This window comes from Hibiscus syriacus, unplaced genomic scaffold (assembly GCF_006381635.1).
Source record: "Hibiscus syriacus cultivar Baekdansim isolate YM2019G1 unplaced genomic scaffold, ASM638163v2 tig00110783_pilon, whole genome shotgun sequence".
Taxonomy (NCBI): Eukaryota; Viridiplantae; Streptophyta; class Magnoliopsida; order Malvales; family Malvaceae; genus Hibiscus; species Hibiscus syriacus.
In genome coordinates, this window is record NW_024062861.1 from 563,683 (window position 1) to 632,493 (window position 68,811).

Here is a 68,811-nt window from a genome sequence, read left to right on the forward strand (position 1 = left end):
GCAATAATTTTCTACACGAATCATTCTCACATGGAAAATTGCATTGAAATCTCATCCACTGCCGAAAAATAGATTATCATTGTCAAAAGATGCTTGTGACTAGTGTTCATTTTAACTTCTCTGAATTAACCTTTTGTAGGCAACACCGGAATTGGAGTATGGTCGGATGAATATCGGAAGCCGTCCATCGAAAAGGAAGCCAAGTGGAGGCATTGAAACACTGCGTGCAATCCCATGGATCTTTGCATGGACTCAAACAAGATTCCATTTACCGGTGTGGCTTGGCTTCGGGGCTGCTTTTAAGCATGTGATTGAGAAGGACGTGAAGAATCTCCAGATGCTCCGGGATATGTACAACCAATGGCCTTTCTTTAGGGTCACAATGGACTTGATCGAAATGGTGCTTGCCAAGGGAGACCCTGGTATTGCTGCCTTGTATGACAAGCTGCTTGTATCAAAAGAACTCTGTCCCTTTGGAGAGAAATTGAGAGCCAACTACGAAGAAACCAAGCGCCTTGTTCTCCAGGTAATACAAATGGGAATATGAATACGGAAAATGCTTTTTATATGAAGCATACCAACCATTTAACCCTCTTTTGTAGGTTGCTGGACATAGAGATCTTCTCGAAGGCGACCCGTACCTGAAGCAGAGGCTCCGACTTCGTGATGCTTACATCACAACACTTAATGTGTGCCAAGCATACACATTGAAAAGGATCCGTGACCCCGATTATCATGTGAAGGTGAGGCCGCATTTATCCAAGGAATACATGGAATCGAGCAAGCCGGCGGCTGAGCTTGTGAAACTTAACCCGACAAGCGAGTATGCTCCTGGTCTGGAAGACACTCTTATTTTGACCATGAAGGGTATTGCTGCTGGCATGCAAAACACTGGTTAAAACTAAACATGGCCCCCAAACTTGCGGATTGTCTCACCGCCTCATATGGTCTGTAATGGATGGATGTTGCCTTTGAAAGGCTGAATAAATAAAACCTTTATTATTATTATTATTATTATCGGTTGTGTTAAGTACTTCCTATTTGATTCTTGTATTAATTCAACATCATCTTATAATCTAAATGTCATGTTACATATGCGCAGTGAACCAAACTTCTTTTGATGTGTGTACAATTTTTTCTTATTAAAAATGCAGATTTCGTCTTATAATTTCAATAATAGATACTTCTAAATGTTAAATTTCAGTGTGATTTGAACAGTGATAACTCTCGCACTTACATATGTTGATGTGGAGTTGAAGTTGCTGGCGTAGTGAGTTCTGCAAAATTTTACATATTTTGGACAAAAATTTAATTTCTAGTTTTAATTTAATATTTATTTTTGTAATCAAATATCTCTCTCTCTTTTAATTGTGATCGGTGTACGATGGTTTTTATTTAATTTGGTAATTATTACTATTTTGATCTAATTAATTATTGCATTCGAAATAAAAGTATTTATATCATATAAACTAACTAAAAATTTGTTTTTTCCCCTTTATCTGTGTGGCATGTATAGACACTGAATTTCGTCCGGTTTTATATTTAATATAATCTTAATTTTATTGTTATTTTTACTTTATTTTATCTCATTTTTATTTTATTTTATTTTATTTTATCATTTATCATTTTATTTTATTAATTGTTATTGCTTGACTATAGTATTTATAATCTTACTATTATTAATCTAATTAAATATATATAGGTTTATGATTTAGTTATAATAAATGTTAAGGAAATATTTATGCCGATTGTAATATATATATATATTATAAATATTTAATAAATATAGTAGGATATAGGTATATATTTATAAAAGTTTGGTTTCGGGTACGGAGTATATATATAATACTAAATTGGAATAAATACTAATTTTCACTTAAATTATTGATTGCCCAAATATATTACAAATTATTCAATACAATCCAACATACCCATTACAAGCGGCCCATCAATTCAACCCAGGAAGGGAGGCCCGCATACAACCCAATCGGCTTGGGTTTTGTAACCCTTAGCCAAGCGTCGCCAAACAGGGACTGTTAGATCTGCCTTTCATATAACGATCCAGATCAAATAACCACTAGGATTTTGGAAACCCTTCCAGCGTCGCATCATCCTTAGCCGCATGATTTGAACTCATCCAACAATCCAGATCAGTGATATAAAATTAGAGTTTTCATCCTAATGTTCCTTCAGTCGTCATCGTCGATGGATCGCGACCGTCGATCTGCACGCGCGTGTGGCACACGCACAAACCATTCGGCTCACCGACATGCTGGTTGAGGCTCTCGAGCTCCCCGAAGCGTCCAGATCGGTCCCCATACTAGCTCACGTTGCCACGATGTCTGTACCCCCTGTAACATTCTCCTCTGCCACTGTCAAGGCAGAGGACAAGCCTCCCCATACACAAGAGGATAATAACTGTCAAAGGCCACTCCTAGCCCTCGATCGTTTCACGATGGCTAGATTGATGGAAAAATGAGCCCCCTTTCTTATCTCCCCTATCACACATGCAATAAAAAAACAAATAAATTAAAAGGGGTTACATTTTTTCTTTTAGCAAGGAGAAAATCAGAAAAAGACATATATATATAAAAACCAAAACCCAACCATTTTTATAGGATCAATCGCATACTAGTCGAACACCATCCAAAAATACCCAAAAGGAAACCGAAAAACAAAAAAAAGGTCTTACTTTTTCAAATAGTAGCCACCATTGGTTTCATCGGAGCGAAATGAAGCCACTGTTCAAGGTAAAACCCTTACCTTTTAGGTTTAGGTTTGAGTTTTGTGTCTTTGGGTTTCGATGAAAGGTTGTTTTTAGGGGTTTGGGGTAAAAAGGCTTCATTTTAGGGGAAATAGAGAGAAAAAGGTTAAAAGGGAATCTTTTGGGGTTTTGGCCACCTTTGGGGCTACCGATCTATGGTGGTCGTGGCCTTTTCCTCACGGCGAGGAAACAAAGAGAAGAGGGAAATTTCTATGGCTCTCATTTTGGGAAAAATGAGGAAAATGGAACCAAATGGATTTTAGGCTATTTTCGGTCGTTTTTTACATATATATGGAGTGTCAAACGGCGTCGTTCCGGGGAGAGATAGACGCGCGTTTAGTACTTTGGTAAACCTCGTTTCGGGTCCTTTCATCTTTGTAATTTTTCATTTTTGTCACTAATACATTTCTTTCCTTTTTATGTTTTGAGCTGTGAATTTTAATTTACTTACAGTTTGGTCACTTTTCGCTTTTTGCTGCTTTTTGGTTAAATGGCTATTTATGCATGTTAATTTATATATATTTTTATTTTAGTCACTATTTTGATTGTTATTCCACTTTTGTTGGTATTTGATTTTGGCTACGATATTTGCATGTAACATCCCAAACTATGGGTTAGTGATTAAAGTAGAATTTATTAAAAAGTTTAGGGATTTAAAGTGAAATATTCTGGCATTGGATTTAATTATGAGGAATGAAAGTATGAAGGGTAAGGTGGTCTTTTCATGTAAAAGATATTTATCTCTTATTTAAGAGATAAGCATGGGGGAGTGAGGGAGTATCTGGAAGCTTATCTCTTTATCTTCTTCTCCTTCTTCTTCTCCCCGTAGGCCTCCATTAAAGGTGAGTTTTCTGGTTAGCTAATTATTTGTTGATTTTAAGAGTGGGTTTTGATCATTAGATGATAACTAAGCTTAAGGAAAGCTTAAGTTATCTTAAAATCAAAAGATAAAAGAGTTAGGGAAGATTAAAGATTTAGAGTTCTTGAGTGAAACCTTGAAATAGAGTTTATAATAAGAATTGAAAGTTGGATTTTACTTGTCATCAACTTAATTAAAAGATATGAAGTGATATAATTAAATTTAGAACATGTTGCAAAGTTGGTGTAATTCTTGAATTTCATATGGAGGATGAGAGTTGGAAGTTAAAGAGGTGTTAAATGAGTATAAAGTGGTTTAAGTAGGTGTGTGTAAGTTAAGGATATGAAAGGGGTTGAAATATGACACAATTAAGTTAGAATAAAGTTATTTTCGTGCATAAATTTCCAGAAATTATTCAGTGTGTATCACTGCACAAGAAGTGTATCGACGCACCCCTTAAAATAAAAACATCGAACATAATTTGTGTATCGATGCATAATTAATGCATCGATACACATATTAAGGAATGTACCGATGCACTTCAGAGAGTACCGATGCATACCTTAAATAAAAGATGAAATCAACATTTCTTTTAGTCTAAGGAGTGAACAATTAGAGTATATTAATTAGAATACTGATATGGATCCATGTATGTTTATGTAGATACTAAACGTAATCCTATTCCGGAATAATCGAAGGACTAAGATTGATTCAAAGAAAACAATGTTAAGGTGAGTGCCTATTAGAGGTGTAATTCAAAGGAATTATGACGTGTGATAAGTATATTCCTATGATTAATAGTTATAGCATAGTCATTATGAACATGCATACATGATGGTTATTACAAGTATATGCATAAGTTACATATGTTATATATGTGTGTGTGTGTTCATAGTAATTGTTAAATGTTATATGATTCATATGAATAGATGAAAGTACGCATGTTATATGATACGAGACAAATAATTATATGTACATGTGTTATGTGATAAAAGAAAAGACATATGTGAATACATGAGAAATGACATGAGTACATGAACATATGAAACATAAGAATAATACCCATGGTATATGATATGAGAGCTATAGGTATAGTTGGCATGCCAAGAGTCGAGGGTTCTTCGTGGTCCTTCGAGACAAATTTCACATGCCTTTACTAGGACCCCATACGAGCTGTGGTGACAGTAATAGTGCACAACCTCAATGTACTCGAATACCTTGAGTTCTCAATAATGTACATGGGCCTATAAAATGTTATCAAAGGTAATTACATTAATATTGTTATATGTTTCCATGATATTATCGTTTACATTGAATTACATGTGACATGATTGAATGGATAGATTGCATGTTCATATTCATAAGGAATGCATCATTATTATATTTATATGCCTCATTAAGTCTTTGACTTAGCGTGTAAGTGATTTACACGTAGGTACTGAGAAGCAGGAGGATCAAAGTTAAGTTCAAAGGAACAACATATCCCCACTGAAAGATCGGATCAGAAGTAAATTATACACTATGTTTTGTTATGTTATAAATAGGTTGGCATGCAAACAAAGTCGGTAAATTAAGTAAGTATGCTCTGATCGAGTTTTGAAATGTTTTAAACGTATTTATGTAAACGGTAACTTTATAGTGGTGAAAGTTTAGGTTTTTATGAGTTTTATATATGTTTTACTGAAATTACTATAGCAGTGCATCGATACATAATTTATGTTCAAAGTTTTTGTACATCGGTACACTGTAGCAGTGCATCGATGCAATATTCATTATTGTTCATTACTATTCACTGCACTATTCATACAATATAGTATTGTTCATAAAATATTTTTATTTTAAAATTTTTATAACGAAACATAATTCAATAGTATAGTTTTGTATTTCCTTAATATAAGTCCAAATGTTCTGATATTTTGTAAAAATATTGTTTTAAAAGTCAATGTGACATCGTAGACTCGTATCCGGGTTGGGTACGGGTTGGGGTATTATATTTAATGGTATCAGAGCTAGGGTTTGGTTGATTCTATGCATAAACTAGAGTTTAAAGTGTCTTTATAGGTGTACATGCCAACATAAATGTGAAAACTTTTGATCTGGTGTAGTATGAAGTATGTTGTTTTACTAATAGAATGATATGTTTACTCTTATTAGATGTCCGAACATGATAGTTCTCGAAGTGAAGCGGGAGATGATCGGCCCGCTGAGAGTAGTAATTCACCTGCCCTGGCCAGGCAAGGTAAAAAACAGACACCCTCTGAGTGCCTGTACAAGATCAAGATATTTTCTTTAAGACGTTGGATGCCATTTTGGCACGTTTCCAGCCTCCTACTTCATCTACTCAGAGGATGAATGTAGAAAAAGAGTTAAAGAGATTAGGAGCTCATGAATTCAAAGGTGAAGCAGAGGAAGGTCCTGTTGCTGTGGACCTTTGGCTCAATGACTTGAAAATTATGTTAGAGGGACTCCACTGTTCTGATGTGGAGAAGTTAGATGGAGTGATCTCCTTGCTTCGTGGATAAGCAAGACTCTAGTTAACAAATGTCACCTTGAGGATGACCAATGATCATGTGACATGGTATTTGTTTCTTGAAGAGTTTAAACATAAGTACATAGGAGATCAATTCATCAAGAAAATGAAGTAAGAATTTTTGAACCTGAAGCAAATAAATTGCACTGTATATGAATACAAGTGTGAGTTTAGTAAGTTAAATCGTTTTGCAACTGAGTTAATTCCGACAGAGAAAGATGCATGTGAATGGTTTGTAGAGGGCTTGCGCCCAAGGTTGAAAGAAATATTGATCGTTCTGAACTTGTCCTCGTTTCAAGAGGTAGTAAATCATGCTAAAGCTTTAGAGAGAGGTCATAATGAAAGGTTTGGGGATCAAAGAACCCAACCATCTAAAAGAACTAGGGCTTCATTAAGTTTTACACCACCCAAGAGATGTAGAGATTCTGGTTTTCGATCTCAAACACAGTCAGAGTCGATGACATTCTCTACTGGAGAACCAAATTAGATGAGAGCTAGACAGACTCAATCAGTAGAGTCTGGTGTAGGAGAGCAAATCAGAGTCAAATTAGACAATGTGATATTTGTGGAAGAAGCCATAGCGGAATGTGTAGAGTAGTTACTGGAGCTTGTTTCTGATATGGTAAAGTGGGATATTTCATGAGAGATTGTCCATTGAGGACAGAATAACCAGTACAGTCGGAGCAATCTGCTTCGATGTCTCAGAGAGGAAGAGGTAGAGGAAGAGGCAGAAGTCAACATGAATCCTCTACTCAACAGGAAATACGCTTCACTGCTCGAGTGTATAATATTAATACCAATGAAGATTTTGATGATCCAGAGATAATAACATGTACCTTTCTAATGTATAATAAATGTGTTATGAAATTGTTTGATATGGGTTTGCATATTCATACATTAGTAGTAAATTGGTGAGAGAATTGATAATTCAATTAGAAGTTAGTTATAACGATGTGGTAGTGACAAATCTATTAGGGAACAATGTTTGTACAAATAAGATACGTTGAGGGTGTTTTATTAGAATTCAGAGAATTGAATTCACTGCTAATCTGATGGAATTATTATTAAAGGGATTTGAAGAAAAAATTGGAAATTATAGTGTTAGAGGATCTCTATCGTTTTTAGATAGAGTAGTTCCTTTACTACGCTGACGAAATAGAGTAGATAGGAGGTATATTATCAGGAAAGTATTGAAAGAGTAAGTGATGAGGGTACTATTTTGGAAGAGTTTAAGAATATAAACATTAGTGATCAGTTTATAAAACAAAGGTAAATTAAATGTTCGAATTTGAACCAAGGAAATTGTATTATGGATGAGTAAGAATGAAGGTTTGATAAGTTAAGGAAATGGGGGATGAGTTATTTTGACTAGAAAGAACATATATGGACGGTTTAACGAAGGTTTACGTTTTTGATTGAAAGAAATGAGTTGAATAACAAAATAGTGTGATGGCGAGTGTATTAAAGTTAAAGGATTTGTATGTTTGATGGAAGTTAAGGATTGATAGAAAAGTTTAAAAAAATGATAAGTATAAGTGATATGAAATGAATATGAAAGCATAAGGAAAAAAGTAATTGAGGAATTAAGGTAATGAAGTGAAGTTTATAATAATACGAAAGATTTATTGAAGAGGTGATATGTGAAAATGAATAGGAGATATGTAGACAATATCTTATCTCCTTGTGTAATGAAAATTCGAGGACAAATTTTCTTGAGGGAGAAGATTTGTAACATCCCAAACTAGGGGTGTTCAAATAATCGAATTAATTTGGTTAACCGACTGAACCGAATTAGTTCGGTTAATTCAATTCGGTTATCGAATTAGTTCGGTCGGTTAACGGTTAAGAAAATTTTTAGAATTCGGTTAAAGGTTAACTCGGTTCGAATTTGGTTAATTAACTGAATTAACCGAAATTAAATTTTAAATATTATATATATTATATATAACATATGAGCTCAACCCAAACAATTTAAAACCCAATTAATAATTTAAGATCCAATAACTTTTAAACCTAAATCAATATTAATTAATTAAAAAAATTATATAAAATTTTTATTTTATAATTACATATTATTTAAATTAATTGTAAACTATTTTTTTAATTAAAAATATTATATATATTATATATAACATATGGACTAAGCCCAAACCATTTAAAACCCAATTAATAATTTAAGATCCAATAACTTTTAAACCTAAATCAATATTAATTAATTAAAAAAATTATGTAAAATTTTTATTTTATAATTATATATTATTTAAATTAATTATAAACTTTTTTAGAATAAAAAAATTTAATTTTTACATAAATTAGAAATTTTTAAAAAAAACGGTTAATTCGAAAATTAACCGAATTAACCGAAATTTATTCGGTTCGGTTAATATTTTAGAAAAAAAGTTCGGTTCGGTTAATGGTTAAAGAAAAAAAAAGTTTGGTTAATTCAGTTATGGTTAATTCGATTCAGTTCAGTTCGGTTCGGTTCGATTTTAACCGAATGAATAGCCCTATCCCAAACTATGAGTTAGTGATTAATGTAGAATTTATTGAAAAGTTCAGGGATTTAAAGTGAAATATTCTGGTATTGAATTTAATTATGAGGAATGAAAGTATGAAGGATAAGGTGGTCTTTTCATGTAAAAGATATTTATCTCTTATTTAAGATATAAGCATGGGGGAGTGAGGGAGTATTTGTAAGCTTATTTTCTTCTCCTTCTTCTTCTCCCCGTAGGCCTCCATTAAAGGTGAGTTTTCTGGTTAGCTTATTATTTGTTGATTTTAAGAGTGAGTTTTGATCATTAGATGATAACTAAGCTTAAGGAAAACTTAAGTTATCTTAAAATCAAAAGATAAAAGAGTTAGGGAATATTAAAGATTTAGAGTTCTTGAGTGAAATCTTGAAATAGAGTTTATAATAAGAATTGAAAGTTGGATTTGACTTGTCATCAACTTAATTAAGAGATATGAAGTGATAGAATTAAATTTAGAATATGTTGCAAAGTTGGTGTAATTCTTGAATTTTATATGGAGGATGGGAGTTGGAAGTTAAAGAGGTGTTAAATGAGTATAAAGTGGTTTAAGTAGGTGTGTGTAAGTTAAGGATATGAAAGGGGTTGAAATATGACACAATTAAGTTAGAATAAAGTAATTTTCGTGCATAAATTGGAATTATGGGCTAGTGTGCATCGCTACTCATTCAATATGTACCGATGCATCAAGGGTAAATTTCCAGAAATTATTCAGTGTGTATCGATGCACCCCTTAAAATAAAAACATCGAATGTAATTTGTGTATCGATGCATAGTTAGTGCATCGATACACATATTAAGGAATGTATTGATGCACTTCAGAGTGTACCGTTGCACACCTTAAATAAAAGATGAAATCAACATTTCTTTTAGTCTAAGGAGTGAACAATTAGAGTATATCAATTAGAATACTGATATGAATTCATGTATGTTTATGTAGATACTAAACGTAATCATGTTCCAGAATAATCGAAGGACTAAGATTGATTCAAAGAAAACAAGGTTAAGGTGAGTGCTTATTAAAGGTGTAATTCAAAGGAATTATGACTTGTGATAAGTCTATTCCTATGATTAATAGTTATAACATAGTCATTATGAACATGCATACATGATGGTTATTATAAGTATATGCATAAGTTAGATATGTTATATATATATATATATATATATATATATGTGTGTGTGTGTGTGTGTGTGTGTGTTCATAGTAATTCTTAAATGTTATATGATTCATATGAATAGATGAAAGTATGCATGTTATATGATACGAGATAGATAATTATATGTACATGTGTTATGTGAAAAAAGAAAAGACATATGTGAATACATGAGAAATGACATGAGTACATGAACATATGAAATAAAATAATAATACCCATGGTATATGATATGAGAGCTATAGGTATAGTTGGCATGCCAAGAGTCGAGGGTTCTACGTGGTCCTTCGGGACAAATTTCACATGCCCCTACTGGGACCCCATACGAGCTGTGGTGGCAGCAATAGTGCACAACCTCAATGTACTCGGATACCTTGAGTTCTCAGTAATGTACATGGGCCTATAAAATGTTATCAAAGGTAATTGCATTATTATTGTCATACGTTACCATGTTATTATCGTTTACATTGAATTACATGTGACATGATTGAATGGATAGATTGCATGTTCATATTCATAAGGAATGCATCATTATTATATTTATATGCCTCAATAAGTCTATGACTTAACGTGTAAGTGATTTACACGTAGGTACTGAGAAGCAGGAGGATCAAAGTTAAGTTCAAAGGAACAATATATCTCCGCTCAAAGATCATATCAGAAGAAAATTATACAATATATTTTGTTATGTTATAAATAGGTTGGCATGTAAACAAAGTCGGTAAATTAAGTAAGTATGCTCTGATCGAGTTTTGTAATGTTTTAAACGTATTTATGTAAAAGGTAACTTTATAGTGGTGAAAGTTTAAGTTTTTATGAATTTTATATATGTTTTACTGAAATTACTGTAGCAGTGTATCGATACACAATTTATGTTCGAAGTTTTTGTTCATCGGTACACTGTAGCAGTGCATCGATACACTGTTCATTAATGTTCATTACTATTCACGGTATTATTCATACAGTACAGTACTGTTCATAAAATATTTTTATCTTAAAATTTTTATAACGAAACATAATTCAACAATATAATATCATATTTCCTTAATATAGGTCCAAATGTTCTGATATTTTGTAAAAATATTGTTTTAAAAGTCAATGTGACATCTCAGACTCGTATCCGGGCCGGGTACGGGTTAGGGGTGTTACATGCTAAACTTGTATGTAGGTCACTTGTTGCTGTGATTATTTATTTACATTTAGGACCCCTAGTTTCAAACTGTTTCTCATATTTACCACTACCCTGTTTGGTTATCACATGAAATAATGTGTGATATTGCTTTTTTAGTCCCTACAATTTTCATGTGTTACAATGTGGTCCAAATTTTAGTTTAAAGGCTATGTTTTAATTTACTTGGCTTAGTTCCTCTTAGATGTGGTTTTGTGTGCATATTAAATTTGTTTGACCATTACATATAGTACAATTTTTTAGTAGTAAGTATATTCCCTATTTTAGTCATTTTATTTAAATTGTAAATGCCCTAAATATCTAATAATAACAATCTATTAAATTTTATACTCGAACTCATTTTCGAGAACACTCATTTTCGAAAAGCATCACCTTATAGAGGTAATACGATTCAAGACGACATTCAAACGAAATGTAAACTCAAAATAAATCGAGTATATTTTTCTAAAAATATAATAATAATCAATTTGTCCTTTTATTCTAATTTAAATATTGGAAATACATGTTTATTTAAAGCAATTTTTTATATTAAATTTTTATTCGATTTGTGATCGTTTGAAAATAAGATGAAGGAATATTATTTTATAAACGAGAAATAGGTGGGATAGTCTTCCCATTAGAGGATGTGTGAATCCCAAGATTTCTCTTCAAATTAAAGAATTTTCCCTAATAAATATTTTGAAGCAAACTAATTAAATTTCAATAAATAGACAATGTTCTAATTTTATATTCGAATTCTTAATTTCACTGCCACGACAATGTATAAGCGAATAGATACCTATTTTGAGCGTTGTTGAGATAATTTTTCTTTCCCATTCGTGATCGATTTTTGAACTCGTTAAAATGATTTTTTTGTTAAACATAGACCTATTTTATGTCTTTCAAATGATTTTTTAAATTTCTCTTAAAAGACATTTTTAAGGTACTCGATTTACCTAATTTAAAGGTCGATGACGCTTTCAAATCAAATTAATCGAATTAATTTAAAATGAATGTTTTCAAAAGTAAGTTGTAATTGAATCTTCTTTTAAAATGTAAAAACGCTTTTAAAATAAGAAAGGACGTTACGACAACACGTTTTACACGTTTTTTCTCTATTTTTATGGTACTTATTGTTACGGAAGACGGCTATCGGATAGAGCAAAATCGCAACTGATAATTTGAGAAAATAAAAATGAAGATAAAAGAGACACAAAATTTACGTGGAAACCCCTAAAAATTTAGGGTAAAAACCACGGGCAACGGTAGAAGAATTTTACTACGAGAAAATAGGAATTACAACCTCTCTCGATCTATCAAGGAGAAAACAATGATAATTCTCTCTAGATAAAAAGGAGAAAATAACTCTCAAGAAACTCTCTAAAATCTCTCTAGTATTGGAAGAAAGCTAGAATGCTTTGGGATGGTTTTGAAGCTAAATGGGATAGGGTATTTATAGCTAAATCTTAAGGACTTAATCTTGTAAATACCATAAATTTTAATGATTAAAGTTTGTATTTTGCCCATTTAATTTTCAACCATTGGTGCACCTAATTTTGACAAATTAGTGCTGCCACCGAAAGCAATTGAACAATTGCATGTGCACCTAAATCAATTGCATAACTTGTTTGACTTTTCCACAATCTCCCACTTGAAGATTTGATTGGAACAATCATATCTTCACACTTTTCTTTCTACCTTGTATCATCATGTTGCTTACGTCTCTGACAAGCCACAAGAGGATCGACACCAGGTAAATTTATCAGCGTTGATCGCCTTCGTCATGAAATCTGCTATGTTGTCTTTGGTATGGATCTTCTACATATCTACCGTTCCTTCTTCCACCTTTTCACGAATGAAATGGTACTGAACTCGTATGTGTTTTGTCCTTGAATGAAATGCTGGATTCCTTGCTAGATGCAAGGCGCTTTGACTGTCACAAAATAGAGAGACATACTCTTGATTGTGCCCAAGCTCCTCCAATAGCATCTTCAACCAAATTGCTTCTTTACTGGCTTGTGTAGCTGCTACATATTCTGCTTCTGTTGTGGATGTAGCCACAACTGACTGCAACTTAGAAACCCAGTTTACAGCTTCATCAGCAACTTTGAACACATATCATGTTGTAGATTTGCTTTTATCCAAATCCCCTGCATAGTCAGATTCTACATACCCATTGATTAGTAAGTTTGATCCTCCATAACATAATGCAACATTTGAGGTCCCTTTGATGTATCTCAGGATCCTCTTTACTGTATTCCAATGCTCTTTGCCTGGATTCGCCATATATCGACTAACCACTCCCACTGCTTGTGTAATGTCGGGTCTTGTGCATATCATAGCGAACATTAAACTTCCCACTGCTGATGCATACGGTACTCGAGACATCTCCATCCTCTCTTCTTCACTGCTAGGACTCATACTGGAGGATAATTTGAAGTTAATAGGAAGAGGGGTAGAAATTGGCTTACAATCTTGCATGCTGAATCGTGACAAGATTTTCTTCAAGTAATTCTTTTGTGAAAGCCAAATCTTCCTATTACTTCTGTCTCGGTGAATTTGCATCCCTAGAATCTTGTTTGTTGATCCCAAGTCCTTCATTTCAAATTCCCTAGCCAATTGTGCCTTCAATTCTTCAATATGATCTTTGTTGGGTCCTGCAACCAACATGTCATCCATATACAACAGCAATATAACAAAATCGTTATCACCAGACCTCTTGAAATAAGCACAAGGGTCTGCATTAAGTCTGTTGTATCCAAGGCACATAATGAAGGAATCAAATCTCTTATACCAACACCTCGGCGCCTGCTTTAGACCGTACAGAGATTTGTTCAACCTGCAAACCAAGTTCTTCTTTTCGTCTTCTTCAAAACCTTCAGGTTGGAGCATATAAATCTCTTCTTCAAGATTTCCATGAAGAAAAGCTGTTTTAACATCTAGCTGCTCTAGATGTAAGTCCAATGTAGCACACATTGCCAAAACTACTCGAACTGTTGTTAGTCGAACCACATGAGAAAATATTTCATTGAAATCAATACCTTCCTTTTGAGCATATCCTTTGACCACCAGTCTTGCACGATACCTCTCAACTTGATCGTCACCATTTCGCTTGATTTTGAAGACCCATTTGTTACCAATTGGCTTCCTTCCTTGTGGTAGTGGCACAAGGTCCCATGTATTATTTTTATGAAGGGCTTCGATTTCTTCTTGCATCGCCATCATCCACAGTGAAGCATCTGAGCTGTTTATTGCCTCATGGTATGTTGATGGCTCACCGTCCTCTGTTAAAAGGCAGTATGCAATATTACCTTCTATAACATAATCCGAGTGCCAATTGGGACGTATTCTCACATGATCTGATTGACGAGTTGTTGGAGCTTCAGAACTCTCTGGTACTTGTTCATCATGTGCTGGTTCTGCTTTAAAAGAATCTCCTTCTTCAAACTCTTTTTCCACATGTATCTGAGTAGTCTCTGACTTTTCAGCGCTATCATCGTCTTCTTTTCTTTATAGTTTATCTTCTACAAAGATAACATCCCTGCTAATGATCACTTTGCGGGCAGTGGGATCCCACAAGCGATACCCCTTTACTCCATCATCATACCCCAAGAATTTGCATTTCCTGGATTTTGGATCCAACTTTGAAATTTCTTGGGCGTTGTACATCACGTACACAATACTTCCAAATACATGGAGGTTTGAATAATCAACTGGTTTACCAATCCACATCTCCATTGGTGTCTTCAGCTCTATTGCAGTTGATGGAGCTCGATTCACCAAATAACAGGCGGTATTGACTGCTTCTGCCCAGAATGATTTTTCTAGGCCTGCTTCCCTCAATATTGCTCTTGTTCTTTCTAACAAGGTTCTGTTCATCCGCTCTGTCACTCCATTTTGTTGAGGAGTGTTCGCCACTGTGAACTGTCTTTTGATGCATTCTTTATTGCAAAAGTCATCAAATTCTTCGCTTGTGTATTCTCCTCCATTATTTGTTCTGAAACACTTGATCTTATTTCCAGAATCAAGTTCCACCCGCGCTTTGAAGTTTTTGAAAGTTGAAAACACGTCTGACTTCTTCTTAATAGGGTGCACCCAACATCTCCTGGAGTAGTCATCAATAAATGAGACAAAGTATTTTGCTCCACCTAGGGACGTTATTGGTGCTTGCCATACGTCAGAGTGAACCAATTCTAGAACACTTTTGCCTCTAGAATTTGATGTGTTGAATTTCAACCGGTGCTGCTTACTTGTTATGCAATGCTCACACAAAGGAAGTGATACCTTTGTTAAGTCTGGAAGTAGCTTTTGCTCCACAAGGACTTTCATTCCTTGTTCTGACATGTGTCCAAGTTTCTGATGCCATAGCATTGCCGAATCTGAACTACATGAGGCAACAGAGGCTTCTGCTTCTACCAAAGTCTCTCCCTTCAGCATGTACAAGTTTGCAGCTATTTTTTCGCCTTTCAGTACCACAAGCGCTCCACGGAACACTTTCATGATTCCTTTCCGTGTTTCAATCTTGCTTGCATTATTATCCAACAATCCGTAGGATAATAAATTTTTCTTCAGGCCTTTCACGTGCCGCACATCTCGAACAACTTTCATTGTTCCGTCATACATCTTCAATTTGATGGTTCCCACGCCAACGATCTCTAAGGCATGATCATTGCAACTATAAACAGATCCTCTTTGAGACAGGTTCATAATGATGGAACCATTCTCTTCTTGAGGTCATGTGATATGTTGCTCCCGAATCAATGAGCCATATATCTGCAAATCGTTTTCTTCCTTCCACGGTGGTTGACGCTTCACAGCATAGAGCATCTCCATCATCTGAAGTGTTTGCGGTATTGCCTTGTGGATTGGAGTTTTTATTTAGACTCCAACAATCCTTCTTCAGATGACCCTTCTTTCCACAGTTGTAACACTTTAAATTCTTCTTGCTCCTCGACTTCGATCTACCATGTTTGTGACTGCTGCTTTGGCCACGTTCTATTGATCTCCCTCTCATCGTTGTCATCGTTGTCAACGCTTCTGCTTGTTGCAGATTTACTTGTCTGTCTTCCTTGTTCTTGCGCCGATTTTCTTCTTGTAGAACAAACAACTGCAACGTCATCGAACACTAGACTGGTGACATTACTGTTTGTCAAGTTGATGATGAGTTGATCATACGAATCAGGTAGACTTTGAAGTAGAAGTTCATCACGTTCTTGTTCTCCTATTTTACAGCTTAAGGATGTAAGCTGAGAAAATAAAGTGTTCAGTGTATTTAAGTGCTCTGTCACTGAAGTAAATTCTGGCATACGGAGAGTGTACAATTTTCTCTTAAGGAAAATTTTATTGTGCAATGATGTGGCCTCGTACAGTTTGGTGAGATGATCACATATCTCCTTAGCTGTCTTCTTCTCTCCTCGATACTTGACAATACTTCATCTGCTAATGCTAGATGAAAGTTTGTCATAGCATTTCCGTCCATTTCGATCCATTTGTTGTCGTCTGTGAAATCTACTGCCCTTTCACTGATAGCTGCTAGATAACCGTCTTTCCTCAGGATGACCTTCATCTTCAATTTCCACAATGAGAAATTTCTCCCATTGAACTTTTCAATATCAAATTTCGTTGCCATTGCTTTGTTTACGGATAGCTCCCACTATTTCACTATCGTGAATAGTTCTCTAGAACCTTCAAAGAATGGGTAATAACTTCTTACTTTCTTATTGGAGGATCCACCTTTTGGTAGCAACCACAAAGACAATAAGCAGATATTACACACTCTAATCTAGCTCTGATACCAATTGTTGTGGAAGACGGCTATCGGATAGAGAAAAATCGTAACTGATAATTTGAGAAAATAAAAATGAAGATAAAAGAGACAAAATTTACGTGGAAAACCCCTAAAAATTTAGGGTAAAAACCACGGGCAACGGTAGAAGAATTTTACTACGAGAAAATATGAATTACAACCTCTCTCGATCTATCAAGGAGAAAACAATGATAATTCTCTCTAGATAAAAAGGAGAAAACAACTCTCAAGAAACTCTCTAAAATCTCTCTAGTATTGGAAGAAAACTAGAATGCTTTGGGATGGTTTTGAAGCTAAATGGGATAGGGTATTTATAGCTAAATCTTAAGGACTTAATCTTGTAAATACCATAAATTTTAATGATTAAAGTTTGTATTTTGCCCATTTAATTTTCAACCATTGGTGCACCTAATTTTAACAAATTAGTGTTGCCACCGAAAACAATTGAACAATTGCATGTACACCTAAATCAATTGCATAAATTTGTTTGACTTTTCCACACTTATCCCCTAAAATTATGGAGTTTTTTTGTTTGTTTGGTGATGGCACTATGTGGCTTTAGTGTTAACAAATAGCCGAGTTGAAACGGGAATCGGAAGAGCTTCGCCTAGGCGAGGAAGAGGAGGTGGCCATTGTTTTAGATCAACAAGAGTCGACTCCATCTATTTCTTTTGATAATTGTTTTGTTGGGTTTTTATCGACTTCCATTATGATCAATTTTCTTACGATATGTTAGATTCTGGAAAATGTTTGGCATCCAATCGGGAGATATTCATAACAAATTTGGGAGAGAATCGTACCTTTTCCAGTTATATCATGCAGTGGATGCCAATTGAATTGAGATGTAAGTCCCATGGTATTTCAACTCTCATTTGATAGTTCTTCATTGTCTTAAGGAGGGAAAGGACTCTATTGGTGCTTCTCCACTGGGTGGATTTTTAGATTAGGATTTCGGATTTGTCGGTTGGTTTTATTTCAGAGAAAGTGACGGTACAATTAGGTAATTTTATTGGGGAGTTTCTTATTTATGATATATTTGCTGTATCTCTTGGGTATGGGGATGTATCTGGGTCTGAATTAGTATTTAAATCAATAAACCTCTCAAGAGGAAAAAGAAATTAAGCAGCATGCATATGCGACGTTTCAGTATGAGAAATTGAAGATGTTTTGTTTCTTTTGTGGGAAACTTGGGCACAATGAAAGCTTTTGTCCTCTTCGTACATTGCAGGAGAAACAAACTCTTACCTTTCAATGGGATGCCTCGTTGAGGGCTCCTCCTCAACAGAGAGAGGCCTACCATAGCCCATGATTTCATGATGAGGTCATGAGCAGGGTGGTAAGGTTATGCAAAACTACCCGACTCGGTTGATCCAACCCCCGACCCGCACCTAAAATAACGGTAAATTTTCTAAAAAATTTATCCGGCCGGGTCGGATACCCGACCCGACATTTTTTGGGTCACAAAATTGAAGTTTTCTGGGTACTCGGGTACCCGATTATATATATATAATGAGTTATTTATATTATGGATTATTAGATTTTGTATTTTAAACTTTTAAATTTTATGTTCGGATGTTGGAGTATGTAATTCAAAATTTCGAACATTTAAATTTATGTATATATTTTTAAAATTAATAATTTAAAAATGAAAAAAATGGGTACCGGATATCTGAAATACTCAGGTACCCACAACATCCAAATCAAAACACGAGCTAATAAACCACTGACCCGGATATTACATATACCTGATAATTAGGTACCAAAAAATTTAGATACCCGGATTTGCACAGACAATGGGTAAGGAGAGAATGTGTTGAAATGAAATAATAATAAATTTTTTAAAATTAATTGGGTAAAATGAAAAGGATATGTCAGATAAAATTAATTATTACAAGTGAGAACATCATGACTGATTGAACAAAAGAAATTTTTGTATTGAACAAGATATTAGAAAATCAAAGTGTGGTTTTAGAAAGTAGAAGAGAGTGCAATTCATTGTAGGTGCAGTGGCAGATCTCTCTATATCAGGGTTGATATGTATTTACCCTAAAATCTGAATTTTATTCAATTAATTATTTATTTTATTGATTGTGTTTATTCCATACAAATATTTTATATTATTAATATATATATATGTCTATCTTAAAAATATTTTTGAATCCATCATTTATAAAGTTCAGTAAGATAGATTTGGATGCTTACACCTTATTTGAGGCAAAGATATCTATGACATTGATGTTCAGTAACATGTAATGAATGATGTCATTACTTAGGATGATATTTATGATAATGTTGTTGATATGATAAAGATACAGTATTGTTTAGATTTGATTAGGGTTTTTTTTAGAAGAGGCGAGGAAGATGATTGTTTTTGAGATTAAGATTTTATCATATATCTTATATATTTAAAATTTGTGTTAAAGAATTTTTTAGAGTTTGTGATCTGAATTTTTTCTATTTTGATCCGAAAAATTTATAACATAATCATAATTCATATTTAAAAGTATTATGTCATTTATATTTTTTCTCATCAAATCATTAATCCTATAAATATATAATAAGAATTATGATTATTGTTATTAGAAGTTGCCGTAAACCTCTTATAATTTTAATTTAATAGTGAAATTTTCATTTTTATTTATAATTTATTTAAGATTTTTCAGGTAAATCTACGTCTCATTTTATTATATATCCGTTTGTTTGTCAGTATTCTTGTACTTAACTCATACCAGACTGAAATAAGGGGGAAAAGAAGGCGGGAAATTATCTTAATTATTTATTGGAGCAGAAAAGAAATTGAAAACAAAGAAAGAATAGCATCAGAAATTAGAAACAATAAGAGATTAACTTTCAAAACTTGTTTGGGAATGTGTAAATTGCATAGAATCAGTAAAAGAAAAACTTTGTTGAAACAGAAAGCCTTCAAACTTTAAGAAATGTTAAATACAAACGTAGAACATACCGATCGATGAAGATTCTGATCTCAAGATGATTGAAAGGAAAGTAAAGAGGAGGAGACAGAACCAGCGCCTTCGGCGGCAAATCGACACCCGCGCTTCCCTTCCGTTTGGCTTGGGCTTTGGGGATGGAATTGGATCGTTGCTCGGGAAACGAAGAGTTTAGGTTTTCGATTGCGGTAACGCGACACTCTTGCCAATCCAGACAACTGAGGTCTCCGATCAACTCCTCTTGTGTCAGCCAGGCGTTGGACGAAATGCTGGCTCGTAAAGTGGAACGTGATGGATCTATCAGATCGAGCGTCTCCACCGCATCACTCAGCTCTTTCTAATCAGTAGTTCGGTCAATATAATAAGGTCACTAAAACTAAAGACGGACTAGTCAAACGGAGAAACGGAAACAGAGTTTTAATCGTCGATTACCTTAACTCCCTTGGGTTTCTTAAAACCGTGGATGGAGAAAATCTAAAGAAGAAGAAATAAATCAGATGATGAACAATAAGATTAGAAATCAAAAGAAACTGAAAAGTTAGAATGAGAGAGGAATTGATGGACCTGGTGGAGGGAATCGACGGTGAGAGGGAGTTGTTTGTGAGAGGAAAGGAAATCGATGTAGCCTTCTAAAGAAATCTTCCGCTTCTTTGATCCCATTGTAGACGACGATGACTGCTCTGAATTTGAATTCTCTTTCTTTCTCAAACTTTTCCAAATCAAAACCGTCTTCTTCTCAGTTTCTGCTTGTTATTGGGCACTTATAAGGATATCGGGTTGTTTAATTATAATAATTTAACTATCGAAACGATTTTTTCTTAAAAGTGAAAAAAATGTGATTTTGAAAATCACATTAATTTTTAATTTACCTCTTTCAATTAATTTTTAATTTAAAAATAAATGTGATTTAAAAAATCTCTCGTTTCAAAAAAATTTAGATTTTCTTTATGAAAAAAAGGGTTCGAAGAGTCGCCACCGATATTTGATTAGGGTGTGAATAGGCACTCAAAAATATTTTGTCATTTTAAATAAAAATTAATTTTAATTAAAACAACAAATTAAGATCTGCATTACCAAAAAATAAGTTCGGGAGTCAGTTACGTGTGGGGAAGGATTATCACCCCCACAACGCCCTAAATCGGTACCTAGTCGATTAATTAAAGTCTTTGCAATGAACTTTATAAATTTGAATTTAATTTGATTTTTATCCCATAAAACAAAGATGTGAATTTAATAATATTCAAAAGAACTCAAATAAATTAAATTAACATTACCGAGTCGTTTTAGAAAGATAAAGAGTGTTCGATTATTTACAAATATCGAGACCAGATCTTAAAAGCTATAACAACCTTTTCTCGATAAATTTAAATAAACGAACATTTCATTTTCTTTCGTTCCTAAATTTTAGGTGACAAATTAATTTTTGGTTTCACTTTCGGGATACACTTTTAATTTAAAATGGTCAAAACGATCCTATAATCAGTTAAGACAAGTCATTCAAGATAATTTTAAATTAAAAAAGTATTACCCTTAGTCCGATTATGTATTTGTCGAGTTATGCACATGAGGATATTATACAAATTATGCAATGTTATTTGAACAAAATATTATCATACTAAAAATGTTAAAACGTACGATGGAAAGTTATTACCATGTATAATAAATAAACCCACATAATGATAAAACAAATATGCTTAGTAAGAAAATTACCACCTTACACACGTGTCATAATATATAATATATGTATAACTCGTGTCCACCAAACAACAAATATATATACATACACTTATGCGCATGTTACCATGGAGAAACGACACATGGCATAATAAACTCATAAAATATACATATATTGAGCACACATGTCTCTAAACAAATGAACAAAGGGTTAAACTCCTGTAATCAGTCCTCCAATCGCATATAAAAAAATGCAACATAAATAAATACACAAATGTACATAAAAAAAGAGAACAACATGATGACCAAAACGAAAGGATAGGCAAAGTCAGAATTAAAAGCTTAACTTAGTCAAAGATCATATCATGGAGCGTAAATATTGATATCTTAGATACTAGCAGTGAAGTAAGCCCATAAATACACTTGGGGCTAGAATAAAAGTTTTGAAAATGGTATCCCGAGTGTACAAACAATGGAAAACTCAAAATGACTACACTTAGGGACTAAAACAGAAGGCTTAAAAATAGAGTGGTAAATCTAGAATTTAGAAAATATGAAAAGAGGCCTAAAATTGGATTTTACCCTAAAGCTTCAATGGCTAAAAATTAATTTACCCAAATGCTATAATATAAAACCTATTTTTCAACTAAACCTAGACTAAACTTACACCTACACTCACACACAGCCGCTCAAGCTGTCTTCCCCTCTACTCTCTCCCTCACGCTCACATGGTCGAAAACAAGGTTTCTCAAGCTAGATGAACTCCAAATGGCCACCATATCTTGGTGACCATTCCATACTCCGAACCAACACAGAATTCGACCGGGTAAGTTCCTAATCCTAACCCAAACACAACTAAATACTTGATGCTCTTCTAACCCTTTTTATTCAAAACCCCTGATCTAAAAAAACTTAACCCATATGCAAGGTTTCCCGACCGACTATCAACATTTGAACACCGACTCCGGCGACATACAACTCAGGTAAATCTCTAATCCTTCCCTATTTTCTATTTTGATTTCGACAGGAAAAAAAACAAAATAAATGCATGAAATATTTAAGAACAAAAATAAAAATAAAACCTTTTGAAAATGCCCTCTCTTTTAACGTGTATCACAGGATTTTGCCTTTGTTGTTGGATTTTCCGTTGTTGATGAACCCCTCTCATTTGTTGTTTTTCTTCACCTTTGCTTAAAAAATAAACACACGCACACACCATACTTTCCAATGTTTTGTTCTGATGCTTTGTATTGATGAAACCAAAAAAGAAAACCTTGTGTTTCTAAAAAATTGGTCTCAAATTTATTTTGTTTTTTTATTGTATCGCAAATGGTGAACCAGAAAATCTTTACAAATTGTTTTTTTTTATCGTTGATAATCTCTCGGATAATATATCTCCCTTTTTTTGTCTGTAATCTGTGATGCTTAATAATTTCTGGTTCCTTCCCTTTCCTTTTTTTCTTTGGCTCCGTCCTCTCCTCTGTTATGTGTTCCTTTTTCGTTTCTGGTGGTTAATTGTTCAATAAAAACTGACCCCCACCCCACTTTGTTTTGGTTAACTCCCGATAACCATTTTTCAATTTTCCTGGACTTCACGTGGACTGGCTTGGATGATAATGTTGATGGGTCATTGGGCTTGAACTGGGTCTTCAACGGGTTAGGTTATTCTTTAGGCATGTCATTGCTTCGGGTCTGCTCCGACATAACCCTGGACAAATCGAGTATCTACAGCTGCCCCTCTTTGATCATTGTCGTATAACGAGAATAGAGCAAAGATTAAAAGATGATCGAATTTGTCCGGTCATGAGAACTTCAAAAGATTAAACCACTCCACTGTTACTTTGGGATAAATGAAACTTGAAAAATCTTCAAATGATAAGTCTGCTCCCTATTTCTTCAGAGAGTATAGGACTTGATCTTCAACAAATATGTCCACTCCCTATTCCTTCAGAGAGTATAGGACTCGATCTTCAAAAAATGTGTCTGCTCCCTATTCCTTCAGAGAGTATAAGACTCGATCTTCAATAAACATGTCCGCTCCCTATTGCTTCAGAGAGTATGGAACTCGAACATCTTCTTCTTACGGGTTCGCTCCCTCTTTATCTAGGGAGTATGGAACTCGAACATTTTCTTCTTACGGGTTCGCTCCCTCTTTCTCTAGGGAGTATGGAACTCGAACATTTTCTTCTTACGGGTTCGCTCCCTCTTTCTCTAGGGAGTATGGAACTCGAACATCTTCTTCTTATGGGTTCACTCCCTCTTTCTCTAGGGAGTATGGAACTTGAACATGTTCTTCTGCTTTACTACTTTCTTGTGAAGACTTCTAGATGATTTGCTTCACTACTCTCTCGTGAAGACTTAAGTTTGATTTTCTTCGAAGGTCGAACCTGAAAATCAAACATTATCAATCATTAATGTGTGCTTGAAAATTTGAAAATCATTATACTCAAAAATTTAGAATTTAAGAGAATCTTTTCGAATTCATTTCTCTTGTGAGAGTTTGTCTCGCCGCAACTAAATACGAGAGTCTTCCTTGACTTGACTGTCATTTGAACCCCTCCCTTCCTGGGATATTGAATCGGTTAATAACTCCTCACGCACGTTTCCTTTTCTTTGTACTCGAGAAATTTTACTTTTTCTCCTACATCTGATAGTCTGATGGTTTGCTCCAACACTCTTCCGAGAAGGCTTAAAAAGGATATGCTTCACTACTCTTCGGTGAAGGCTTAAGATAGTTTGCTTCACTACTCTTTGGTGAAGGCTCAAAATGGATTTGCTTCACTACTCTTTGGTGAAGACTTGGCTTTGCCCCAATCTTCTGTGTACAAGTCACTTTAATTGAGTGATTCCTCTCTTCATACGTGAACATCTCTATTTTTCTTCTATATCTGATGGTTATCACTTTAGAGTAATGCTTCTTCTGTGGATTAGACCTCTCAATTCTTCAGGGTATGCCTCTCTAAACGTGATTTCTTGCTTTTGAGGTTTAAAATCTTCCTTTCAACTTGTTGGCCTTTTGACATCATGCATCTTCTCTTTTCACTGGAAGATCTATCAAAACCATGTGTTTATGCATGAAACACGAACACAAATGCAATTAAATGTATTAGTGTAATGCATTTTCTTTTATGCAAATGATGTTCTCATGAATGCATAAATGTCGATTCCATCTTCATTTGACTTCAAAGTGGTGAACTTAGTCTTCTTATACTTGATCATTCCTTTCCAGGGTCTGCTTTATATACCCGTGTAGCAACTCATAGTTTCCAACTTGCATTTTTGCGAGCCCTCTGCTTTTCTTCTATCTCCTTATCGTCTTTGTTATCTATCTTTATTTCGGAGAAAGTGTTTTATCTCTCAACTTCTTGCTATGGTCAGAAGCATGATTGTGTTGCCCCGTTTTTGGAGACTATGTACATGACTGCGCCAAACTCCACAAAGATCAATGGGATAGTTGCATCTATTATGCTTTAACTCATATCACAAGGAGGATTTATCCCAATTTTTCATGTCACCACATCATTTTTCATTTTAACCTTGGAGTTACGTATGACAACCTTCATCTCGGATAATGGAAACAACACATGATCGCAACATTGATTAAGCATCATATTTACTGGTTCGTAAATCATTTGTCAACACATTCATCTTTTCTTGTGGCTTCTGCCCATACTTTTAACCAGAGAAGCTCTTTGCATAACGTCCAGAGTTTTTGTATGGGATTACAAGAATACCAAAACTCAATAAAGATTAAAGTGGGATGTTTCTACTCGCCAACATTGATGCATGTGACATCACCAGAATAATGCAACTGATGATGGAAAAAATGATCATATATGGTAAACTCCACTATCACTGTTTCACCATTTTCATTCTTCATACATTTTTATCCTCTTGGAACCATTTTTCAATTCAATGATCGTTCCACAGGTCTTCATTGGCTTCCAAAGATGCCCCACAATAATACCTCTAGCTGAAGCAAGCCTTCACTAATGTCGCAACATTATCTTATTCAAGTAAGAGCCTTCAAAATGCCCCAACACCTCAAATTATAAGGCTCATTTTCAATGCCTTCTTGGTCTGAATCTTATCATCTCAACATGATGTGGGTTCAGTCGTGCCCCGATATTATCTCATACTGGTACGGGCCTTCAAAATGCCCCAATGTGGGTATTCATGGCTCTCTCGTACCAAAATCTCTTAACCTTGAATGCTCACATTCTAGTGTCACTACACAACAGTGTAGCTGAATATCTTGAGGGCTTCTCTTCAAGTTGCCTTAAACACTTAAGAAATGATTAGTTCTAACATAATGTCTTACATTTTGTTATGAGCTGGGATATGTGAGCCCTACTCTTCAAATAAAACGATCATCTTAGTCTTGATTGGTCGCACACTTGCATCTATGCTATGCACTAGGATATATGCCTCATTCCATATGGTGACCATCTTCTTGACTGGTTACTGACAACGTCACAAAGGAGTGTTACAAGCTCCATTCCTCAGTCCTTCTGATCTCTCGGACTATTTGCTATAAACACTATGGAATGCTTCAGGTTCTGGCATCGCTTATTCTTTCTTCAATGGAGGCAAAAAGAGCCTCGTCAGCGTCAAGGACCTTTCACATTTGAGACTATCCTGTTTGAAAATATTTTTCCCCTTTCTCTTATTTTAGGGATCAAAGAATAAAATAATCTTGTATAATACTGCCCCTTAATTCAGACTCACAATTGAATCAAATCATAAACAAGAGTTCACAGAATATCAAAAGAATCAATAGCTCTTTAATATTTTCAGGGTTATAGCTCTTTGACAAGTGTCAAAATTGAGGGGTTGGCTTCAGGTTGGCTTCCTATTTTCTAAGATTTCAACCACCGAAATATCATTTCCTTCTAAGTCATCGTGAATATTGCAACATGCCCTTCTTTTTTTGGCTTGGTATTTTAATCAGATGCGGACAAAATGACGCAACTAGCATAATTCATTACTAGACTTTCTAGAACACTTCTATTTCAGTTCTATGAAATCTTCCATTTGTTCAAGCCTCGTAGACTCCTCTAACCAAGGCAGTGCAGAAATATCGATCTAAAAATGAAATTTCTGAGTGCACGTGTGAAATTGACTATAACAGGTGTTCCTTATCTCCCTTAGTCCATTTTTGCCACTAACTCCTTATTTATAAAATTGATTTAATTTTCCATTGTCTGGCTAGCTGAAATCAGCTTTATTGTAATTTGCCTTTATCGGGCTAGCTGAAGGATTCATCTCATCATAAAGTCTTTGACTTCACAATCACAGTGGAGCATACACCGAATTGCGAGTACCCGATTAACGTCATGGTTTGAATATAATCTATTCATAAAGCCAGAGTTTTCGAGTTTCCTCTATAACCAATTGCTTTAGCGGAATAGCTCAGCTTTATTGTATACATATAATATAATCATCTTTATCAGGGTAGCTGAATTCTATCCATAAAGCCGGGCTTTTAACCAACTGCTCTAGAGGGACAGCTCAAGCTTTATTATATACATATACTATTATAATCTGGGTATACGGATCCAATTTCTTAAGCTTGTCAATAAGAACCTGTCATAGTCTAGGTGTTGTTGAAAGTCAGAAAATCTCATCGTTAGAGTTCAATTCCCAAGCAACTGACCTAAACTAGACTCATCTACTCGACTATTCCATCCGTAAAGATCATAATCATCATCGAACGTCGTCAACAAAAGTATGGTCTAGATAGTTTTGTAATGTCATATGCAAAAGATGGCCCATGTTGTCCGCTCCTATGCATACCTGAATACCAAGCCTATGGTTCATTCTATTATGATAGAAGAAGGCTATATCTGTACCTGCAATAAAAAGGTATGGTGTTCAATTGTATCTTCTGGGGATAAGGTCAAGGTCCTTGTTTTATCATGTTTCAACCTTGTCATTTTGTCAAAAATTTATAACTCTAACCATTAAAGAGCTTTTAATTCAATTGATATTCAAAGAATTTCAAATCATGAATTTGATTCAATGATCACCATTCTTAAAGTAACATGAGTTCATTTAAATATCATTATATAAAAAAACTGAGAATGGATGAAAAACAAGTTCAAACATGATGTTGCAAATGGGAAATGCGATTGTGGTGGAGCACAACCTTTTCAACCAAAAGGCCCTATTTTCCCTAGAATGATGGGTGCCCCGTTGGATTAGGGTTTTCATCCGCATTCTCTCCCCATATCTCGATCATTTCTTGTGTCAGGACTCCTTTATCAATGAGATTTTCTATCTCTTCCATCAACGGTATGCATTTGTCAGTGAGATGACCTAATGCCCCCATATGAAAATCATAAGCACTATTCGGGTCGTAGCCATAAGCAGATGGGCTAGTCTTTATTCTTAATGGCCTTGGAGTGAGGTACTGATTCTTGATTAAAGGGGATAACAAGTCAGAAATGGGCACTTGAAAAACCTTGAGGGTCGTATTTTCCCAAGACATCTTCTGCGGCCAGTCTCGGACTACCTCTCCTTTAACTTTCTTCTTGTTATTTCTCACTTCTATATTCTTTTTTAGCGTCAGAGAGGTCTCAAGAGTTGAGTCCTTTATCTCTGCTTTACATATCTTGCTTTCCTTGATTTTTTTTTCTCATTTTCAACACTCTCTTCGGCATGTACTTCACTTGTTTCAACCACATCAATTTCATTCTGGCAATTGACTTTCAACTGCTGAGCATCCACCTCTATAACTCCATGAGCCAAAAGATCTCGAACCTATCGCTTTAAGTTGCTACAATTCTCGATAGAGTGTCCTCGGGCTCCAGCATGATATTCACAAGTAACATCCTCATTATACCAACTCGGATAAGGGGGCAGCAAAGGCTTGGCCAGACGTGGGACAATCAGTTGGGCTTGGAGCAACGTTAGATATATCTGGCTATATGAAAACTCTTTTGATCTCACTTTCTCCTTTCCGTTATTATGATCATATTGACGACCTTGTGACTGACCATTGGAACATTCGCTTTGAAGGTTTAACGTTTGACCAATATCTTGGGAGAGACATTGATTTGCATATCTCCCTTCATCGACAAGTTTTGAGCTTCCGGGGACTTAGGTTTTCCATTTTCAAAGCATAACAACCCTTCCGTGATGAAGTTTTGAACTTTAAATCTCAGGATCGAACAATCTTCTGTAGAGTGGCTAAACTCTTGAGAATGATAACCACATGATCTCTTGACACCTTTCCAGTCTGGACGCAAATAAGTATTGTACCTCGGAGGAAAAGGCTTTAGAAGCCCACTTTCAAAGAGAAAGGGTAACAAGTCTGAATATGAGATCGGAATCGGAACCATAGGTGTCCTCTTCTTTTCTTTCTATTCTTTTTGGCCTTCTTTACTGGCACTTGAACCTCCTCTATGCCTCTTTTCTTTGAGTCCGATTCCACTTTCGTATTAGAAGTCTCACCCTTAACTTCTGCTTTTCCCAGTATGATCTCCGTAGCATCTTCTGGAATCTTACTTAATTTTTGGAGTTGAATTGAATTACCACATCCCCTAACATGTTCTTGATCAGTTGCTATCATCACATTGGTTGTACCACTAACATTCAGATTCTCACCCGAAGTCTTCATATTTTCTTGTGTAGTAGGGTCATCTGATGATTTCTCCCCATATATCACTGTAATCATCATGCTCATCAACTTGGACATCTGTCCCCTGGATTCAACTTGGAACTTCCTTGCTTCATCAATCATTTCTTGTTGGGTCCTTACGAGTTGTTCTTGAATTCTCTCGATCTTACTAACTCGTGCTAAGATCTCATTCATTGTTGTCCATCTTTCCAGAAACACGTCTCAGGGTAACTTCAATTTAATTTCAGAGCTTCTGCCACATCATCTTTCACGAGTTACTCTCATATTTTCATGATTTATGCATGTAAAAATGCTTAAATTAAAGCGATGTGAATGCAAATGTGGATGCAAAAATGCAAATGCAAAAGGTTTTAATCCTAAAAGTGACCACTATAGAACACCCTTCATTTAGACAACAAGATTTCATTACATCATGTAATCAAAATACAATTGTGATTCTTCATTTCCTTGAACCATACTCTTCATGGAATCTGGCATTGCATCTCCAAAATGGTCGGCGTATTTTATCACATTTGATGAAATCGATTGTCCTTGAATCGAATCTTGGGATCTCCATCTCCACTTTCAATGGAAAGTGCTTTGTGAAGGGTCTTCTCGTCCTTGGCATTACTGCATCTATATCCTGAGGGAACATCTTCAAGATGTCTTTCTTTGTGGATCGGTCTTCAATCAGTTTCAAATTTCTTCATTCATCGGATGTCCTTCTTCATGAATCCTTCTTTAGTCAGGTTCAAATTTCTTCATTCGTCGAATGTTCTTCTTCATGAATCATCTGAATGCCTCTGGATCTCCAGATTTTGATTACATGGTTAAGAATTTCTTGTCTCATTATGACCAACCTTCTTATTAGTCAATCACTTGTGAATTAACACCTTGTGATGACATGAAGATGTGAATGTAATAAAATCAAAATAAAATAGACATAGAACAAAAATGGGTTAGTGCACATAATATAAAAAACAAAATAAGTACCATAAACATCAAATAAAACCTACCCTCACATGTTGGCTACCCAATCATGCTTTAGTAGATCCTACCCAACATGATATCTACCCCCATGCTTTGTTTGAACATTAAAACCCTAACCGCATAATATCTAATTCACATGCTTGCTTGACAAATAAACCTAACCGCATGATATCTAGTTCACACGCATTTATTCGAAAAAACGAAAATGAATGACTCAAAAAGCTTTTCCTTGTGTACCCTCCTCATGGGACTCTTAAGGTTCGGGTTTGGCTCGACCTAAGTTTGGGCTCTATGTTCACTATATGCTTGGTTCGGTTCTAAAGTAATAGGTTCTCGAATTGTCCTTGTCGGTGCCCCCTTGGGCTGTCGAACCCTCAATCCTAGCTCATCACAGGCTTTAGGGGATCGAGTTCAATTTCGAGGGAACACCCCCCTTATGTCCATGCAGATGTGAATACCATCACGAGGACTATAAGGCGTGAGCTCCAGGAGCGATCCACTATCCCATGCGGAGGTGAAAACCACACGAGGGCATAGTCTCTCACTCCTACTTAATTAGGATGGAGTGGGGTTTTAGCTCATGTCATGAAAATGCAACTGTGCAGTGTGTGAGGAAAAGCGAAAAAACACATAATAAAAGCACTCAAAAATCAATTCTCAATTCACAAATAATCTGAAACCATTAGCAAACATATCAGTATAACTATTTAATTGTTAATCGAATTAAATCAAAAACCAAACAAAACTTATTAAAAAACCAAACAAGGGATAAAAAACCAAATTAAAACAAATTTATAACTTTCAATTGCAAAGACACATAATTAATCGACTATCGGCCTGACTCTAAAAAAAAGTCCCCAGCAGAGTCGCCAAGCTGTCGAAACGATTTTTCCTTAAAAGTGAAAAAATGAGATTTTGAAAACCACATTAATTTTTAATTTACCTCTTTCAATTGATTTTTAATTTAAAAACAAATGCGATTTAAAAAACCTCTCGTTTCGAAAATTTTTAGATTTCCTTTATGATAAAAAAAGGGTTCGAAGAGTCACCACCAATCCTTGATTAGGGTGTGAATGGGCACCCAAAAATGTTTTGTCATTTTAAATAAAAATTAATTTTAATTAAAACAACAAATTAAGATCTGCATTACCAAAAAATAAGTTCGGGAGTCGGTTACGTGTGGGGAATGATTAGCACCCCAATAACGCCCTAAATCGGTACCTAGTTGATTAATTAACGTCTTTGCAATGAACTTTATAAATTCGAATTTAATTTGATTTTTATCCCATAAAACAAAGATGTGAATTTAATAATATTCAAAAGAACTCAAATAAATTAAATTAACATTACCAAGTCGTTTTAGAAAGATAAAGAGTGTTCGATTATTTACAAATATCGAGACCAGATCTTAAAAGCTATAACAACATTTTCTTGATAAATTTAAATAAACGAACATTTCATTTTCTTTCGTTCCCAAATTTTAGGTGACAAATCAATTTTTGGTTTACTTTTGGGATACACTTTTAATTTAAAATGGTCAAAACGACCCCCTAATCAGTTAAGACAAGCCATTCAAGATAATTTTAAATTAAAAAGGTATTACCCTTAGTCCGATTATGTATTTGTCGAGTTATGCACATGAGGATATTATACAAATTATGCAATGTTATTCGAACAAAATATTATCATACTAAAAATGTTAAAACGTACGATGGAAAGTTATCACCATGTATAATAAATAAACCCACGTAATGATAAAACAAATATGCTTAGTAAGAAAATTACCACCTTACACACGTGTCATAATATATAATATATGTATGACCCGTGTCCACCTAACAACAAATATATATACATACACTTATGCGCATGTTACCATGGAGAAACGACACATGCATAATAAACTCATAAAATATACATATATTGAGCACACATGTCTCCAAACAAATGAACAAAGGGTTAAACTCCTATAATCAGTCCTCCAATTGTATATAAAAAAAATGCAACATAAATAAATACACAAATGTACATAAAAAAAGAGAACAACATGATGACCAAAACGAAAGGATAGGCAAAGTCAGAATTAAAAGCTTAACTTAGTCAAAGATCATATCATGGAGCGTAAATATTGATATCTTAGATACTAGCAGTGAAGTAAGCCCATAAATACACTTGGGGCTAAATTAAAAGTTTTGAAAATGGTATCCCGAGTGTACAAACAATGGAAAACTCAAAATGACTACACTTAGGGACTAAAACAGAAGGCTCAAAAATAGAGTGGTAAATCTAGAATTTAGAAAATATGAAAAGAGGCCTAAAACTGGATTTTACCCTAAAGCTTCAATGGCTAAAAATTAATTTACCCAAATGCTATAATATAAAACCTATTTTTCAACTAAACCTAGACTAAACTTACACCTACACTCACACACAGCCGCTCAAGCTGTCTTCCCCTCTACTCTCTCCCTCACGCTCATATGGTCGAAAACAAGGTTTCTCAAGCTAGATGAACTCCAAATGGCCACCATATCTTGGTGACCATTCCATACTCTGAACCGACACAGAATTCGACCGGGTAAGTTCCTAATCCTAACCCAAACACAACTAAATACTTGATGCTCTTCTAACCCTTTTTATTCAAAACCCCCGATCTAAAAAAACTTAACCCATATGCAAGGTTTCCCGACCGACTATCAACATTTGAACACCGACTCTGGCGACATACAACTCAGGTAAATCTTAATCCTTCCCTATTTTCTATTTTGATTTTGACAGGAAAAAAAACAAAATAAATGCATGAAATATTTAAGAACAAAAATAAAAATAAAACTTTTTGAAAATACCCTCTCTTTTAAAGTGTATCACTGGATTTTGCCTTTGTTGTTGGATTGTTAATGGAAATGATGTATTGCTTTCGTTTTCTGTTGTTGATGAACTCCTCTCATTTGTTGTTTTTCTTCACCTTTGCTTCAAAAATTAACACACGCACACACCATACTTTCCAATGTTTTGTTCTGCTGCTTTGTATTGATGACACCAAAAAAGAAAACCTTGTGTTTCTAAAAAATTGGTCTCAAATTTATTTTGTTTTTTATTGCTTCGCAAATGGTGAACCAGAAAATCTTTACAAATTGTTTTTTTTATCGCTGATAATCTCTCGGATAATATCTCTCCCTTTTTTTGTCTGTAATCTGTGGTGCTTAATAATTTCTGGTTCCTTCCCTTTCCTTTTTTTCTTTGGCTCCTTCCTCTCCTCTGTTATGTGTTCCTTTTCCATTTCTGGTGGTTAATTGTTCATTAAAAACTGACCCCCACCCCACTTTGTTTTGGTTAACTCCGATAACCATTTTTTCGGTTTTCCTAGACTTCACATGGACTGGCTTGGATGATAATGTTGCTGGGTCATTGGGCTTGAACTGGGTCTTCAACGGGTTAGGTTCTTCTTTAGGCTTGTCATTGCTTCGGGTCTGCTCCGACATAACCCTGGACAAATCGAGTATCTACAATTAGTATAAAAATTAATTAATCAGATAGAAAGATTAGATAGGTCATGACAAAATTAATTTTAAAGAAACGATTATTTCACAGTAAAGTTGTTATTTTATTATTTTCGGCCATTTTATTTTATTATTCAGTCTAATGAATTGCAGCAATATATTTCTAATAACTTAGAAGTAACTTATTAAAATCATTTTTTAGGTTTAAAAATATTTTTATTTGAAATCACGATGTGTTAAAAATTAGAGTCTTTTGAGCAAGGTACCATTAGAGAATTACTATTATCTTATTTTTATTCTCTTTACATCACTGATTTTATAAAAGTAATAGTTTGGTCACTTTATATTATCGATGTATAAGACTAAGTGTAATTAATTAGTTAATGACATGATAGGTTATTAAAAGGAATTAATTTTTAATTTAACCCTTAAATTTTAGAGAAAATAACCTCAGTGACAAAAAATACCTTATAATATACGATTTTAACCAACTTTTTTTTGGATTTGCCAAAATGACCAACTAAATCGCAATGCGATCAATAATTCGCAACGCGATCTCCGGTATCGCAAATCAGTTTCCAGATTCGCAACGCGAACTTCGACTATCGCAACGCGAACTTGGACTATCGCAATGCAAACTTGGACTATCGCAATGCGATTTACATATTCGCATTGCGATAGTCCAAGTTCGCGTTGCGATAGTCCAAGTTCGCGTTGCGATTTTCCAAATTCGTTGCAATAGTCGAAGTTCGCGTTGCGATTTATTCCAAATTCGTTGTGATAGTCCAAAATCGTAACGACTGGTGGTATTGCATTTGTTTCTTAAGAAGACCACGACCACGAGACGAGACGAGACGAGACGGCGGCGGCGGCGGCGCGCGAGAGTCTCCCTTGTTCTCTATCACTCAACAAGGAAGTGGGAAAGCCAAGCCTTAAATACCATTCCCAATAGTGTTTCCAATACTATGTGGGATTGAGCATTACCAACACTTGTTTCCAATACAATGTGATTATTCAGGAAACAATTAACAATCATGCACCTTAAAACAACTGAATCAGCAACCAATTGCATTAGTATTATACGATTAAATATGTCATAATTAAAAGTCAATCTACAATCAATCGCGATTATTACAATTTTAAGCAAAACATTCAAAAATAATATCACTATTTAAGGCTCAATCCCACATAGTATTGGGAACAAGTGTTGGTAATACTCAATCTCACATAGTATTGGAAACACTATTGGGAATGGTATTTAAGGCTTGGCTTTCCCACTTCCTTGTTGAGTGATAGAGAACAAGGGGGACTCTCGCGCGCCACCGCCGCCGTCGCCGTCCGTCTCGTCTCGGGTCGTGGTCGTGGTCGTGGTCGTGGTCGTGGTCGTGGTAATACGTGTCTTCGACACGTCCGCGCGAATACTATCTTTTTAGAGAAAATTCTTAAGAAACAAATGCAATACCACCAGTCGTTGCGACTTTGGACTATCGCAACGAATTTGGAATAAATCGCAACGCGAACTTCGACTATCGCAACGAATTTGGAATAAATCGCAACGCGAACCTCGACTATCGCAACAAATTTGGAATAAATCGCAATGCAAACTTCGACTATCGCAACGAATTTGAACGCGAACTCGCAACGCGAACTTCGACTATCGCAACGCGAACTTGGACTATCGCAATGCGAATATGTAAATTGCAATACGATAGTCGAAGTTCGCGTTGCGAATCTGGAAACTGATTTGTGATACCGGAGATCGTGTTGCGAATTATCGATCGCATTGCGATTTACTTGGTCATTTTGGCAAATCCAAAAAAAGTTGGTTAAAATCGTATATTATAAGGCATTTTTGGTCACTGAGGTTATTTTCTCTAAATTTTAAATTAAATATTAACTTGACCACTAAATTTTGAATAAAATAATAATTTGATCACTAAATTTTAGATAAAATATCAATTTAACTCTTGAATACTACCAAAATTTATGGTCGTTGCTCATTACCATCGCCGACCATCATCGTCAAAGAACATTAATCCCCGGAAATTTTAACTTTATTCCTTTTTAACCTATTGAACATGATTATGATGTTTGTTTCATCGAAAGATATTTTAAACCCCACAAATATAAAGTCCAGAACCGTATGACTCTCTGTAAAATTAAACCATAATAATAAGTTTAATATTAACATTCTTTAAAAAATAATACATTAAAAATATAAATCTACATGTTATTAAATCCATAAAAATGTTATTTAAAAATTAAAAATACATAAAATATTAAACATTGAAAAATCTTACATAACATTATTTTAAAAGTTAATGACATCGATTTAATATTTAATATTAAAAAAGCATATGAATGATCAAAATGAAACCTAGAAGAATATGAATTAATGATACTAGCCTAACAATTGAAATCTAAAAGAATATTGGTAGGATTACCTGAAAACAATGACAATGGCTAAAAAAAGTAAGGAATGGAGATCCTACATCTGGAGAGCATACAATCATCATGAAGATAAGCCAGTCCTTTTTCAATGTAGGTCGCCCTTCACCTGCAAGTGTGGTATCTATGGAAGATACCAAAATTGTTAACCTTGGGAGTGCTGTAATTATAATAAAACTTCATATGTTTAGATCTGTTTCTATTAGAGATGTTTTCTTCGAGAACTATCTATAATTCAAACGATCAAATGATAATCAACTTTGGTAATGTTCAGATGTTAACATTGAAGCTGATGGCATATGTGTTTTGGTAGAATATGGGTGGGAATTCATTGGATTATGATGATTAATCCATCGGATACATAACATATGAACAAACCCCAACAATCCATCAATAAAGAAATTTTTAGAAATCTATTTGTTCCGCTCATTATTTTTTCTCCTAAAGGAGTTAAGTTTGCTTTTAAGTAATGAACTAATCCTGGTCCTTGTACAATTGTTCCATCCAAGCAATGAGCATACCTGGAACCCCATTGTTATGACATTGCTGTTGCGACTGGTCCTTGAGTCTAAATTGCTCGACAGAAGGGATGGTGTTCATATGAGACTAGACCCGAGACACTTCTGGTTCATCACCGATTAATGGCATTTGAGAGTGTTGAATTTGCCAAATTGTTGCCATTGTTTAGGAATACGAGAGAAGCAGATTTTCTTAGGTTTTTAGTTCTTCTCCTTGTATACCCCAGTCTAGTAACACCAATCTGAGAGGTTATGAGGCAGAACACCCACTGGCGATATTGGTGTAGAATACCCTGAATGACGGTTTATAGTAGGACGCTTGATAACACCTGTGGTCCACTTCGAACTTAAAATCGATGTTGGAGTTATTCCGGATGGTTCGACCCCAAAGGATGGAGATGTCATTATAAGAGAGGATGCTAGGTTCATCGGGTAACTAGCATGGAGCTTCTGGTTTATATTCGAGCACATTTGAACTCCAATCTGTGATTGCAATTGAGCAGAAGCAGTCTCGAGTGAAAATCCTCGCAACGGGGGCCTAGTAGTATCAAGAGATCCAAAAATATCCTTAAGGTTATTCGGCTTCACCCCTCTATACCTATTTAATTCACTGGATATCTCGTCAATTAGTTGCTGTTGCTGTTGTTGGTGGCGATGTTGACGTTCCAAACTAAGCATTTGTATGTTTAAATCCTTACCCCGAGCGCTTTGAGCAGCTTTCAACCTATTAGGAAGTTGCAAGGTAGGAGGTATGATGCTAGACTGGTTCGGCCACATCCCTCCAGCGATAGAAGAGGTCCTAGGGGGAGTCAAGGGAGATGTTGATGTCGAAGGCTTTATAACTGATGGAGAGGTAGGAGCAAGTGGGCTTATCGAACCATATTAAAGACTAGCTGCATATGATCTAGGAGAAGGCAAAGCTGAACCTGTCGAAGCATACAAAAGACGAAGCTCCTCTTGCTTGTGAGCAAAGAAACTAACCCTTCTGGTGCAATCGGTCTCATCCTTGCATAGACGAGTTCGATTCTGGGCAAGATGAAGCAAAGACTCAAAAATACCATGTGAATATTCACAGTTATAGCCTTGCTTGCACGATCCCTTACGAATTTCGAGGCAAGGGACACAACTATAAAGATACTTCCTAGGATCACGGCTCCTTGCATTTTCCCCCGGATGAACAAATGGGCACTCGGTCCAGTCATGAGAGTAAGCCCTTGAGCAAGATTGGACCTTGAAAGTATACATCCTAAACTCGTTTGTCCCATGTATCCCGCTCTTAATGTCGGGAAGAGAAAGATCGTAGGGATAATCTTTCTTCTCATTTCCATCTTTCCAAGCTCGGGGAGCTGAATCTACTTGCTGCTCTAACCCTTCTATCTCATTCCCTACTTGAGCTGTTAGACCCAGGGTTTTAAAAAACGGTCCGCGACCGAGATTTCGGCCGCGATATAACAGTTTCGCCGCCCTCCGAATTACCCGCGACGGCCGCAATAGCGCCTGCGACGGCCGTAATCACGGTAAATCCAAAATAAACGAAAACACGACCGCGACCGCGATTTGAAACCCTGGTTAGACCCTCTCTTTCATCAACACTACCACCTCATTTCAGCAAAGTCTGCAATATCTTTTTTTTGGAGTTGAAATCCGAGTTACAACAAGCCGAAGCAGTCAAATCAACAGGTCGATTTCCATTAGCATCAATAGAATTCGTATCGGCAGAAGCGTCAAGCAAGATTTTAACAACCTCGACTGAATGAGAGGAGCCACCAGTAGCAGCACAGTGGAGAGCGGTGGCTCCATCAGAACCACAAGACCTATTAACGTCAACACAACTGCTTTTGACGATATAATTCACCACATCCTTGCATCCGAAAATCGAAGCAATCAAAAGGGGTATTCTTTCTTGAAACCCCATCTTTTTTGAACCTACTCTCCTTTCATACCACAGGCTTGGCTCATCAATGTCAAGACCCTTTTCCCCAATGGCGAATTTGAAGCCAATCAGATCATTTGAAGCCAACAACTCGAGCAAATCCGAGAATTTCTGAGAGACATCATTTTTGTTTATGAGACTCGCCCTCCATCATGATTTGAGTTGGTTTTCTCGTTAAAACACTGTACATATGGAATTTTCTCTTTGTATCTATGAAGGCAATAAAGAAAATGATGGTTTTTGTTTTTAAATAATTTAATTATGAAATAATAAAATAGAATGAGACAAATTATTTTGGAGAAGATGCAAAAAATATAACATATAAATATGATATTTTTTAGTAAAATAATTATTATTTATGGTAAGGTGGTTATAACATAACTAGGTGGATGCTTAATTGTTTCGACAGAGCAGCTGCTTATTTTTTAACATATTATTCAAAGCATTTTTAAATAAGAAAACATATATATTTAAAACAAAATATTAACTTGACATCGTTAAACTAAATTAGTATTACTTAATTCATAACGTTAAGTTAATAAAAAATTTAAGTATTTTAAGAAATTAATCATATCATCTTTTTCTCATCTGGCTGTGTCAGTTTTGATACTATTTTCAGGTTAATTAGTAGTTAAATAGCTGAAATTTAGAGAGAGAAAAAGATATCTTAGGTAAGAAACATTGTTATAGAATCAACAAGCATTTGTCTGATGTATTGTATTTGATGCCTTGTTATGGGGACAAGCTTTTAAGCCTTTTTGGTTTATAACTTTATCGTAGATTAAATTATTTTTTAATAATGACAACTAGATTTCATTAATAAAAATAATAAAAGAAATTAAAACACACCCAAACATAGAGGAAAATATGAGACAGTCGTCACCAAAAAATTCATACATAAAATAAAAATATTAAATCCAAAGATACGAAAAAAATGAAACCTTTCATTGAGAATAACATCTAACATAAAAAAAAACTCAGTAATTATCATAAATCTATTTATCTCTATCGGACGAGACGCTTTACGAAATGAAAAAATGAGTGGTGAGCAAACCAAACAATTTGACAGGTTGTTTCGCTACATAATTCTAATTATATCGTCAAACTTTTTATCAAATAGGAGATCTCACAATATGTGATTACCGATAAACCAATCAGAAAACAAATTTCGTGAGGATATTTGTGAGAGTACCAACATGACCGTAGAAGTATGCGAAAAACATACCAAAAACCGTAAGGTACATGTCATTGCAACATGCAACTGCAAGCTTAAACCGGTTGTGGTTGTAGCAAATACATAAATAGTTTATACAATATCATCTATATATCTTTATATAGTTTTCAAAAATTGTTTTTCAAAAAAAAAATATAATGCATTTTACAGAAATATTTTTTAAAATTTGTTTTCAATGAAATAAACGGATCCCTAATTTATGTACCACATGCCACTGCTAACTTAAACTTATATAAGAGGTGCAGACTTAGAAACTTATATTAAAATTTTAGGGGTTTAAAATTGTAAAATTTTAGAGGTGTAAAATTAAACTATCAATAAAAAAGACAAGGAAATATATCTAAATTAGATTTGAAATTTCTAAAAGTTTGACCGCTCCCCGACACCCTGTCAGTTCATCCATGCTTTAAAGTATAAAACTTGAACAGAGATGGGGCAAGTCGACTGGGTTGTTGAAGTGGAGACCATGGTGGATTCTGGAACAGAAAGGGAGCATTGTATGAAGTGATGAATCTGTAGAATAGCAATCAGCTTCACTGACCTCAACAAGAATGCTTACAGGCGAAGATCATGTGAAGGCGATGGAAGAGCTCAAACAATGAGCACTCCATTTTCTTAGAGCCAAACAAGTTTCTGCAGCTGGTGATTCTCGATGGTGGTGGAAATTTTATGCTCTGCTAACCATACAATGGAAGATTATGGTCGAAATTATCCGACGTGGAAAGATGCATATTATCAAACGAAATATGCCAATGCTCGAAAATCAATTGCCATTGCAGGAGCTTGGTTGTTATTGAAAGCAATGGAAGTCCCTAGTCTTTGGACAGTTTTATTGAATCATTATTAGTTTTTGTTTCTTTAACGTCTAATCTGAAGCAGATTGAAGACTTTGTCAACAATCTTGCACTCAAGTTTTGCTCTCCCAGTTCACCTCCCTCCTGCATCGGAAGTTGCTTGCTCGTCTTGGAAGTTTACCGAAAGAGTGCTTCCGGACATACTAGATGGTCGTTGACAACCAAGTGCCGCAAACCACGTGTCCCACACTACAAAGATGGCAACACATCATCAGATCCGCAAAGGAGCTTTACGAAGTGAGAATCTGCTTCAAGAAATGTAAAACCGTCACCCTCTACGATATTATGTTCCGTGGAGGGGTCCTTTAGCTTCTGGTTATCATAGCCACGGAATCCATGTTTTTAAACCTTATAGCGTTCGAACATTTGCATGTTGGGCAGAAGTGAGGTCCGATATTTTCTTCAAGGACATCATCGATCGCTCTTTTACACTCGACGGGGATCATTCAGAATGCACACACAAGAGGCAAAGCAGTGGCTAACATGTTGAACTCGCTGTCAGAAGACATTACACTCAACCCAGATAATAACCTTGATGAGGTCCGGAAGATGGTGAACAGGTATTGCCAGAAAGCTTGGAATGAGTGGCACGCCAATCTTATTCAAACATGCTTCAGGAATCCATGGGCTATTATCCGAGATAGTATTGAATATCCCAACTGATCAACATATAATATACCTATTTACAGTAACCAAAAGCTACAGACAGAACCTTTAATATTCCATGAAACTGCAGGTTAAAAACCAGAAAGTAAATGCAAACAAGCACAGGTGAGCAAGCATTGATGATATTCAAGCAAGCTGCAAATTTTCACCCATAACTGTGTAATGAAATAAATTTTATGTTAAAACAAGAAAAATAGAAAATTTATCATCAGAAAGTTGCTGCACTGCTGAAATTTTTTTTTCTCCCTTTTTCATATGAATGTCAAGCTTTCAACAAGGTAAAAGTATTTACATGAAACCAATTATATCAGAGATATCAATGGACTGCAGATTCCATGCATTTCGATCCCAGGTTCCTCCATTGCAATAATGGATGCCATTACTGTGAAGTTCTTTCTGCTTCGCGCTGCAGATTCCATGCATTTCAATCTCAGGTTCCTCCATTGCAATAATGGATGCCATTACTCTGAGGTTCTTTCTGCTTTGTGCTTGTGCTTAGATTATTCAAACCCCATATACGAATCGTACGATCATCACTAGCCGATGCCAACATGTGTGGGTTTGCCGGATTCCAGCTCACACAATTAACCGCTCCGGAATGACCTGGTAATGACTCTATAAGCTCCCCCGTGGTCCTATGCCAAATATAGACCTAGACATATATACAGTAAAGCATACAAAATAAATAAATTTCACTCGGACTAAAGTAAATCAAATTCCTTATAATTTAACATCAAATTTTACTTTGTGCTTCAAAAGTAAATCAATTTCCACACAAGTTTACAACAGTTAGAAAAGGTGTATGTATAATGTCACATTGCTAATCAGTATTCCAGCACTAGCAATCCATACCACAGACTCCACATTTCCCTTGAAAAACTCATGACTGATCCACATAAGCACGAGGATATGACACTCCAAGAACCTTCCATATACATCTAAAACTTTAGAGAACAAAAATTAACATACCCCCATCGACACTTGTATCTAATGCTCTGCAGACAACAGTCTGCCAACACATGCATGGCTTTTATAATATCAAGCCCATCAGCAGAAAATAAATATTGTATAGAATTTTCCGTGAGATATAGATATCATACAGAGGTAAACAACTACCAAGGCAAATCAGCAATGTATAAATTTTGTCTTGGTGTATTTTTTCGTGTCATAATTGTGTTAAAAGGTAATTGACATTGATATAAATTTTGATTCATTAAACTCACTATTAGCAACCACATTATGAGGATACTGCTGTCCATATTAATCATAGGCTAACTTCCTATTAGAGGTATATAGAACAAATAAAAGTCCATACCAGTGAGTCCTCACTACCGCTGGCAATAAAAGCTTCATCAAGGCCACCAAAACAAGACCTAATTATGAAGCGAGTGCGTTTATGGCCTCTATATTTAGAAACAAGTTTCAGATCACCTTCTATATTCCATAGATGGATTTCCTGATTTAAAAGATCTACCAGCAAGAACCTACTGTCTCTCGACAACGAGAATGAAGTTATTGGTTGATCCTCTTCGATAAATCTCTCAACTTTTGCTTCCCGATCGAGTAATAATATTGTTGTTTCTCGACATATACTAATAATTTGCTTTCCATCACCGGTTATTTCCAAATCAGAAATTTTTAGCGTTCGTTGCCCTTTCCAGCACTCTAGCTCTTTCCCATCCAATTCCCACATGCAGATACTCTTATCGTTCAGACCCGAAACTATCCATTTTCCATCTGGAGACCATCCACACGAAACCATACCAAGACCCGTTTTTTCATAAACATGAAGACATTCACCAGAAGAGACATCCCAGAGCCTTATGACCTCATCTGAGCCACATGTCAGAAGCTGACGGTCATCAGGACTCCATGAAACAGAAGAGAGAGGTTTCTGGTGACCAGAGAGATTATGTTTTAAAGATACTCCAGTCTCGTAAACCTGCAATGAGTCAATATTATTAGAATGAGAAAATCGACCAATTGCATGCCGTAGTTGATCCAATCATTAAATAGTGGTCACACATTGACACAATAACACAAGCCCTTGTTTGCTTGAAACTCGAATTCCAACCAAGAGAGTTTTAATCACAAAAACTCTTTCATTGTGGAAGAATTAGAAATTGAAAAAAGTGGAGTGACTGGTCTTTGAAAATACTAAATGCTAAGTACATTGCCAAAATGAAAAGGATTGTTGGGGGGAAGGGGTTCAATGAAGTGCACCATCACAGAAAGCACCTCTTTTCCAGGGTACTTGTTACTAAGGTTCCATTTGGCAAAATGCTTTTTCTATTTGTTCTTTGTTATTTGCTTTCCAACTCCATAAAATTGAGAAAGAGAAAAAATATATTTGATTAGAATGAACAAAGGTATTACGAAAGATGCTAGAGATTGAACATTAAGCATCCGACAAGCTAAGAAACGTTACTAGACTTAGTTGAAGCTACATAAAAATTACCGAGCTCATTTCTGCAGTCAGGTATGAAGAACAGAGTTGAAAATGCAAATAAAATTTATACTATAAGTTGCAATTTAAAAAAGTTAATGACAAATCAAGGATATATGTTACTCTTGTTCCAAATTAATAGCAATACCTCCCAAATGATTGCTGACTGATCATTTGATGACGAAGCTAAGTATTTCCCGTTATGCGAAAATTTCAAAAACCATACTTCATCCGTGTGAGCCTGGAATATCTGTTGCAAAAGGATTTAATTAAATAAATAAATAATGATTTGCAATTATGATTTAAAAAAAGAAGAATGCAAGGAAAAGTAGATAAAATTTCAGAGAAGGAACAAAAACATTGATGAAATTAATTCTCTTTAAAAGAAAAATATAATAAAATTAGTGCACTTTTTTTTTTTGATAGAATATAGGCCTCATTAAAAACCCCTTCATATCCTACATGTTATATAAGTAACACGAAGGACATAGGAAGGAGGAAAAGAGCGCCTCTGAATTATATTAATCTGGAACATAACATACAACCAATCCATAACCATAGTCTGCTAAAAACATAAGACTTAACAACCTAAACACAAACTGCAGCACTAAAACCATACTCCTTAAAAAACTGAATAGACACCACATCCTAAAAACAATAACTCATAACCACAGATCATCCTATACCAGCTTTTGCTAACTCATCTGCTTCCCAGTTAGCAGCTCTCACAATATGTCTTAAAATGATGCCCTTTCCTTCCACATAATTAGCTACGCCTCTTACCAACGACTGAAACAACGGGGTACATAAGTCTGGATTTTTAATCCACTTTAGGGTTGTAGTCAAGTCTGACTCCAAAATAATCCTCTGAGTTGGAAAAGATCCTAACTCCTCGATGAGACTGCAACCTCTTTTGATCGCCAACAGCTCTGCAAGAATAGGCGAACCTCCTCCAATTTTTTCAGAGAATATTCCTAGTTTCAAACCTCTATCATCCCTAATCAGACCTCCAATTCCTCCTTTGTCCCATCCCTTTACCATTTCCCCATCAATATTAAGTTTAATGAAACCTTCTGGCGAAGGTATCCACCTAGAAGTAGGATCACACCTCTGATTCTGTCTTCCAATCGAGTCTGCCAATTTTAAATCCCCAACTAGAGAGTCAAAAGGAATATTAATATCCTTGAATCTCACCCCAAACCAAGAAGCAGTTCTAAATCTAGAAAGAAAGAACAGCAGAGCAGAATCCACTTTCCCTTTCTGAAAATAATCTCGTTCCTACATTTCCAAACCGACCACAACACCGCCCTAGGAATGAATTTCCAAATAGTAGATCTCGGAATTAACTCATCCCACAAAATTAAGAAGTCAATCACCTTCTTAGGAACCACAAAAGAAACATTCCAGCCCCTCAAAAATCTAGACCACAGAACCCAAACCACCTCACAATGCAAAAACAGATGTGAGAACGACTCCTCCCCCTTCCCACACATCGGGCATAAAAGGTCCTCAATCCCAGTCACTCCTCTCTTCGACAGCTCCTTCACTGCAACTATTTGATGTGCAACTTGCCAAACAAAAGCTTCTACACGTGGAGGAGCAACCCCTGCCCAAACATGCCTCTCCCAATTACCCTCCTCTCCCTCATTACCCTCCTGATCATAAAACTTTTTGATACACGATTTAGCTGAAAAACAGTCCTCACCATTACCTAACCATATCCAACAATCTTCCTCTAATAATGAGAAAGCGGTACTATTCAACAATGTAATAAGCTGCAACCATTGGTCAACCTCCCAGTCCACCAAATTCCTTCTCACTTGTATATCCCACACCCATCCTGAGTTACTATGCATCCTGAAATCTGCCACCTTACCCCTTTTGTTATTCGATAATGCAAATAGTCTCGGAAACCTTTCCTTGAGAGGAACAATGCTCAGCCATGTATCATTCCAAAACTCCACTACTTCTCCATTTCCATCTCTCAAACACATGTTTTTTTCTAAGGCAATCCCCAAATTCATCCGTAGAAAAAAAAATTTGAACAACTCCTCTCCAAATCCAAAAAGCTCTAACTGTCCAATTATTCCCAATCATCATAGCATTTGTATCCAAATTGTTCACACTGCAGACCGCTTTTTTCCACCAAGAATTCTTTTCCGAAGAAAATTTCCAAACCCATTTCCCCAAAAGAGCCCTATTCAAGAGCAGCAAATTCGAAATCCCTAAACCTCCCAATTTCTTTGGCTTACACACCGACTTCCAATTCAACCAGTGAATGTTCTTCTTTTCTATCGAACTTCCCCATAAAAAACCTGCCATAATAGAGTTTAACTTGTTGAAAGCACTAATTGGTATCCGAAAAATAGATAGGAAGTAAATGGGGAGAGAACACAAAATGGATTTAACCAAAACGGATTTAACCAAAACAGCCCTTCCAGCCAACGATAGGGTGTTAGCCTTCCAACCAGCCAATGTACTGTAGAATTTCTGCACAACAGGCTCCCACAAGGCAAAAGAGTTCCTCTTGACTCCCAATAGTAGCCCAAGGTATTCCGAAGGAAAAGAACCCATTGAACATCCAATCTCCTTAGCCCATGAATCTAGGACCTCATCCTCAACATTAATTCCAAATATTCTGCTTTTTGTAAAATTCAGCTTCAATCCCACCAATATCTCAAAAACGAACAGCACCCTCCTAACATTCAACAAATCGTGAATTGTTGCTTTGCTGAAAATTATAAGATCGTCCGCGAATTGTAAATGTGATAGCATGAATGATCGATCTAGAGTACCTAGCTCGAAACCCGAAAACAGCCCCTTGTCCACTGCTTTTACCAACAGTAAATGCAACAACTCCCCCCCAAATTAAACATCGGAGATAGTGAACAGCCCTGCCTTAGACCTCTTGAATGGTGAATTTTCTTTGTAGGATTTTCGTTTGCTAAAATAGAAATAGAAGCTGTTGACACATTTAAGTATCCATGAGCACCATCTAGTAACAAATCCCATTTTACCCATTATTTTCATCAAAATCTCCCAATTCACCGAATCATAAGCTCTTTTAAAGTCCACCTTAAATACCACCCCGTTCAATCCTTTCTTCCTCCAAAAGTCAATACCTTCATTTGCAATAAAGGAGCAATCCATAATGTGTCTCCCCGGGATGAATGCAAATTGAGACGGACTTATACCTTTGAAAGAATTTTATAAAACCCTCCAACAAAGCTAATTGGCCTAAAATCATCAAGCCCCTCCGGATTGACCTTCTTCGGAATAAGAGAAATGAAAGAGTGATTAATCTCCATATCCCAATCCTTCCCCTCATAAAACTCCCTAAAAAACAGCAACAACACCTCCTTCAAACTTGACTAGAATTTCTTAAAAAAGCCTAAATTTAGGCCATCAGGACCAAGCGCTTTGTTACAATCCGAATTGGCAATTACTTCCCATATTTCCTCTTCAGAAAATGGCTTTTCAAGAGCCAAACTTTGCTCATTCGAAAGATTAAGAAATTCCCAATCCAAATCGTCAACCTCCAGAGTATTTCCATGCTGAAACAAAGCCTTAAAAAAATCCACCACTGAGGCTTTTATCCTGCTAGGATCCGAAATGACTTCATTCCCCACTTTGAGGGACTTTATAAGGTTCCTCCTACCTCTACCTCTAGCACATAGATGAAAAAATCTTGTGTTCTTATCCCCTTCCAAACTCTACTTCACTCTTGACTTTTGAAACCAAATCGATTCTGCTTGTATAGTTGCCAAATTGCATAGTTGCCAAATGCACTTTCCATTAGTCTAAGAAGATACTTTTATGCTTGGAAGTGTATCATTTTCTGCTGAAAGCTCTTTCCTAAAGAAAAGAAAATGAATCATAAATGTTTTCTAATAAACACAAGATTTATAATTTGCTTGGATAACATTCCCAGTTGTTGATTGTTTGAATCAATCATGCATTGCACATCCACATATCATGTATCACAGGCAAAGCTGAGTTAACAAAACTAGGTTTAGAGAACTATACGACATATCATGTGTAGCTTCACTCTTTTACCTGATCTTAATAATCTTGGAACAAACATATGGCTACCAGTGAAAGAAGATATTGACTCGGACGCTCACCAGTTTAGAAATGACCTTTCATCAGCATACTTATTAAGTAATCACATTGAATTCAATCTTTCCAAACAATTCTCAAGCATCATGATTAGGAACCATCCTCGCAAGTCTTTCAATCATGCATGAGATATTAAAGAGCTAGTTATCTAGTCAATTTTGGACTTCAAATCACTTATTCTATGAGTATCTCTATGAATTCATCAATGTAAGATCTTTTTCCCTTCACATCATCTCTATAAAAGGTGAGGCCCCTGAAAACACAAAATTGTTCCTCTTTCGTTACTTAATGTTGGTCTTACATTGCCAATTTCAGATTCTAACAGTCCCTTCAACAAACTTTCGAGATTAGTGTAAATACGGACAGTAGAGAATGCCTCAAGATGGCATCAAACAAAGAAATTGTCCCTCCAAAAAGGTAATCAAAACCCTAACTAATAACCAAATACCTAATACGGTTATCCCATTCCTGAACCAAAAAAAGATTAAAACCTAGTATCCATATTGATCAAGCAAAAACTTAAAATACATATCCAATCTACACAAAAATGAAAAAGAATGCGTATTGTACAATTTGTTATGTAATACACAAGAAAATTTGTATCAATAAAATGTAAAAAGACTAAGAATTTTGCCATATTTTAAGAAAAGATAAAGAAAAAGAAAATCTGATTAGCAGAACAGAATCAAACCTGCAATGCTTGAGAAGGAATTTGATCTCTCCCACACTGATGATCAGAATATAGTGACATTTCCTTATCCAATGAGTTGTGAAACATGCAAGCATCTCGTTGCAATACAAGGGCCTGTTCAACTAAATGCTCCAACCTTCCTTCCGGGATCATAACTTTAGGAGGAAGCAGCTTCTGTAATTCTTCCAATAGTTTACTCCGGGATCTTGCCCTCAATGTATCTTGTTTCGGAGACCGAACAGAAGAACAGTAAGATGGTGACACGATGTATGAAGAAAGCTCACGTACTCTACTATTATTGACACTAAGAGGTGCAATCTCAGTCCTCAATGTTTTCAGGGCATCCATTACCTTTTCTTCATCCAAAAGTTCCAAAAACTTATGTTCCAATATCAGAAAAGAGGCTGATTTTATGGTCTTTTCATCAGTCAGACCAATATTACGCAATGTAACAACACTTTCATCCCAATTTCCCTCAAGAATTTGCCGCATAAATTCATTGACCACAGAAGAATATAATGGTATCCCTGACTCTTCCTCTAGATGAGCACCACTCTTTATATAACCAAGAGAATATAACGCTTTTGCTATTATTCGGACAAATTCTACCTTCTTTATAACACCTTTCGAGCCAACAACTTCTTCACCCCCTTCAGACTGCAGGGGCCGAGCCATTAGGTCACCTAAAGACCCAGCTACAGTCTCTGTAATAGTTGAACCGTTGGAAAGACGTCTCAGTTCTTCAGAGGATAGTTTCATACGTTTTGAGGCTGGTTCATTATCCTCTACACCTCCCATGAAAGGTGCACCTCAGCCCATATATAATTGGAGAGGTAAAGAAATGGCAATACAGATAAGTTAATGCCTCTAATGAATCACAAGGAGCAAGCGCCTGCATACAATATTCAACAAGGGAATATAAGCTATTAAAATTCACAATAAGAAAGAGAGAAAGCAGTGCAAAGAAAAAAAAATCCAAGGATTACAAATAATAAGAGAAGGCTACATCTTATCTCCTGAAAGTAATCAATTTAGCTATCTGTCATAACAGGAACACATACAACCCTTTTATACAAGTTAAGGAAAAAAAACGATCCTCTTGATAATTAGAATACCATCATTATGATACAATGGCTACATGTCAGATCATCACAACGCAAATATGGAATTTCTACAGCAAAGAGAAAGATTTGGATTCATAGAAGAGCAGGGATATAAGGGAGAAGGCAATGAAGCACCCAAAAAATTAAAAGATTTAGGTCAAAGCCTTAATGGCATCCAGAGTTCACTTCGGATTAATCTTAATAACTTCAACAGATCCTTGATCTGAAGAGAACAATGATAGTATAAGCTTAAAAAGTGACTCAACTAAAATGGTCATAAGTTTAAGTTTCTAGCTAAAAAAGAAAATTTATATTGACCAAGACATCAACTGCCTAACATCAGAGTTTCCATTTTCAGCTATTCTGTAAGACATGATTAATGGTCAAAATCTCCATTTAACATATCCAAAATACCCAAATAACTGACTCAACCAATAGGACATGCATAATTGCAGCTGGTCCCTTTATTTGTGATTTACATCCTAAGCTACAACACAATGATCAGTTTTATGGCTTAGGGTCAAAACCATGTATGGCAACAGCTACCTTGATGAATTAGTCAGTTAGTTGTTTGTCTTGAAAAAAAAAATATTTATACACTGTACAGTGATAGATATCATAAGGCAAACAAAGGAAACCCTGGACAAGTCTACTAGTTAGTCAGCATAAGGGATCCAAGGTAAATTGGAGGATCGCTAACTTCATATTTCAGCCAAAAAAAAACTTGGGAACTTGCAATTGTGATGATAATTTATAAAGATCACTACTCCCCTTCACGTTTACAGTTTAGAACATTTGTTAACGTGATATAATTGAATACATTATACATAAGAAAGAAAAATAAAACATCATTCTAGCTACAAATATGAATTTAACCTCAATAATATGTATCCAATTTGATTGAAAAAGGGGGTAAAGGGAAGATTTCATTAATTTGATAAAACTGAACATCCAGTCCTATAAATAAAAGAGAGAAATAACAGGACATAAAGTATCAATATATCATTCAGTGATTATTATTACCATACTATACTAGTGCAGAATGCTTTTTGAAAATTGAAGGGTCATAAATTCTGATTTAGTCATATTGAAACAACAAATTAAAAACATCTCAATCAATTTCGTAGTAATTACACTTGATGTGCTAACAAAATCTGAAATCAAACTCCGTTGTTCTTGAATAATTTCTTTGTGATAAAAAAGTTATAAATGTTTATAACCCTACAATCACTATTAATTAAAAGGAATTGGGATTCAGCATTACAAATCTTTGCAACTTTAGTTCACTAAGTTGTGCAGGGGATAATTGTTAACAAATACTTGCAAAGCTGAGAACTTCAACCATTACTTGGACAACAAAAGACATTACATCTATTTTTGTAAGAAATTTATTTCTTCTTATAAATATCTATCAACCTACACAATTTTAACGTAGTGGTTGGCATGTCTCCAAGTACGACAACACTATCCAAAAACATGAATAGAGAGAAACATGGACAAAAGCATAAAGGACTGACAAAATATAAGTTTGTTTTGCTAGGAGCGACTTAGCTTAAGTAATCAAAATTCTTAATATTAATGTGCAAGCCTGAGAAGATTGCAATTTTCAAAAACCAAATTGTTAGCTTAATGGTCTACAACAAAAATGCTAAGGCCGCTATAAGATGTAACTAAATACCGAAACCTGCACTTATAATTGATTGAAAGAATCACGTTGCCATAATATCAAATATATGATGAAGTTAAAGCTACACAAACTACATTCAAAATAAGATCATTTGAAAATGATAAAAAGGAAGGAGCTTTTCACCAGCATGTAGAATGGAGAAAGAAAATAGTTTTAGATCCAAAATTGAATAAAAACAAGTTCCTAGCAGAAATAATGGCAAACCCACATCAGAAATACAATCAATAATGTAGAGCCCCTACAATATCAAGCAGATAAAACTAATAACATAGAAATATACTTAAAAAATAAAAGCTACTAATCAATTAGCTCTGAAGTAAAACTATACCAAAACCAGCAAAACATTAGATTGCAAGGTAAATCAGAGTAAACCCAGCACTAAAAAGGAAACAAAATCTGAAATACCCACTAAGAGATTATGAACAAACAAGCCGATTCAGATCAGATAGAATCGGATTGAGAAATCAATAATTCAAGAACTGGAAGAAGACATTATAAAAGAAACAATTACCCTGATATTATTTGTCGGCAAACACTTGATTTTTAAGCAAGAAACATAAGAAATAAATCGAAAACAAAAAAGGGTCTACTAATCAAAATCAGATGAAAAAGTCCAAAGGGCTATCCGTACCCAAGTGAAATAAAGGTAAGCGTTTGGTACCTTTACAGAGGGGTAGAAAACAGGAGATTTTAAGAGCTTTTTTCCCTTTGCGTGGAGGAAATCACCTCAAAAGGAAACTATAAAGAGTGTTTGAGAATTGAGCTATTAACTTAGCCAATGGGGCTATCTGAACAGCTTTCATCTTCTCAAAATATAAAAGGATAACGCTTTCTTAGGGCCAATTCAGGCTAACCTTGATGATGGATTGGGCTCATAGCAAAATCTAATGGTCTCGTATTGATGATTAGTTTGCTATCTTTTTCTACAATTTTTTTATAATAAAAACCGCTAGTCTTATTAGAGTTTACAACTATCACCGTTAATTAAATATATAATTTGAATATTTTGTGGCATTGAAACTAATAATTTTAGATCATATAAGGATATAGGACCATACATGGAAACTGTTAAAAATCCAACCAAAAGACTAATAAAAAATAAATATAAACAAATCTGATTGTATCGATAAATAAACTACAAAAAGAAATTAAACTATTAAAAGATCACCGAAAATTAAAAATAAGAATTGAGCGTCGTGAGAAACTATCCACTGACGCAAAATCGCGTATTCAAACTCAATCCGACAGTCTATAGCATGGAAGATCATCAAGATTATAAATAAACGTCATAAAAACAAAGAAACAAAGAACAATCAAACGACCGAGAAAGAAGACGGAAAATGTGTCATAAAAACAAAGAAAAACATGTCACATAGATAAAATTATTCTTATTAAAAACTAAAAAGAAACAAAGAGAGAAGAAAACCAGTGGTCGAAAACCAACATCACAACCGATACTGTTGTCGACTAAACCTAAAAAAAATCTTATCTATATGGTTCAAATTCTAAAGAAAAAAAAGAGAGAAACACCTAGGGTAAAAAAACACTTTTTTCTACAATGTTTCTTTTCAAAGTTGATTAATTTATTTCATTTTTTACACAATTCATGTTATTAGATAAAAGTTATTGAAAGAAAGAATTATTATTGATAATTATAAGTTTATTGAAGGTGATTTGAGTAAAATTATTTTATTATCTTTGTTACTAATAACAAATTGATTATAGTTGGTATCGAAGTGACAAACTTAATTCATTTCAATATTTTAAGGAGGTTATTTTTGTAAGCATAAACTTCAACCAGCATGTGATGTATATTTTAGATGGGATATAGGGTTGAAAAGTCATTTTTATAAATTGTATAACTATTTCATAGTATTTCAACACTTCTTGAAATGCATCAATCAGACGTTGGTAACTTAAATTATGAAATTTCAAGATAAAATTGCACACGCGAGAAATTAAATACAAGTCTAAATTGAGACTTTGGATAAAATTTGAAGAATTTATTTGCTTCATTTTTATTTAAATGGTTTAGGGCCTTTGAGAAAAGATTATATTTAGTTTAGATTGAATTAGGATTTGAATTTTTCGAGTTTAAGTTAGATAATATTTGTATTAAGTCATATATATTAAATGATTGATTGAAAAATATCTTTAAAATTTATTTGATTTATGAATTAGCTAATTTATTGGTCTACGAATATATTACGTACTTTTTGATAGATACAATAAAGATCTAAGTTTTAAAAAAATTCTCTTGATGTTCTTTCTCCATGTAGATTGACTGCTCACTAGTAGAAAAACCCCTTTAATGATGCGCATTGCGCGTTATCTATGGGTGCGGATGGCACACATTTGCCTGTCGTTGAAGCCACCGACATGAATTTAAGATGACGCGCAACTGTGCGTCATAAATTTATGACGCGCATTTATGACATACATTTATGGCACACATTTATGACGCGCATTTATGACGTTCATTGAGCGTCATTGAAGCCCCCGTTATAAATTAAGATGACACACATTTGTGTGTCATAAATTTATGATACGCATGTATGACTTACATTGCGTGTCATTGAAGCACACACCATTAAAAAAGATGACACACATTCGTGTGTCGTGATTGTATTTCGTAAATTATTGTTATATATATAATATATATATATATATATTGTAGATTGACAAATAATCAAACTAAATCACATTTAATGCCTCATAATACTAAATATATATATCATATTATATATAAGCAATCCATTTGCATACAATATATTCACATTAAGTTACAAACATAATATTCATCGCCTATGACTATTTGAAAACAAAAAACCAAGAATGTTTTCAGATTATCACAAGAAGATACTAACAGATTATAAGATCTTAGATGCAACTCCTCTAGCTTCTTCTACAATTTTGAAGTTGCTTCTTCAGAGTCGAGAACTCTTGAAACAGGTTGCGAATGAGCATTGGCTTCAACTGAAATAGTAGGAACATCAGATGCACCAGCTGTTCCCGACCCCTTCCCAAAATTATAGCACAAAATCCATTCTACCTGCAGGTTTCTTTGATTTGGATCCAATAAATCTGTTATTTTCTCCTTGTATATCTGCAAAAGAAAATTGAAAATGAAGTGATAAGGAAAAAGAATAGTACAACGCTAAGCAGTCCAATTATGTTGAGTTAATCGAATGACAAAATTGGCCAAGAGGGGGTGAATTGGCAATAAAAATTTTGTGGAAGCTTTTGCAGAAAATTGAAAGTAATTGCACATCGATTTACAGTGGTTCGACTTTCTCAAACAAAGTCTACGTCCACTACCTTAGCTATCCACACTAAGGATTTTCCAACAAATTCACTAATTTGTTCTTTCTTTTGAGGCCAAAGAGATAACCTTACAATTCCCTCAAGAGTATACCCCAACTCTTGAGAACACTCTTTTCTCAAAGAGAAGATTACAAATTTGCAAACTTACAAGAAAACCTCACAAGGTAAGATGTTTGCACAATTCTAGAACAAAGAAAAGAACACTCAAAGATGAATACAATTGAGCACAAAAAAAGTGTTCTTGAAAGCAAAATGAATATTGAATGAAAATAGGCTTGAAATGCTCAAACTTGAGGTTTGATGCTTTCTCTTTGATTCTCTCTTGATTCTAGTTGCTTGATGTTTCTTGTTATTGATCAATGGCTTCTAAGCTTGCTTAAATACACCTTGGATCACTTCTGAACGTTGGGGATGATTAGAGAAGATATTATAGCCGTTTTAGTGTGAAAACATTTAATAAAACAGCTTGGTGTGTGGGGGGGAATCGGTTCCCCCTTGAAGGGAATCGGTTCCTAAGTGTAAAATTCAAATATTTCGACCGTTGTACAAGGGGGAATCGGTACCCCCTTGGGGGGGATCGGTTCCCTCCGAGCATACTGGAATTCTCGGAACAAAACTGTTTAGGGGGGAATCGGTTCCTCATATGGGGGAATCGGTTCCCTCCGAGCATTCTGGAAATCTCGGAGCCAAACCATTCAGGGGGGAATCGGTTCCTCCTATGGGGGGGAATCGGTTCCTTCTGAGCAATCTGGAATTTTTGGCTTTGAATTGGTTCGAAATACTTTGTAAAATTATTTTGAAATTGTTTTATGATTAAAACTTAATTTTACACTTAAGTAAGGATTAAAAATGATTTTTGAAATATTTGGAGTAATGTTTTGATATTCGAATAGTTATATCGAATATACTTAGAAAATCATTTGGAAAATCTTAAAATCCATTTAACTTAATTTGTTATATCGAAATATCAAAATGTTTCAACAATCTCCCCCTTTTTGATATAACAAAACATTTTAGTAATTTTAAGATTTTTGAAATCAAGTTTTGAAATTACTCCCCCTTACTTTAACACTTCTTCAATTTATCAAGTAAAACATTTAACACTTATTCTTCTCCCCCTTTTTGTTAAACCAAAAAGACATTGTAAAACAAAGTTTTGAAATCATTTAACCAACTGATTTATTAATTATAAGCTTAAGCTGCTAAGATCACAATCAAAAGAGAGGTTAGCCATTAGTTTCATAAATCAATATTCATAAATAATGTGATATGGCAAAATTGGTCATATTGCTAATGATGATGTAAATGATGCAAAAATGAATAAAACACCAAACATATAAGTTCACACCATTCATAAATCCAAAATCCAACAATCCACAAAATCAAACAATCCAAAATATCCAAAATGTTGAAACAATATTCTTTTTTTTCAAAGTTTTAAAACTAAACACATAATCAAACATCCGGATCGGTAGGAGGAAAACGGGCTCGCATAGCGGCCATCTCGTGTGTGAGATCATTGATACGAGCGTTGGTTGATTCATTGTTTGCACGCATCTCCCGAAGAATCTCTAATTGTTGAGCTCTCATTGTGGATAAATGAGACTCTATAGAGGTAAAGCGCGAGTCCATGGTAGCGTATCGGAAATCGAATGTCTCCATAAAGGATTGAAAATATGGAGGCATTTGATGCGTTTGTTGTGCTTGCACCTCGGGTTGTTCAGGTTCTTCTTCAGCTTCATCGATATCCCTCATTAATTGTTCAAACTCGGGATCTTCTTCAGCTTCGGGTGGAGCTTGTGAAGAACTAGCTCCCGGAGTAGAAGATCGAACCCATGCACCGGTTTCCTTATTTTTGACACATCCCGCTCTTGTTAAAGAAAGAAGATTGATTTGTTTCTTAAGAGGAAATGAGGCATCTAGACCAACTCGGAGTTCGGCTTTAGAAAAGAGATTACTAAGGATACAACCGTAAACTAGTGAAGAACAGAGTTTCTTATTTGGCACTAAGTTAACGGTTTCAACGATCTCAGCAAAGATAATCTCGGAAAGGTTTATTTTTATATTGTTTTCAAAACAATGCAACCACCAAAGGTCTAAAGCTCTAAGAGTAGAATAACGACCCCCGGATGGTCGAAACCACCAAGTGATCATAAGATGAAGAAAACGCTCATGAAGATCTAAAACACTTGCACTATCATTCCGTTTATATCGTGAGCCTAAAACTTGTTTTTCGTTTGATAAACCTTCATTATCCAAGCCTAAGGCATTGGCTATGTAATCCGGATCAAGATGGAAATATTGACCTAGGAGGTAGGAACGCACTCCTATGGTTTTGGTTTTGTCACGATTTTTGATACAAACAGCATTACAGTAGAAGATACGAACAAGTTGATGATAGACAATGGGTTCAAGTTCGAAAAGTTTATCAAATTTCCATTCGTGCAAGATAGGGAGATATTTAAAGTTAATGTCAACCATAGTTTAAAGAGATGGGATACGTTCTTCCCTAATCTTATACGAGTCAAAATATTGGTAAAACCAATAACGATAATCTTTAGGACCCGGTTGATTGAAACAAGAATTTTGGATAGTCAAGTTAGGATCAAGATTTGGAATAGGATTTTGAGGGATAGGAGGAGGATTTGAAGGTGGATTTTGACGACTAGAACGACTAGATGAAGACCTAGGACGTTTAGGATTGGACATGGTTTAGGAAATCGGAATAGAATTGATAACCTGCAATTTTAAAAACAAATGTATGCAATTCAATTAATCCCAAAACTCAAATGAGTCCTCAATATTTCAAGATTCTCTAAATCAATCCTAATGGGCAAAGTTTTTGAAAAACTTTTGAAAAATATGGTTTTGAGAAACAATATATGTATAGTTTTTCATAACAACAACATAATTTAATCAAAACACAATAATTTGAAAAATAACATTTTTTTTCGAAAATTTAAAAAAAATTGAAAAATTCTTGTGTTTTTGATGAAATTAGTTGTAACATCTAGTTTCTAATCACTAAATAATCAATGCCCGATCACTATTTCAACCTAGAACTAATTGAAACTAATCCTATGTTCAAAAATAATGAAATAAAGAGTTTAGAAAAATTTACCTTGAAAGATGAAGATTGAGGGGATTTAGATGTTGTTTGCACGATTTTAATGATTCCAACAGGTTTAGAAAATGATATTTGATTCGAATTCCGATTAATATCGATGATTTGAGGCAAGAAAGGATATTTGAGTGTTTGAGGAGGGTGAGAAACGGTTTGAAGAAAATATAAGGGTTTTGGGAATTTTGGGGTGTTCTGCCCGATTTTAACAGAACCCCAGGGGGCTATCGATTCCCCTGTGGGGGGAATCGGTTCCCCTTCAAAGGGGGAATCGGTTCCCTCATGGGGGGATCGATTCCCTCTGCACAAAAATGCTAAAATCCGATTTTAAACATCCAAAATGCTAAATTAATCTTCTTTAGTGATATTGGCAACCCATATATTGAAAAATAATCATGTTCAAACAATTAAATTAATCTTTAATCGATTTTTGAACATAAAATTAATTTTCACTAAGAATTATAAACTCCCCTAACTAATAGCAAGAATGCAATCAAAAATTATTATAAGCATTTTTCAAGATTTATTAAAAATGCTAAAATTATTTTAAACACTAAGTGAAGATAGGTCAGTTAAACCTAATTCTCTCCTAAGTGTCCAAAATCTTTCCTTATCTAAGGGTTTTGTAAAGATATCCGCTAATTGGTGCAAAGTATCAACAAATTCTAGAACTACATCTTCCTTAGTGACATGGTCTCTAATGAAGTGATGTCTTATTTCAATGTGTTTGGTTCTAGAGTGTTGGATGGGATTTTTAGTGAGACAAATAGCACTAGTATTGTCACACTTGATAGGAATAGTACCTACTTCAATTCCATAATCAAAAAGTTGTTATTTCATCCATAAAACTTGTGCACAACAACTACCAGCTGAAATGTATTCGGCTTCAGTGGTAGATAATGCAACACAATTTTGTTTCTTTGAAAACCAAGAAATCAACATATTTCCAAGGAATTGGCAAGTACCGGAGGTGCTTTTCCTATCTAATTTGCATCCTCCATAATCCGCATCAGAAAAAGCATGCAAGCTAAAGCTAGAGTCTCTAGGATACCAAAGTCCTAAACTAGGAGTGTCCTTAAGGTATCTAAAGATTCTCTTAACAGCTAGTAAATGTGATTCTTTAGGACATGATTGAAACCTAGCACACAAGCAAACACTAAACATAATATCCGGTCTACTTGCAGTTAGATAAAGCAAAGAGCCAATCATTGACCTATATAATTTAACATCTACACATTTACCTCCTTCATCCAAGTCAAGCTTTGTTGAAGAGCTCATTGGAGTGTTATGAGGTTTCCCATTTTCCAGTCCAAACTTCTTGAGCATATCTTTGACGTACTTAGCTTGATTAATGAAGATGCCATCTTTTCTTTGCTTGATTTGGAGTCCCAAGAAAAATGAGAGCTCCCCCATCATGCTCATCTCAAACTCACTTTGCATTAGCTTAGAAAATTCTTGACAAAGAACATCATTAGTAGAACCAAATATTATATCATCAACATAAATTTGAACTACTAATAAATCTTTACCTTTTCTCTTTAAAAACAATGTAGTGTCAACCTTTCCTTTTAAAAAAACCTTTTTCAATTAAAAAATTTAACAATCTTTCATACCAAGCTCTAGGAGCTTGTTTTAAACCATAAAGAGCTTTTGTCAATTTTAAAACATGATCCGGAAAATTTGAATCTTCAAAACCTGGAGGTTGTTCCACGTACACTTCTTCTTTTATAAAACCATTTAAAAATGCACTTTTAACATCCATTTGATATAATTTAAATTCATTGAAACATGCAAATTCTAATAACATTCTAATTGCTTCCATCCTAGCTACGGGAGTGTATGTTTCATCATAGTCTATGCCTTCTTCTTGAGTATAGCCTTGAGCAACAAGTCTAGCCTTGTTCCTCACTATATTACCACTTTCATCAAGTTTATTTCTAAAAACCCATCTAGTACCTACAGTAGATTTATTACTAGGCCTTTCAACTAATGTCCATACTTTACTTCTCTCAAATTGATTTAATTCTTCTTGCATAGCCATAATCCAATGTTCATCTTTTAATGCTTCTTTGATGTTCTTAGGCTCTATGCATGAAATAAATGCAACATAATTACAGATATTTCTAAGAGAAGATCGAGTAGTTACCCCTTTTGATGGATCACCTATAATTTCACCATCTTTGACATAGTTGTACTCTCTTGGAAAAGATACTTCCCTTTCTTCAATGGTTGGATTCTCGAGGGGATCATGAGTTTCCTCATCTTTTGTTTCTTCCTTTGATGATGATACAATACCTACATCATCATTAACAGAAGAATCCTTCCTCGGAAGGGGATTATCATCGAAAACAACATGTATAGACTCTTCTACAACTAAAGTTCTTTTATTAAATACACGATAAGCTTTAGAATTTAAGGAAGAACCCAGAAAAATTCCTTCATCACTTTTAGCATCAAATTTACCAAGATTTTCTTTACCGTTGTTTAAAACAAAACATTTACATCCAAAAGGATGAAAATAGCTAATGTTAGGCTTTTTATTTTTGAGAATTTCATATGGAGTTTTCTTTAAAATTGGCCTAATCATTACTCGATTTACAACATAACAAGCGGTATTTGTGGCTTCCGCCCAAAAATATTTTGGCAAATTATTTTCACAAAGCATGGTTCTAGCCATTTCTTCTAAAGTTCGATTTTTCCTCTCAACAACTCCATTTTGTTGAGGGGTTCTAGGTGCTGAAAAATTGTGGCTAATACCATTAGAATTACAAAACTCAATAAATCCAAGATTTTCAAATTCAGTTCCATGATCACTTCTAACACTAGTGATAGAGTAACATTTTTCATTTTGGATTATTTTTGAAAATGTGATGAAATTTTCTAATGCTTCATCTTTAGTACTTAAGAATAGAACCCAAGTGCATCTAGAATAGTCATCTACCAAATGCATATTGTTTTCCTCCCAAGCTAGTAGTTCTAGTTGGCCCAAAAAGATCTAAATGGATCAATTGTAATACTCTACTAGTTGATACATCATTAATAGATTTAAAAGAAACTCGTTTTTGTTTTCCTTTAGCACAAGCATCACAGATTTTATCATTATCAAATTTAAACTTAGGCAACCCTCTTACTAAGTCTCCTTGAATTAACCGTTGCAAAACACTCATACTAGCATGACCTAGTCTCCTATGCCATAACCAACTATCATGCTCATCCTTAGCAACTAGGCATAAATTAGTCATATCAATAGAATCTAAATGCACCATGTAAATGTTTCCTATTCTATGACCAACAAGCATAATCCGATTAGATGCAATGTCAATGACTTTACAACCATTAATTTCAAATAAGACATTGAATCCTTTATCGCATAATTGACTAATACTCAATAGATTATGCTTTAATCCATTCACATATAAAACATTCTTAATTTGTATGGAAGAGGTATTACCTATTGTACCAATACCTTCAATGTAACCTTTTGAATTGTCTCCAAAAGTCACTTCTCCTCCATTTTTGGCGTTAAGCTCAATGAACCGGCTTTTGTCTCTGGTCATATGTCTTGAGCATCCACTATCAAGGTACCATGAATTTGAATTTGTTTCCCGTGCCTTGTAGCAATGCTCCTTTCCCTACAAACATAGATTAATTTTTGATTTTTGGTACCCAAATTCTTTTGGGTCCATATTCATTAGTTTCCAAAATCCTAGTCCCCTTAGGTATCCATTTGTATAGGATATCTTTATCTTTAGTAGTAATGAGTCCTTTAGGAACCCATATACTTCTAAAGATTTTACCATTTAAGGTTCGTTGAAGATTTCTATGATTGTAGTTTCTAAAATCTTTTCTAACAAAGTTGGATTTTGAATTTTCTCCTTTTTCAAAACGTTTTGTTCCAACTTTATCAAAAGAAGTTTTAAGATCATCAATTTTCTTTTGATGATCATCAATTTTCTTTTGATGATCATCATTGACCTTTGAAAGTAAATTTTGCAAATCTAAATTTTTCTTTTCAAACTCTTCTAGTTTGATTTGAAAATCTTTGATTTTACTTTCAAGATCATTGTTGGTTTTGGATATGAGTTTATTTTCATTTTTCAACTTTGAAACATCATTTTTGTATTTTAAAAATAATTTCTCATAATCCGAAGCCAACCCATTATATTCCTCTAATAGCTCATCATAAGATAAATCATCAAAATCAGATGAGTTAGAGGTTACCTTAGAATCTTCCCCAAATACCATTAAGCACAAGTTTGCTACTTCTTGTTCTTCTTCATTGGAACCTTCTTCATCGCTCCATGTAGCCACATGAGCCTTGTGCTTATTCTTTGATTGACCCTTCTTCTTTAATTGTGGGCAATCATATTTGACATGCCCTGGTTTTTTGCATTCATAGCAAATGATCGGGTCCTTCTCTTTTGGTTCATCTTTGAGGCCTTCATTTCGTTTGAATTTTCTTCCTCGGTAAGGTCTCATCATTTTTTTGAACCGTTTGGCAAACAATGTCATTTCCTCGTCATCATCATCATCATTAGAATCACTCTCATCTTTTGTGGATTTGAGAGCAACTCCAATATTTTTCTTCTTCTCCTTCTCCTTTGGTGTCTCTTCAACTTTATCAAGGTCCACCTCATCTTCAAGCATCATCTCATGAGTGAGGAGTGAACCGATAAGTTCTTCAAGAGTTAAGGACGATAGGTCCTTAGACTCGATGATTGCCGTCTTCTTTGATTGCCATGATTTTGGGAGGGAGTAGACTAACTTCCTCACAAGCTTTTCATTTGAGATGATCTCTCCATATGATTTGAGACCATTGACAATCGTTGAAAATCTATCCGTCATAGCTTTGATGTCTTCATTTGGTTTCATCCTGAAATTTTCATAGCTATGTGTTAGAATACTAATTTTTGATTTCTTTACCTCATCGGTACCTTCATGTGTGACTTGAAGCTTGTCCCATATTTCTTTGGCGGTTGTACACGATGAAACTCTTCCGTATTCATCTGGTCCAAGAGCACAAAAGATAATATGGATGGCTTTGGAGTTGAGCTGGAACATTTTTGTATCTCCTTCACTCCACAACCTTGGATGAGTGATAGGCTTAATGTATCCTTCTTCTACGGCATTCCATGCTCCCATGTCACTTGCTTGAATGAAGTACATCATTCTATTCTTCCAATAGGCATAGTTAGCTCCATTGAAGAAAGGAGGCTTGTTGACGGGCATCGAATCGAGACCGGAGTCGTAATTTGAAGTGGAGGCCATTGATGACTTGGTAATCGATGTAACTCTTCCCGGATCGACTCAAGAGGCGATTAAACCTTCAAATGAGTTAGGCTCTGATACCAATTGTTGAGTTAATCGAATGACAAAATTGGCCAAGAGGGGGGTGAATTGGCAATAAAAATTTTGTGGAAGCTTTTGCAGAAAATTGAAAGTAATTGCACAGCGATTTACAGTGGTTCGACTTTCTCAAACAAAGTCTACGTCCACTACCTTAGCTATCCACACTAAGGATTTTCCAACAAATTCACTAATTTGTTCTTTCTTTTGAGGCCAAAGAGATAACCTTACAATTCCCTCAAGAGTATACCCCAACTCTTGAGAACACTCTTTTCTCAAAGAGAAGATTACAAATTTGCAAACTTACAAGAAAACCTCACAAGGTAAGATGTTTGCACAATTCTAGAACAAAGAAAAGAACACTCAAAGATGAATACAATTGAGCACAAAAAAAGTGTTCTTGAAAGCAAAATGAATATTGAATGAAAATAGGCTTGAAACGCTCAAACTTGAGGTTTGATGCTTTCTCTTTGATTCTCTCTTGATTCTAGTTGCTTGATGTTTCTTGTTATTGATCAATGGCTTCTAAGCTTGCTTAAATACACCTTGGATCACTTCTGAACGTTGGGGATGATTAGAGAAGATATTATAGCCGTTTTAGTGTGAAAACATTTAATAAAACAGTTTGGTGTGTGGGGGGAATCGGTTCCTAAGTGTAAAATTCAAATATTTCGACCGTTGTACAAGGGGGAATCGGTACCCCCTTGGGGGGGATCGGTTCCCTCCGAGCATACTGGAATTCTCGGAACAAAACTGTTTAGGGGGGAATCGGTTCCTCCTATGGGGGAATCGGTTCCCTCCGAGCATTCTGGAAATCTCGGAGCCAAACCATTCAGGGGGAATCGGTTCCTCCTATGGGGGGGAATCGTTTCCCTCTAAGCAATCTGGAATTTTTGGCTTTGAATTGGTTCGAAATACTTTGTAAAATTATTTTGAAATTGTTTTATGATTAAAACTTAATTTTACACTTAAGTAAGGATTAAAAATGATTTTTGAAATATTTGGAGTAATGTTTTGATATTCGAATAGTTATATCGAATATACTTAGAAAATCATTTGGAAAATCTTAAAATCCATTTAACTTAATTTGTTATATCGAAATATCAAAATGTTTCAACAAATTATGTCAAAACTAAGAATCAAAATAATTCAATTATGTTTATCAGCATGCTTAATTCACAACTTCTAAACGGGAAATATAGTACAACTCAAATACCCACCTTGGCACATAGAACTCCAATTACAATCCCTCTAAGGTAGGAAAGATGGACAATAGTGCATAAAGTATGGAAATAGGAATTACTCAATCGCACTGATTTAGCAAATTAGATTACTAAATTACATATCGATCAGCTGGTAACCACAAAAGTCACATATAAGTTAAATGTCCTCGGGAATAGACTATTAATAGTAATTTAACTTTGAAATAGGCTTGCGATGCTATATGCATGAAAAATAGAATACACAAAGGATATCATAAAGGCAAAAACAAGAAATTCATAGATCAGTTAAAAGCATAGCAGCAGAGCCTCAAACAAAGGGAACTAATTAACAACACATAAAATATTAGGAACAAAAGGCATATTGACAGTGGAACTTACATTTTATTAAAGAACGTTTCCAATAATACTGAGAATTAAGCTTATTGATTACAAATAATAATGCATTAATGCTTACCTTTGCGATAGGAACTTCCCATGTTGCCACTGCCTTCAAGTCTAAAAATAAAATTAACAACCAAAAAATTCAATGAGAATAGACTCTAACCAATTGACTAGAGAGCCACTGACTAATAAAAACTAACATACCATGGTTGCAAAAGTCAATGCCAGGGAGAAGACCCTCCAACGAGACAATTTCTTCTTGTTTCGATGTGAAAGTTGCTCCATTGACTTTGTTATCATTCTCATGACCCTCAAATCTTTATATAAACCCAAAATAAATAAAAATATTTAACCTCAGCTCCTTGTTAATACAGTAAACTTTCACATGTGAAAGCAAATAAGAGGAAAGATCCGGGCACAAAAGTGGTAAGAACTAAAGTGTAACCTCACTTTTTCCATCAATTTCATTAACAGGCTCTCCACTTAGTCCACTATGACTGATGGTCACCTCAGAACTTCTTTCAACTGGACAGGTTGTCTCAGTATCATCTTGAATTTGGGGAAATACATAAGAGAATGTGGAAGAGGAAGGTTCAGAGCACGAGACCAAAATATAGAATTCGCCCTAGCATTACAGAAATCACACAGTATTAACCACCAAAGTTCGAAGTGCAAGGAATGTCATCATATCATAGTCAATCTCCTTCATTGTCCCCACCCACCCCATTTTGAGAGAGAATAAGAAAGAGTTCATTTTGAGGAGATCTCTACCAAAGGAAATATTCAAAGTAGACCTCACTGCAAAAGAAGCATTAACAACAATTCATAATTGCGAAAAAGGAAAATAAACACACTTGATTCCTACTTTATTCGATGTAATTAATACCGACCTTTCTGAAACTCCATCAAGAGCAAGAAGTTTCTTCATCAAACCTTTCACTTTATCTTTATACATTTTCTATAAAACAATTAAACTAACTTTCATCATCATGGGTAGTCAAATTACATGCATTTCATCTTCAAGAGAAACGCTAAACTATATGCTTATATTTACCCGCAATTCAGTTGCTCTATACAAGATTGTTCCTCTCAATTCCAACATCTCATCATCGGTAAACCATAACGGATTCCCAAAAGTGGTGGGAAGCATATCAAGATACCTGAACCAGTCTTTAAATCCACATAAATAATAAATAAAAGAAAATAATCAAATATGTTAAGTACATACGGTTTCCAAGAAGAATTCTTTCGGATACGTTCCATAGTAAGAAGTCTTTAAATCTGTTGTTCGTTGAACGAGAGGGAATTGAAATGTAAAGGGTTGGAGTAAAATTAAGTTCGGTTCGGTAACGGATAATCCTGCAAAATATTATCTGGCACTGCAAATCAACAATCTTCACCTGCTACCACTTTGATATATCTAACCAGTTTTCGGATTCACAACTTTCTTCCTTAGTTGCCTCTTGATGATCAAGCTCTTCATCCCCCAGAAGAACAATAATGCACCACATTGCGCAACAGACTGCCATTAATGAAAGAATCAATAAAGTTTGCAAGTTGTATTTCGTAATGCATAAGGAAACACTTCGGATATGGACATGCAAATACCTGCAGAAAATCACCGAGCAGAGTAGCGTACTGGGGCTCTTTAGGTCGATAGTTGTAGAAGTCATAGAGAAGATGAGTGCTAACCAGCAAATACACAAACTACGGCAAAAGAAAGAACAATTAGATGAGACATGAAAGTAAAATCAAATGTAACTGCTCGGTGGAATTAACATATAACTTCATAGTTCAAACGGAACCAAAATAATCACTCTTAAGAAATAAAAATCTCACCATGAGGAAGACTCCAAAGCCATAGCCAAATACAAATAGAATAGCACCGAGTCCTTTCAAAGCAATAGCGGCCGAAACTAATTTTTAATTTGCCTAATGCGTCCTGAAGGTAGAGGTCTTAGCTTTGTTCGCTTCATTTTTGCATCATTATTTATCTCAAAAACCTAGAGGCATGAATAACATTTGGTTAACTAAAATGTCAGTCTATCTAGTTAATTCATGAAAGTAACTTAAAATACAACCACCATGTTGTCACATCCTTGCAACATTGACCAAATCAAATGTAAGAAAAACATAGTGTTCAAGAAAGAATGTAAGAATAAATTACAATTTGCAAGTCATGAATTCGATTCCTAGAATATCAAATAATTTATAATTTTTTTCCCTATCCCCTTTTGCCAGGGTACTTATCTATCACTTCTATCAATAAAGCTATGTCGATGGATTTAAATCATAACCAATGAGCTTTTGCACCTAAAAGTTATGTCTGTACATTCGTCCCGATCCTAGTTTCTACCAAGGTTAATAAAAAAGAAAGAAAAAAGAATGTCAAAACATAAGGGCCTTTACAAAAGTGCAAGCTTTTGCACCTAAAAGGTGCATCTTTTGTTATGAAAGAATTACATGAAAGGCAAACCTCAAGAATAATAATGCTTTTCTCCAATTTTTTCACATTTCTTTACAAAACATACTTCTGAATATCTAAGAAAGAATAATTTTATCAAATATCTAAGAACCCTTAACTCCTCAAGAAAAGATTTAAAAGATTGTGCATGACAAATAACCTATTAGTTAGCATTATAAAATTGTGCATGACAAAGCATTCAATGAAAACAATCAAATATTTAAAAGACAACATGATTCAACGAATTAGCCGAAGCAGCAACCATCATGGTTCCAGCACAAGTACAACAAAGACCCGCCAAATCAATGACGTCTCCACTCCCTAGCACATATCCAGTCCTCGAAGTCGCCACCACCAGCATACTAGTAAATCGAACCACCCAAAAAAAGTTAACTTTTTTAATCAAACCTTCAAAATTTTCCTAAAAATCTTAATTGAGGTTTGACCTGAGACGAGCCTTGGAGAGCTCCCAGTAACACCGACCGTAGTGACGAGCCAGCTGGATCGCATCACTAGCTTTGAAAGTTAAAGGCTGAAAGGCATCAGATTTGTTAGCGAGAAACCCTAGCTTTAAAACGGAGTCCGATGAGGGAGAAGGAGAGGGCGCCGCCGATGAGGAGTAGAAACGTTGATGAGAAGGAGAAAGTGTTTGGTCTACAACGGCATTTGGAGTGAAAATTGAGAAAGCAGATGCGTAATGGAAGTAATTGAAATTGGTGGAGGAAGAAGAAGCGGGAAATGATGAAAATAATGGGGGAAATTAAAAAAACGACTTTTACAGATGACACACAATTAAAAAGTGTACTCCGTGTTTTTGCAAATTTTTTGGATTATGACTATTAAATATGACACACATTATTGTAAGTCATAAATCGTTCAGATTTTAAAAAACATGACATTTTTTTATGACACACATTTTTTTGCAAGTCATAAATTAATGTGTGTCATCGTTCGTGTGTCATTAAAGGTATATTTTCTTGTAGTGGTTTTTTATATTTATATTATCCATGTTACCAGGTAAGAGTTGTCGAAACAATCCTTAAGTTTTTGGACCCGATTCTTGATTATTTTGGTTAATTCTCTTAAAAATTTTGATTTTACAAAATTTAGCATTGATATTGACCTTTTTGGACTAGGTAAGATCGAAAATTTATAAAATCACATTTTAAAAAGAAAAATCTTAAAAACCTATTTTATGAGACAATTTTGCAATATACGTTTAACCATAGATTCACTAAAAATGGATTCGGAAGTCTATAACACGGTATTCGATACCTACTCGATTATATATCGTCTAAACATTAGAATTTGCAAATTTAGATATAAATTTAAGAAATGATCCTTTAAATCAAAAAGAACTTCATTTATTCGAATTTACTTTAAAAATGACGTCATTTTACCTCAAAAAATTATCGGAGATCGACATCCCGCTATTTAGGATATTATCTCATTAGTTTCTCAAATAAGAATGATATTGCATTAAATGTAAAAACACTAAAAGGATACCCATTTATACGAACAATCCTCGAAAATTATGTTACTACTATTTAAGAGACGATTTCATGGATACCTCGCACAAAGAAACATTGTCTTTATTTTTATTAAAATAATGGAGTTTAAAAAGATGTAAAGATAGCTATGTTCATTCGAACAATTCTCGAGAAACACACTTGCGATTTAAGAACCATGTCATAAATTACCCTCACGAGAA

General features: G+C 34.9%; 3 protein-coding genes, 2 long non-coding RNA genes and 2 pseudogenes across 9 annotated transcripts in view; 3 read left to right on the forward strand and 4 right to left on the reverse strand.

Annotated features, from left to right (window-relative positions):
- LOC120140233 (phosphoenolpyruvate carboxylase 1-like) overlaps positions 1 to 948 on the forward strand; it is a 4,658-nt gene extending 3,710 nt beyond the window's left edge. Inside the window, exons 9-10 of the mRNA XM_039155243.1 lie at positions 140 to 526; positions 603 to 948. Of these exons, the coding sequence (XP_039011174.1) occupies positions 140 to 526; positions 603 to 899 (684 nt within the window). The 3' untranslated portion in view covers positions 900 to 948. The remainder of the gene's footprint in view (positions 1 to 139; positions 527 to 602) is intronic.
- An 18,786-nt stretch (positions 949 to 19,734) lies between these two features.
- LOC120140296 lies at positions 19,735 to 20,443 on the reverse strand. Its single transcript, XM_039155294.1, has 3 exons — positions 20,325 to 20,443; positions 20,193 to 20,234; positions 19,735 to 20,097 (listed from the first exon to the last, which is right to left on the reverse strand). The coding sequence occupies exons 1-3, from the start codon at positions 20,418 to 20,420 to the stop codon at positions 19,735 to 19,737; spliced, it is 501 nt and encodes a 166-aa protein (XP_039011225.1). The 5' UTR covers positions 20,421 to 20,443.
- Positions 20,444 to 29,544: 9,101 nt separating this feature from the next.
- Positions 29,545 to 52,045, reverse strand: LOC120140342 (WD repeat-containing protein 26 homolog). 5 transcript variants are annotated; one of them, XM_039155323.1, is made up of 7 exons: positions 51,903 to 52,045; positions 48,452 to 49,343; positions 43,790 to 43,891; positions 42,511 to 43,137; positions 41,603 to 41,847; positions 41,421 to 41,519; positions 29,546 to 29,558 (listed from the first exon to the last, which is right to left on the reverse strand). In XM_039155323.1, the coding sequence occupies exons 2-5, from the start codon at positions 49,247 to 49,249 to the stop codon at positions 41,626 to 41,628; spliced, it is 1,749 nt and encodes a 582-aa protein (XP_039011254.1). In that variant the 5' UTR covers positions 49,250 to 49,343; positions 51,903 to 52,045; the 3' UTR covers positions 29,546 to 29,558; positions 41,421 to 41,519; positions 41,603 to 41,625. The 5 variants fall into 5 exon arrangements, with proteins under 5 accessions (XP_039011252.1, XP_039011253.1, XP_039011255.1 ...); XM_039155321.1 differs by having other exon boundaries at positions 29,545 to 29,558; positions 41,421 to 41,847; XM_039155322.1 differs by having other exon boundaries at positions 29,545 to 29,558; positions 41,421 to 41,847; positions 51,873 to 52,034.
- LOC120140297 lies at positions 36,737 to 40,078 on the reverse strand (annotated as a pseudogene).
- Positions 40,106 to 41,192, forward strand: LOC120140298 (annotated as a pseudogene).
- LOC120140344 lies at positions 49,403 to 49,690 on the forward strand. Its single transcript, XR_005517717.1, has 2 exons — positions 49,403 to 49,527; positions 49,629 to 49,690. It is a non-coding gene; the product is annotated as an uncharacterized LOC120140344 (long non-coding RNA).
- Positions 52,046 to 66,110: 14,065 nt separating the features above from the next.
- LOC120140229 lies at positions 66,111 to 66,566 on the reverse strand. Its single transcript, XR_005517705.1, has 3 exons — positions 66,476 to 66,566; positions 66,245 to 66,343; positions 66,111 to 66,158 (listed from the first exon to the last, which is right to left on the reverse strand). It is a non-coding gene; the product is annotated as an uncharacterized LOC120140229 (long non-coding RNA).
- Between the last annotated feature and the right edge of the window lie 2,245 nt (positions 66,567 to 68,811).

What these genes read in the sequence shown, in the direction of transcription:
- LOC120140342 (XM_039155321.1), bottom strand. Translation starts at nt 49,249, where the DNA reads ATGGGAGGTGTAGAGGATAATGAACCAGCCTCAAAACGTATGAAACTA. An exon ending in AGTCAGCAATCATTTGGGAG is followed by an intron (nt 43,138 to 43,789) that starts GTATTGCTATTA and finishes GACTCATTGCAG; the next exon opens with GTTTACGAGACTGGAGTATC. An exon ending in GCGGTAGTGAGGACTCACTG is followed by an intron (nt 41,848 to 42,510) that starts GTATGGACTTTT and finishes ATATATGTCTAG; the next exon opens with GTCTATATTTGGCATAGGAC.
- LOC120140296 (XM_039155294.1), bottom strand. Translation starts at nt 20,420, where the DNA reads ATGGGATCAAAGAAGCGGAAGATTTCTTTAGAAGGCTACATCGATTTC. An exon ending in CCGTCGATTCCCTCCACCAG is followed by an intron (nt 20,235 to 20,324) that starts GTCCATCAATTC and finishes CTTCTTCTTTAG; the next exon opens with ATTTTCTCCATCCACGGTTT. An exon ending in AGAAACCCAAGGGAGTTAAG is followed by an intron (nt 20,098 to 20,192) that starts GTAATCGACGAT and finishes ACTACTGATTAG; the next exon opens with AAAGAGCTGAGTGATGCGGT.